This window comes from Coregonus clupeaformis, chromosome 14 (genome assembly GCF_020615455.1).
Source record: "Coregonus clupeaformis isolate EN_2021a chromosome 14, ASM2061545v1, whole genome shotgun sequence".
Lineage (NCBI taxonomy): Eukaryota > Metazoa > Chordata > Actinopteri > Salmoniformes > Salmonidae > Coregonus > Coregonus clupeaformis.
This window is the reverse complement of record NC_059205.1, coordinates 47278345-47350433: the sequence shown is the minus strand read 5'-3', so window position 1 is coordinate 47350433 and position 72089 is coordinate 47278345. Positions and strand designations below refer to the sequence as shown.

General features: G+C 44.7%; 3 protein-coding genes across 3 annotated transcripts; 1 reads left to right on the top strand and 2 right to left on the bottom strand.

Annotated features, from left to right (window-relative positions):
• The first annotated feature begins 8354 nt into the window (after positions 1–8354).
• Positions 8355–10399, top strand: LOC121581692 (serine/threonine-protein kinase pim-3-like). The gene is made up of 5 exons (XM_041897172.2): positions 8355–8426; positions 8827–9042; positions 9426–9582; positions 9836–10045; positions 10281–10399. The coding sequence occupies exons 1-5, from the start codon at positions 8355–8357 to the stop codon at positions 10397–10399; spliced, it is 774 nt and encodes a 257-aa protein (XP_041753106.1).
• A 735-nt stretch (positions 10400–11134) lies between these two features.
• On the bottom strand, positions 11135–13593 carry LOC121581477 (actin-related protein 2/3 complex subunit 5-like). Its single transcript, XM_041896972.2, has 4 exons — positions 13319–13593; positions 12498–12570; positions 12140–12316; positions 11135–11824 (listed from the first exon to the last, which is right to left on the bottom strand). The coding sequence occupies exons 1-4, from the start codon at positions 13456–13458 to the stop codon at positions 11762–11764; spliced, it is 453 nt and encodes a 150-aa protein (XP_041752906.1). The 5' UTR covers positions 13459–13593; the 3' UTR covers positions 11135–11761.
• Positions 13594–25574: 11981 nt separating this feature from the next.
• On the bottom strand, positions 25575–68214 carry pla2g4aa (phospholipase A2, group IVAa (cytosolic, calcium-dependent)). The gene is made up of 18 exons (XM_041896973.2): positions 68144–68214; positions 64699–64802; positions 60418–60502; positions 60071–60219; positions 59584–59697; positions 59380–59417; positions 59111–59255; positions 58698–58834; positions 58237–58462; positions 44200–44314; positions 42169–42306; positions 41702–41791; positions 38154–38219; positions 37761–38006; positions 37299–37483; positions 34673–34862; positions 28044–28201; positions 25575–27397 (listed from the first exon to the last, which is right to left on the bottom strand). The coding sequence occupies exons 2-18, from the start codon at positions 64729–64731 to the stop codon at positions 27257–27259; spliced, it is 2256 nt and encodes a 751-aa protein (XP_041752907.1). The 5' UTR covers positions 64732–64802; positions 68144–68214; the 3' UTR covers positions 25575–27256.
• Between the last annotated feature and the right edge of the window lie 3875 nt (positions 68215–72089).

The window sequence follows — 72089 nt, the reverse complement described above, 5'->3', positions numbered from 1 at the left end:
AGGTGTAATGACTAAGGTGTAATGGCTAAAGTGTAATGCTAAGGTGTAATGGCTAAGGTGTAATGGCTAAAGTGTTATGCTAAGGTGTAATGGCTAAGGCCAAATTCGCTGCAGTATGGTTTGTGAAGGAGCCCGCTTGCAAATTCAAAACTCGATTTTAATATCATAGTAAAATAAGCTCTAGCTACCACATAGAAAAACATTAGTTTCAATACACCATCATCCACTAGTTAAAGACTTTTAAGAAGACTCAAAACAAATTTGTTACCCAATGATTAAAACATCGGCGCCATAAATCAAAGGGAAACACTGACTAGTGTGGAATTCCTCCTTAACTTATATGGCATCCCAAAGCCATTGGCTTGTCAACAGAATGCTCCAACACGGCCAGTGAATCATAGTGTGTTTCTGAGTCTCCTTCCACATGCATAACGTAACCTGTGACATATTAACACACACATCAACTAGGCAGCACAGATTATAGACATACTGTACTGTGTGTGTGTGTGTGTGTGTGTGTGTGTGTTTATTGAGACAGCTACCGCATGGTGATCCTGTGGTGTGGTCCAGGTGTCAGGCTGATGTTGGCCGTCTCCAGCGGTAGAATCCCACACTGCTGTCGTTCCAGCCACAGGAGTGGCGCTAAAAATCACACAACCCTTTTTTTAAATTTATTTTTGCTTTGCTACGGTGTACCCTAATTAATATTACCTGGCCAACAGCCTGAGGTGAGCTAGAGAAACACTGAGACTAAAACCAACGGGATAGAAAGTGTTTAATTATTTTTTTATGAAGGGAGAAACAACTGGTTCCCTCAGCATCTGTCGGCCATTTGAAAAGAGAAGATGAGTTGAACAGAGAGAACAGAATGACAGCTTTATAAAGCTGAGAGACTAGTATGCAAGGAAGATTAAGAGGGAGATTGACGCACCACAGAACTCTTCATCTGACCCATCCTCACAGTCCTCTTTGAAATCACAGACAACATCCCCGGGGACACATCGCTGTCGCACACAAGAAGTCTCCCTCAGGACAACAGGAAACTTGTCACGCTCTGGCTCCGGGACTGTGTATTTTGAGCCAGGGTGTGTTCATTTGGTTGTGTTGTATTTGGTTGTGTTTCATTGTTTGGTCGTGTGACTCCCAATCAGTGGTAACGAGTGTCAGCTGTCGGCTCGTTATCTCTGATTGGGAGCCATATTTAAACTGTCAGTGTTCACCTTAGTGTTGTGGGTTTTTGTTCATTTCGGTTCGTGTTAAACCGTAGACGTCACGTTATCGTTTATTGTTTTGATCGTGTGATCTGTATAAATAAAGGATATGTTCACTTTCAACGCTGCGCCTTGGTCATCTCTAACCAACGATCGTGACAGAAAAACCCACCAAGATGGGACCAAGCAGCGTGTCCAGGAGCCATCGCCAGGGAGATCCCTCACAGATCTCCTTCGCCTCCTGGACTGGGTCAAGCCGAGTGAGGAAGAGAAGGGCTTGACATTATGGCAGAAGGGCGAGAGGCTGGCGAGGGACATGGAGACCTGGTCCACGGGTAGGAGAGACGCCCCGAAAATTTTTAGGGGGGGGCTCACGACGTCGGACCAGCAGGAGGCCGCGATAGAGCGGCCCAGTGGGTTGCCGGAGAAGGCCGCCGGGTTACGGGGGCCACTGGTCGAAGAGGGGATGGAGGAAGTAGAGGCACGGCGAGAGGTACTGGCGTGTGTTGCCAGTCCGGTCCGGCCCGTTCCAGATCCCGGTGTAGGACCAGTGGTGGGTGTCCCCAGTACAGTCCGGCCCATCCAAGCTTCCCGCACCAAGCCAGTGGTGTGCGTCGTCAGTCCGGCACGGCCCGTGCCTGCTCTCCGCATCAAGCCTGTGGTGCGTCTCGTCAGCCCGGCTCTGCCCGTTCCTGCTCTCCGCACCAGGTCTGTGGTGCACGTCGCCAGCCCAGTCCGGCCCATTCCTGCCACTGCATCCAAGTCAAGGGTGCGAGTCGTCAGCCGGATTCAGCCCATTCCTGCTACTCGCAACAAGCCAAGGGTGCGAGTCGTCAGCCGGATTCAGCCCATTCCTGCTACTCGCACCAAGCCAAGGGTGCGAAGTCGTCAGCCGGATTCAGCCCATTCCTGCTACTCGCACCAAGCCAAGGGGTGCGAGTCATCAGCCGGATTCAGCCCATTCCTGCTACTCGCACCAAGCCAAGGGTGCGAGTCGTCAGCCGGATTCAGCCCATTCCTGCTACTCGCACCAAGCCAGGGATGCGAGTCTTCAGCCTGGTGAGGCCTGTTCCGGCTCCACGCACCATGCAAAGGGTGCGTATCGTCTGCCAGGTCCGGTCCATTCCTGCCTCACGCGCCAAGCCAGGGGTGCGCGTCGGCAGTCCTGATCCAGCTAACTGGGTCAGATCGGACTGGGGGCACTACGGGGGGATTGTAGTAGGGTGGTGGTCAAGCCCGGAGCCGGAGCCGCCTCCGAGGAGCAATACCCACCCAGCCCTTCCCTATTTGGGGTGTAGGCGCGGTCGGAGTCCGCGCCTTTAGGGGGGGGTACTGTCACGCTCTGGCTCCGGGACTGTGTATTTTGAGCCAGGGTGTGTTCATTTGGTTGTGTTGTATTTGGTTGTGTTTCATTGTTTGGTCGTGTGACTCCCAATCAGTGGTAACGAGTGTCAGCTGTCGGCTCGTTATCTCTGATTGGGAGCCATATTTAAACTGTCAGTGTTCACCTTAGTGTTGTGGGTTTTTGTTCATTTCGGTTCGTGTTAAACCGTAGACGTCACGTTATCGTTTATTGTTTTGATCGTGTGATCTGTATAAATAAAGGATATGTTCACTTTCAACGCTGCGCCTTGGTCATCTCTAACCAACGATCGTGACAAAACTAGGACCAAAGAAACTGAAAAAGAGTGGACTTCCTGGATTGATCATAGTATTTCAATGACAACATTACTTTAGTGTGATTAGAATTCAATAGGAAGTGTGTCTACTCTCTACTTTAAATGATTATAAGTGACAAATGAGAAAGAAATGTTTTGAAGTATGGTATTGGCCCTGAACCCTATCACTCTGTCTGTCTGGCAAAGCACAGCTGAGCTCTGAACTAAATAACCTAGAGAGAGAGTTATATACTGTATTTCTTCTCCTTGATCCCTCACTGTGTTCCCATCTCTGCCAGAGGCTTTCCTAGAGAGGGTGAGATGGGAACGGAGGCGGTGGGGAAAGTCAACAGAGCGCTTGTAACCAACTGACCTAGTTGTCAGCGTTGAGAGTGGGGACAGTACACCAATGTTCAATGTCAAACAACTGTACAGTTAGCTATCAGTGTAATGGTGACAGTTTAATTTGAGGTCTCATGCAGACAAGAATACCCATGATGCAATGCATTCACCCATTTTGACCTACACTGTAAAAAACAACAACAAAGGAAACTGTAAAGTTTACAGTAATGTACTGTTAAACCAAAGTTTCTTTGGAATTTACGGTACCATACTGTACTTTTTTTACTGTAACTTACAGGTTACTGGCTGCCAGGAAGTTACTGTAAAAACGATAGGATTTTCTTTACAGTATACATATCATCTTGCAGCTAGCCTAGCAGCTTATAGATACAGAATGTAACAAACAGTTATTTCCATACTAAAGCTAGGCAACTCTTCACACTATGGACGCATACACTGGAAAGCCGGGGATAAGATACTGTGTGTATTGTAGATTAGTCTACTGATCATTAATATTCTACACTGAGTACACAAAACATTAAGAACACCTGCTCTTTCCATGACATAAACTGACCAGGTGAAATCTATGATCCCTTACTGATGTCACTTGTTAAATCCACTTCAATCAGTGTTGATGAAGGTAAGGAGACAGGTTAAAGAAGGATTTTTAAGCCTTGAGACAATTGAGACATGGATTGTGTATGTGTGCCATTCAGAGGGTGAATGGGCAAGACAAAAGATTGTAGTGCCTTTGAACGGGGTATGGTAGTAGGTGCCAGGCGCACCAGTTTGTGTCAAGAACTGCACCGCTGCTGGGTTTTTCACGCTAAACAGTTTCCCGTGTGTATCAAGAATGGTCAACCACCCAAAGGACATCCAGCCAAATTGACACAACTGTGGGAAGCATTAGAGTCAGTGTAAGGGTTGGGGTGAGGTGTGACCCAGGTGCGGTGCAGGATATACAGTAGGCATTAGGCAGAGATGGTGAAACAAGGATCTTTACTGGTGGTCCCGAAGCCAAAATACAAAATAACGGACTTATCACGATAAAAGAAAGTTGGAGCAAATAATCTCCAAAAACCGTCTGACAGCCAAAATACGAAATACTACCAAGACTGAAACAAATAACGAAACAGGGAGAACATTTCTCAAGTACCTGCACATAGATCTCTGATCAGACACTGAGTAGTACTGCTGCACATAGAGAAACTAGCAGAGAAAACTGAGCAAGGGAACACAGGGAAGTGAGGGCATAAATACACAGGTGAACCGATAGACACAGGTGACACCAATAGGATGATGATTAGTCCCGACTTTGAGTGAGGAGGTGCCTAAGATTGTCGGAGGATGACACCTAGTGGGTCGCTCCGGAACTGCGACCCCCTCCTGTAACAGTGCCCCCCCCGACGAACAGCCCCAGCCATTCACCTCGGCGCCTCATCAGCCCTGGGTCCAGAATGTCCCTCCTGGGCACCCAGGACCGCTCCTCTGGCCCATAACCCTCCCAGTCCACCAGTCCACAGCTTCCTGGACTCCACGTGAAGGGGAAGATCCTGCGTGGAGAGCCACACCGTCTGTCCTGGGCGAAAGACCGGGGCCGGGCAACATCTGCTGTTGGCCTAATGTTGAGACCTGACCGGGGCCCGCTTAAGCACCGCCCATACCTGCCTCCAGGTGAGGCGACAGCGACTGATGTGGGCCTGGACCGATGGGACCGCTGCCTCCTCCTCTTGCTCTGGGAATAGGGGGGGTTGAACAAGCGCGCCGCCCCCAGCAGCATAGCATCCTCCTGAGGCGTCTCCTCTCTGAATCGGCGGAAAGCCTCTGGGTTGATAGGGGGACGCAGGGGCGCCTTGCGTCATCCCTCTCTCTTGTGGCCTCTCACGGCACCGATTGTCTACCCGCACCGAGAGTTTGACGAGGCCGTCCAGTCTCTCAGGCAGCTCCCTGAAGGAGAGTTTGTCCTTCATCCCCTCCGATAGCCCCTGGGCGACCAAGGACGACCAGGGCGGCTTCCTCCCATCCTGACTCTCGACGGAGTAGTCCGCCACCGAACGGTGACCCTGCCGACAGGCCGTGAGCCGCCTCCTGGCCTTGTGCCCCAACACCACCCGAGAGGTGTCGAACACCTTGCATAGCTCCCGGGTGAATTGGTCGGAGTCGGAGCACGCCGGAATTTGGCTCTCCCACTTCACGGTAGCCCAGGAAAGGGGCCGACCCATCAACAGAGTGATGATGTAGGCCACCCGGCCCTGCTCCGTCGGGAAGGAGGAGGGTTGTAGGCTGAATACCAGGGAACACTGGGTGAGGACTTCCCTGCAGCGCTCTGGACGTCTGTCATACCTCTCTGGAGGTGGTAGGCGGGGTTCCCGCGATGCCGCAGGCGAGACTGGAGACGCCGCTGCCGGGGCTGGTCAGGTGTCCACCCGGCTCTGCACGGCGATCGTCAGTTGGCGGAGCTTCTCAGTGATCTGCTGCAGGCTGCGGTCGTGTTGGTTCAGCATAGCTCCCTGTGTTGCCAATGCGCTCCGATACTGTGCTGCCTCCGCTGGGTCCATATTGGCTCAGTTTTCTGTAAGGGTTGGGGTGAGGTGTGACCCAGGTACGGTGCAGGATAAACAGTAGGCAGTAGGCAGAGATGGTGAAACAAGGATCTTTACTGGTAGTCCCGAAACCAAAATACAAAATAACGGACTTATCACCATAAAAGAAAGGCGGAGCAAATAAGTCTCCAAAAACCGGCTGACAGGCAAAATACAAAATACTACCTAAGACTGAAACAAATAACGAAACAGGGAGAACACTTCTCAAGTACCTGTACATACAGTGGGGGAAAAAAGTATTTAGTCAGCCACCAATTGTGCAAGTTCTCCCACTTAAAAAGATGAGAGAGGCCTGTAATTTTCATCATAGGTACACGTCAACTATGACAGACAAATTGAGAATTTTCTTTCCAGAAAATCACATTGTAGGATTTTTTATACATTTATTTGCAAATTATGGTGGAAAATAAGTATTTGGTCACCTACAAACAAGCAAGGTTTCTGGCTCTCACAGACCTGTAACTTCTTCTTTAAGAGGCACCTCTGTCCTCCACTCGTTACCTGTATTAATGGCACCTGTTTGAACTTGTTATCAGTATAAAAGACAGTCACACTCCAAACTCCACTATGGCCAAGACCAAAGAGCTGTCAAAGGACACCAGAAACAAAATTGTAGACCTGCACCAGGCTGGGAAGACTGAATCTGCAATAGGTAAGCAGCTTGGTTTGAAGAAATCAACTGTGGGAGCAATTATTAGGAAATGGAAGACATACAAGACCACTGATAATCTCCCTCGATCTGGGGCTCCACGCAAGATCTCACCCCGTGGGGTCAAAATGATCACAAAATCCCAGAACCACATGGGGGGACCTAGTGAATGACCTGCAGTGAGCTGGGACCAAAGTAACAAAGCCTACCATCAGTAACACACTACACCGCCAGGGACTCAAATCCTGCAGTGCCAGACGTGTCCCCCTGCTTAAGCCAGTACATGTCCAGGCCTGTCTGAAGTTTGCTAGAGTGCATTTGGATGATCCAGAAGAGGATTGGGAGAATGTCATATGGTCAGATGAAACCAAAATATAACTTTTTGGTAAAAACTCAACTCGTCGTGTTTGGAGGACAAAGAATGCTGAGTTGCATCCAAAGAACACGATACCTACTGTGAAGCATGGGGGTGAAAACATCATGCTTTGAGGCTGTTTTTCTGCAAAGGGACCAGGACGACTGATCCGTGTAAAGGAAAGAATGAATGGGGACATGTATCGTGAGATTTTGAGTGAAAACCTCCTTCCATCAGCAAGGGCATTGAAGATGAAACGTGGCTGGGTCTTTCAGCATGACAATGATCCCAAACACACCGCCCGGGCAACGAAGGAGTGGCTTCGTAAGAAGCATTTCAAGGTCCTGGAGTGGCCTAGCCAGTCTCCAGATCTCAACCCCATAGAAAATCTTTGGAGGGAGTTGAAAGTCTGTGTTGCCCAGCGACAGCCCCAAAACATCACTGCTCTAGAGGAGATCTGCATGGAGGAATGGGCCAAAATACCAGCAACAGTGTGTGAAAACCTTGTGAAGACTTACAGAAAACGTTTGACCTGTGTCATTGCCAACAAAGGGTATATAACAAAGTATTGAGAAACTTTTGTTATTGACCAAATACTTATTTTCCACCATAATTTGCAAATAAATTCATTAAAAATCCTACAATGTGATTTTCAGGATTTTTTTTTCTCATTTTGTCTGTCATAGTTGACGTGTACCTATGATGAAAATTACAGGCCTCTCTCATCTTTTTAAGTGGGAGAACTTGCACAATTGGTGGCTGACTAAATACTTTTTTTCCCCCACTGTATAGACTAAGGGCCAGAGCACCAGCTCCACATAGGCAGGCTGTGATTGAGAGAGAAGCTGCTGCCATTAGAGAGAAAGGGAGGATGGGACAGAAAAACATGGAGGAGGAGGAGGAGGACGAGGAGGACGAGGAGGACGAGGAGGACGAAAATGAGAGTGCTGTCCCCTCCGGCTCGGGACTAAAGGGAGGGAGGAGAGGAGAGTTGGTGAACAACATTAAAGGTATAAACACCAGACAGAGGAGAAGAAAGAGGGCCAGAGAGGAGGAGAGCAGTGAGGAGTCTGAGGAGAGGGTGTGGCCCAGGGAGGAGGGGAGAAGGAGTAAGAACAATAGAGCCCCCATTCCAGAGAGACCCATCGTTGTCCACCATCTAACCCGACAAAGGAGAGCCCAGTTGAGGAACCCACTACACAACCCCCCCTCCAATTCTAGAGGACCAGCCTCTTCAGACTCCAGCACGTTTAATCTTGGACCCAACCCCAGTAAGTCCTGACTACACTCAGTATCAATGCAATGGAAGAAGAAGAATTAGCCTGGTCCTAGATGTTTTAGTGCTGTCTTGTCATTAGCCTGACAATGACCACAGGAGTTGGCAAGATGGCACAAACACATCGGGGACCAGGCTAAAGAACTAGTTCTGATATTACATTAACACTATCTATTGAGTTTTATATTTCTCATCTGTGATGATTTGTGCTTTATTTCATGCATAACTTTGTTACAGGCAGCTTTGAGTCTCTCTACACAATGGGGAGCATGCTGGGTAAAGGAGGATGTGGGTCCGTCTATGCCGCCATGCGCAAAAGTGACGGCCAACAGGTGAAGCTTATAACAGTTTGTTATGGAATTCTAATTCTGGTCTTATAGTTGGATAACTGTGTGAGACAATGAATGCAAATGTTGTATTGCTATTTATATTTGCATAACCCAAGAAGTGAAAGCAAACTAATATATTAATTTCTTATCATGTTGCTTTTACACTCAGGTGGCCATAAAGTATGTGACGAGAGGAATGGCCGAGCCATACGTAAAGCTTGTAAGTAACCTGTTTTAGTTTGCACAACTGTAAGGACTCTCAGGGTAAGCATACAGAAAGTCCCCTTTTTTAACCTTCTTATGGCAATCCCCTCTCAACCCTCACCCCACCCTCCTCTCCTACCGTGACTTCTCCCCATTCAACGTCCTCTCCATCTCCTTTTCCCTCCCCTCTCACCTCCAGCCTGGGAGTGCCTTGTCCCTGGAGGTGGCCCTGATGCAGATCATCTCGCGGCCCCCGTCCTGCTGCTACGTGCTGGGCCTGCTGGAATGGTTTGAGGAGGCTGAGCAGTTCATCTTGGTGCTGGAGAGGCCGTATCCCTGCATGGACTTGTTCAACTTCATCGAGGAGCTGGGCGGCCGGGTGGACAAGTGTCTGGCCAGGACCATCATGATACAGGTGAGGGCTCTAGTGAAACCCTGTGTGGCTCAGTAGGTAAAAGTGTGGCACAAGAAATGCCAAGGTTGTGGGTTCAATTCATGCAGGGATCACATTCACCTACTACAATTGTATGGATTTCCTGTACTGTACTCTACTCTCTTGTTGCTACTAAGTCACAAACTAAGTCGCTTTGGATAAGAGTGTTTGTTAAATGGCATATATTCTGATTATGTTATTACAGGTGGTGCTGGCTGTTCTATATTCTGATTATGTTATTACAGGTGGTTCTGGCTGTTCTATATTCTGATTATGTTATTACAGGTGATGCTGGCTGTTCTATATTCGGATTGTGTTATTACAGGTGGTGCTGGCTGTTCTATATTCTGATTATGTTATTACAGGTGGTGCTGGCTGTTCGGCACTGCTGCGTCCGGGGGGTCCTGCACCGAGACATCAAGGCTGAGAACCTGCTGGTGCAGCCAGACAACCTGTGGGTCAAGCTCATCGACTTTGGCTTTGGAGACCTGCTGAGAGAATCGTCCTATAGAGACTACTCAGGTAGGAGACAACAGGGGAATGGCTGGTCGGGGTGTGTTCAGTAGGCACGAAATGCAAGAAAATGCTCTGAAACTGAGTGAAATGGGTAGGTACTATCTGAACTCGTCCAATAAGAAGCGCTTTTGTTACAGTGTGCCCTAATGAACATGACCCAGTTGTAAAGATCTGGAAAATGTTTCAGAAATGTGGATATTATACATTTACAGTAATCACTCTGTAATGTTTCCTCCCTTCTTCCTTCCCTCCCCCTCAGGTACAGAAGAGTACTGTCCTCCAGAGTGGGTGCTGAGTGGTGTGAACCAGGGCCGCCACGCCACCATCTGGTCACTGGGGGTACTGCTCTACGGCCTGGTGTGTGGGCGCCTGCCCTTCAACAAGGAGGCTGATATCAGCGCTGGGCGCCTGCGCTTCAAAAAGGGCCTGACTAAAGGTGTGGGGGGAGACGTGCTGTTGCTATGTACCAGTATGTTATTGGATGTGGTTATGGATATATGAGTGGGTTAAAGGTGAGTACCAGTCTTTTTAGCTAACATTCCACTCCTAGCCACTCCTGACATTTTCCAAAGAGCTTGGGCAAATGATATTATCTAAAAAGACTGGTACTCAGACTAGATTGAAGGTGTTCAAATACAAAAAAAAGATTGAATAGAGACCCAAAGTCAAACTCCCAATCCTATCTTTGTTTCATCATGATACAGAGTGTGAGGAGTTGATCAGCTGGTGTCTGCAGCGGGATCCCACTAAGAGGCCTGTTCTGGAACAGATCCTCCTCCACGACTGGATGGCTGAGGGAGAGGTGACCCAGGGGGAGGGTTGACCCAGGGGGAGGGGTGACCCAGGGGGACGGGTGACCCATGACAAGCTTTAGGAGAGTGGGAGACCTACCACCTGAGTCACCTGTGGCCGCTCGCAAGATTCAAATATGACAACAAAGATCATGGAAGAATTGCAAAAATAACCCTTCGAAACTACCAGCATCTAAATAAAGAATTCCAAGAAAGAATACAAAACACATACTCTGAGTGGAATGTAGTTTTTGAAGTTTGCAGTCGTCTTTGAAATGTACAAAATTGTAAAATGTCAGGAAATTAAAAAAACTCACAATAGTAGGATGTTTGTTTATTATTTCCAGAAAATTCATATACAGTATATAAAAAATAATATCTCAATAAGGCATTTGGTCATTTGATTCAGAATGCTTACACTTCTTCTAAAGTAACACATATTATTTCCTCAATACATCTACAAATGGATTTGTCAAGACATTATATTTTTCTATACTTGTTGTAAATACGTTATTAAAAAGAGGATGCCCTCTGAGACATGTCCAGGAACATGTGATGACATCACTACATTCCAAAGGACTTGTTCCTAGCTTGGTCCCAGATCTGTTAGTGCTGTATATTAATGCCCATTGGGAGTTGGCTATATAGGACAAATAGATCTGGGACACAGGATGTTGGTGGCACCTTAATTGGGGAGGACGGGCTCGTGGTAATGGCTGGAGCGGAGTCAGTGGAATGGTATCAAATACATCAAACACATGATGCCATTCTATTTGATCCGTTCCAGACATTATTATGAGCCGTCCTCCCCTGAGCAGCCTCCACTGATCTGGGACCAGGTTAACTAGTTCAAGCATAATCACACACAAACTGCTCTGCATTAGAGGGAATAAAATCTTACTGTATGGTTCCATCTACCCACCATGATGATACCACAAAATCTATCTCGGAAAATGGCATATTATTATTACATGTCCTCCTTACGACATTAAGATGATGTAAAACTTACGATATGAGTATTTCTCATCTTCTTTGACAAAAAGAGCACAAAATGTTTGACAAACGTTGGATTCTGATCAAATATCATAACGCATTTTAGGACTGAGAAGGGGCCATTTGAGACAGGTCGTCTGGTGTCTGCGAGCTTCCTTCAAGCGTAGAGAGGAAACCAGTTCTGGGACTGTATTTATATAGCGTCTCAGTATAGGAGTGCTGATCTAGGATCAGGTCAACCCTGTCCATGTAATTTATTCATTATTATATAAAAAGCAAAACAGATCCTGGATCAGCACTCTGACTCAGATGCTTTATGAGTACAGGCCCTGGGGGTTTTAGTGCCAGCACATCCCCTGAGTGAGTGGTCCCAGTGGCAGTCAGTCAGGTCCAGTGCAGCTCTACACAGTTTTCCTGGCTGTCAGCACTCTCACGATGGAGCCCACTCCTCCAGCAGAGAGAGCCTAGAACACACACACACACACACACACAGAAACCCCCCCACACACAGTATGAATACAGTGGATACAAATAACAGCAACATAACAGGAATATATGGAATTAACAGTTAATAAAGCGATCTAACAGTAAAGAGTACTTCAGTGTGCACCTCATTATAAAAATCCATGCATGTGCTTCATCAGTCACCAGTCAGGCTTTAGCACGCACACATGCATGCACAGGCACAGGCACACACAAGCGCATGCGCGCACGCACGCACGCACGCACACACACCTTGTAAGTGCTTCCAGCCATACACCAGTAAGGATAAGTCTTACCTTTTCGTGCCACTGCAGCAGGGTAGCACTGCTGTTTTCAGAGGGATTCTCAAAGCCCTTGTAGATGTACTTCATCAGCAGATCAACTCCATTCTTATCCAGAGACTGAACAGCCTTCTCAATGTCACTGCTCTTGAAGGCACTCAGTACTTTAAGCATCAGGGCTTCAGCACGATCCTATAACACACACACACACACACACACACACACACACAGTGTTATTTTAGTATATTCTGCTAAGGAAGTACACACTTTTACATGCCTCAAGCTCAAAGTGTATTTTGAGGAACAAGCCAGTTATTTCACATGGGACCGTTAATGCTCGACATGGATCTATTGTGTTGTAATGAAGGTTCACCTTAACATTTTGGTTTTTGGTGTTGATGGGGGGATTCTTTAGTACAGCCTGCAGAGCTTCCATCAGGTTCCCTGTGCATCACAGTGTTAAGGAAAATAGAGACAGACAGTGTGTGTGTGAGAGAGAGAGAGAGAGAGAGAGAGAGAGAGAGAGAGAGAGAGAGAGAGAGAGAGAGAGAGACAATACAAAGGTTTTATACTAATAATAATAATAATATGCCATTTAGCAGACGCTTTTATCCAAAGCGACTTACAGTCGTGCGTGCATACATTTTTTTGTGTATGGGTGGTCCCGGGGTTCTAACCCACTACCTTGGCGTTACAAGCGCCGTGCTCTACCAGCTGAGCTACAGAGGACCACGGTGAGAGATGAGAGAGCACCATGGTAATGCTTGATTCACCTCTCTTCAAATCATGTTGCTTTTATGTTTTAGAATCTCAATGACTGACTGGTGGAATTCACTTCCTACCCTCCATCAACTTGTCTGAACCGGCTTTGAAACAAATGACTGTCTTCAGGTCATAAACAAAATATTAGGCCTACTACTACCATCACCAAATCTTTACTGAATAGAACAATAAATCTGACTGCAGAACGTATTCTCGTTACATGAAAAAGGAAGATTGTTGGATCAATGGCATGAGAGCACCACGCCCTGACTTTGAGAGACAGGCGCGCAAGCATCGACTTGATCTGCAACATAGTAGCACGATTTGTCAGATTGTCTGAATTGCAACATTATAGCAAAACTGTGTCGGCTTCACGTCATTCCATTAAATGTAACAGTGCACTTTAAAAATCAAATCAGTGTAAAAGGATATTGTCTGATCAGCGAATCCACTTCTGCTTCATCTGGACCGACCTGGCTCTCTCCATTATCCTCATCGTCCACAAATTTGTTCTCGTCGTACTCGTCAACGTCCACCTTCCTGAATTGGTTCGAATCATTATTCTTCGACATTTTGACGAGATATATTCTTGTTTAAAGAACAATTAGGAAGATTACTGCAAGCTGTCTGCGCTGCTTTACAATTTAAAAATGCCTGCCTTCATTTCCTGTCTCGCGCTGACAGCTTTACTTCCGTATAGAGGGCGCTTTCTAGTTGTTGACGTGTGCTGTGCTATACATTTACCGTCTATGGTGATATGTCTAGATAGGGCAGTACTCATAAATAACAGTAGATGGTGGTATGGGTCAAGAAAAAGCTGACTCTGCACAACCAAAGAGGGTAAACTGTGGCAAAGCTTTGGGAGAATCTCAATTGCATTTCCTTGATTGAGTTTTGAGAAGGAGGCGAGGAGAGAGGACGCGAGGAATCAAGGAAATGTAATTTACATTCTCCCCTTGTCAATGAGACTCACAGACTCTCTCTCTCTGTGTGTGTGTGTGTGTTTTGGTTTTACTATCCTTGAGGGGACCAGAAGTGCTCACAAAGATAGTAAACAAGGAAACTTGGGGACATGTCGCTGGTACCCACAAGGAAAAGGTTATTTTAGGCTCAGGTGTTAGGTTTACAATTAGGGTTAGAATTAATGTTAGGTTTAGGGAAAATAGGATTTAGAATGGGAATAAATTGTTTGGTCCCCACAAGGATAATAAAACAAACGTGTGCGTGGAAATACATGTCATCAAAGATGAACGGCATGTGGCAGGAGTAGCCAATGAGAGGGCAGACACGTTTGCGAACAATAGGCACAACTAAATTGTTTTTCTCTAAGCTGCCTGAATGCCACGTGCATCCACTTATATCAGTACATTTGTAACAGCCTAAACAATACGAAACTTCTATTCCATCAAATCAGTTTGACGTAATTCGACACTCTCATAGAATTCCATACAAAAAAATGCCCACTAGGCCTGCTTATCTCGCGCGGACAGATTTTGGGCGGAGTAAATCCTCTCGCTTCGCGTCTTCCTCTCTGCTTACTGTCAGCTAGGTTAACACATACAGTTGAAGTCTTTTACATACACCTTAGCCAAAAACATTTAAACTCAGTTTTTCACAATTCCTGACATTTAATCCTAGTAAAAAATCCATGTTTTAGGTCAGTTAGGATCCCCACTTTATTTTAAGAATGTGAAATGTCAGAATAATAGTAGAGAAAATTATTTATTTCAACTTGTATTTCTTTCATCACATTCCCAGTGGGTCAGAATTTTACATACACTCAATTAGTATTTGGTAGCATTGCCTTTAAATTGTTTAACTTGGCTCAAACGTCTCGGGTAGCCTTCCACAAGCTTCCCACAATAAGTTGGGTGAATTTTGGCCCATTCCTCCTGACAGAGCTGGTGTAACTGAGTCAGGTTTGTAGGCCTCCTTGCTCGCACACGCTTTTTTCAGTTCTGCCCACACATTTTCTATAGGATTGAAGTCAGGGCTTTGTGATGGCCTCTCCAATACCTTGACTTTGTTGTCCTTAAGCCATTTTGCCACAACTTTCGAAGTATGCTTGGGGTCATTGTCCATTTGGAAGACCCATTTGAGACCAAGCTTTAACTTCCTGACTGATGTCTTGAGATGTTGCTTCAATATATCCACATAATTTTCCTTCCTATTTTGTGAAGTGCACCAGTCCCTCCTGCAGCAAAGCACCCCCACAGCATGATGCTGCCACCCGCGTTCTTCATGGTTGGGATGGTGTTCTTGGGCTTGCAAGCGGCCCCCTTTTTCCTCCAAACATAACGATGGTCATTATGGGCAAACAGTTAAATATTTTTTAAATCAGACCATAGGACATTTCTCCAAAAAGTACTCTTTGGATCCCCATGTGCAGTTGCAAACAGTAGTCTGGACATGCGCGGTTTTGGAGCAGTGGCTTCTTCCTTGCGAGTGGCCTTCAGGATTATGTCGATATAGGACTAGTTTTACTGTGATACTTTTGTACCTGTTTCCTCCAGCATCTTCACAAGGTCCTTTGCTGTTGTTCTGGGATTGATTTGCACTTTTCGCACTGTCAAAAGTACATTCATCTCTAGGAGACAGAACGCGTCTCCTTCCTGAGCGGTACGACGGCTGCGTGGTCCCATGGTATTTATACTTGCATACTATTGTTTGTACAGATTAACGTGGTACCTTCAGGCATTTGGAAATTGCTCCCAAGGATGAACCAGACTTGTGGAGGTCTACTATTTTTTTTTCCTGAGGTCTTTTTTTTTCTGATATATTGAAGCAACATCTCAAGACATCAGTCAGGAAGTTAAAGCTTGGTCTCAAATGGGTCTTCCAAATGGACAATGACCCCAAGCATACTTCGAAAGTTGTGGCAAAATGGCTTAAGGACAACAAAGTCAAGGTATTGGAGAGGCCATCACAAAGCCCTGACTTCAATCCTATAGAAAATGTGTGGGCAGAACTGAAAAAAGCGTGTGCGAGCAAGGAGGCCTACAAACCTGACTCAGTTACACCAGCTCTGTCAGGAGGAATGGGCCAAAATTCACCCAACTTATTGTGGGAAGCTTGTGGAAGGCTACCCGAGACGTTTGAGCCAAGTTAAACAATTTAAAGGCAATGCTACCAAATACTAATTGAGTGTATGTAAAATTCTGACCCACTGGGAATGTGATGAAAGAAATACAAGTTGAAATAAATAATTTTCTCTACTATTATTCTGACATTTCACATTCTTAAAATAAAGTGGGGATCCTAACTGACCTAAAACATGGATTTTTTACTAGGATTAAATGTCAGGAATTGTGAAAAACTGAGTTTAAATGTTTTTGGCTAAGGTGTATGTAAAAGACTTCAACTGTATGTGTTAACCTAATCTTTTGATTTTCCCATGATGTCAAGCAAAGAGGCACTGAGTTTGAAGGTAGGCCTTGAAATAAAGCCACAGGTACACCTCCAATTGACTCAAAATATGTCAATAAGCCTATCAGAAGCTTCTAAAGCCATGACATCATTTTCTGGAATTTTCCAAGCTGTTTAAAGGCACCGTCAACTTAGTGTATGTAAACTTCTGACCCACTGGAATTGTGATGCAGTGAATTATAAGTGAAATAATCTGTCTGTAAACAATTGTTGGAAAAATTACTTACTTACAAAGTAGATGTCCTAACCGACTTGCCAAAACTATAATTTGTTAGCAAGAAATTTGTGGAGTGGTTGAAAAACAAGTTTTAATGACTCCAACCTAAGTGTATGTAAACTTCCGACTTCAACTGTAACATGAGTCAACTGCACACTCCCACTCCAGTTTATTCCAGTTTATGAATGGAATACATATTGAGGGTATACAGGAGTTGGTGATTCACCTAGACAGGTGTTGCTCGCAGTTTGCAGCATTCAACCAGTAGTGATTTTAGCATGTAAATCTTTGTTGGGCAACAAAAAAAAAACATGTGGGATGCATGCCAGCAAAGCCACTACACTACACAACACAGCACTAAACAATACATTCATTGCACTATAACGGTGACAAACGGTGCCCACAAACTGTTAGGGCCTACATAAAGCTGTCCCAACAGCAGAGTCCCAACAGCAGTCCCAACATCTTAACACCGCTACACCTGGCTATCAGCGGAGCCTTGTCTGGCAGCGAAACAGTTCATTCAGCCTCATTTACTGCCTTTAAAAAAAACATAGCTGATATGGCTGACTTGCTTAACCAAATGTGGTTTCTACTGACAATTGAGATTTATAAACTATGGCATAAGTGGATGATAAGCGGATAAAAGGCAATCCGTAATTTCGATTAAGACATTAATGAGCGAGCTAGGACGGACGTAGTCAATATAACTATTTTTTTTAGCACTTTTGAAATGTACAGCGACAGAATTCAGAACATGGGCCGTTCTTCAGTGTTGTCCCTGTACACCAAGTCAGAACCGTAGGATAAATAAAGGGGGTATAAATGCAGACAATGAAAGCTCTTACAATATTTAATGATTACATTTCTCTAAAACAGGTTATAGGCTACACGTGCACCACCAAGTCAGAACAGTAGGAAAATTAAGTGGGGAAAATAAGCCAAATTATTAGGGTGAGGCACATGGGCTACTAACACAACATACACTTAGTATTACTTTCTTAGCTACAGTATACAGTGGGGGAAAAAAGTATTTAGTCAGCCACCAATTGTGCAAGTTCTCCCACTTAAAAAGATGAGAGAGGACTGTAATTTTCATCATAGGTACACGTCAACTATGACAGACAAATTGAGAAAAAAATATCCAGAAAATCACATTGTAGGATTTTTAATGAATTTATTTGCAAATTATGGTGGAAAATAAGTATTTGGTCACCTACAAACAAGCAAGATTTCTGGCTCTCACAGACCTGTAACTTCTTCTTTAAGAGGCTCCTCTGTCCTCCACTCGTTACCTGTATTAATGGCACCTGTTTGAACTTGTTATCAGTATAAAAGACACCTGATAATCTCCCTCGATCTGGGGCTCCACGCAAGATCTCACCCCGTGGGGTCAAAATGATCACAAGAACGGTGAGCAAAAATCCCAGAACCACATGGGGGACCTAGTGAATGACCTGCAGAGAGCTGGGACCAAAGTAACAAAGCCTACCATCAGTAACACACTACGCCGCCAGGGACTCAAATCCTGCAGTGCAAGACGTGTCCCCCTGCTTAAGCCAGTACATGTCCAGGCCCGTCTGAAGTTTGCTTGAGTGCATTCATTCTTTCCTTTACACGAATCAGTCGTCCTGGTCCCTTTGCAGAAAAACAGCCCCAAAGCATGATGTTTCCACCCCCATGCTTCACAGTAGGTATGGTGTTCTTTGGATGCAACTCAGCATTCTTTGTCCTCCAAACACGACGAGTTGAGTTTTTACCAAAAAGTTATATTTTGGTTTCATCTGACCATATGACATTCTCCCAATCCTCTTCTGGATCATCCAAATGCACTCTAGCACGGGCCTGGACATGTACTGGCTTAAGCAGGGGGACACGTCTGGCACTGCAGGATTTAAGTCCCTGGCGGCGTAGTGTGTTACTGATGGTAGGCTTTGTTACTTTGGTCCCAGCTCTCTGCAGGTCATTCACTAGGTCCCCCGTGTGGTTCTGGGATTTTTGCTCACCGGTCTTGTGATCATTTTGACCCCACGGGGTGAGATCTTTCGTGGAGCCCCAGATCGAGGGAGATTATCAGTGGTCTTGTATGCCTTCCATTTCCTAATAATTGCTCCCACAGTTGATTTCTTCAAACCAAGCTGCTTACCTATTGCAGATTCAGTCTTCCCAGCCTGGTGCAGGTCTACAATATTGTTTCTGGTGTCCTTTGACAGCTCTTTGGTCTTGGCCATAGTGGAGTTTGGAGTGTGACTGTTTGAGCTTTGGGCAGGTGTCTTTTATACTGATAACAAGTTCAAACAGGTGCCATTAATACAGGTAACGAGTGGAGGACAGAGGAGCCTCTTAAAGAAGAAGTTACAGGTCTGTGAGAGCCAGAAATCTTGCTTGTTTGTAGGTGACCAAATACATATTTTCCACCATAATTTGCAAATAAATTCATTAAAAATCCTACTATGTGATTTTCTGGAATTTTTTTCCTCAATTTGTCTGTCATAGTTGACGTGTACCTATGATGAAAATTACAGGCCTCTCATCTTTTTAAGTGGGAGAACTTGCACAATTGGTGGCTGACTAAATACTTTTCTTCCCCACTGTATGTAAACTTCTGACTTCAACTGGGAGGGAATAGGACCACCCACTTGGGAGAACAAGTATTTGATACACTGCCGATTTTGCAGGTTTTCCTACTTACAAAGCATGTAGAGGTCTGTAATTTTTATCATAGGTACACTTCAACTGTGAGAGACAAAATCACATTGTATGATTTTTAAGTAATTAATTTGCATGACATAAGTATTTGATACATCAGAAAAGCAGAACTTAATATTTGGTACAGAAACCTTTGTTTTCAATTACAGAGATCATACGTTTCCTGTAGGTCTTGACCAGGTTTGCATACACTGCAGCAGGGATTTTGGCACTGAGGGAAGGAGGTTGTTGGCCAAGATCTCGCGATACATGGCCCCATCCATCCTCCCCTCAATACGGTGCAGTCGTCCTGTCCCCTTTGCAGAAAAGCATCCCCAAAGAATGATGTTTCCACCTCCATGCTTCACGGTTGGGATGGTGTTCTTGGGGTTGTACTCATCCTTCTTCTTCCTCCAAACACGGCGAGTGGAGTTTAGACCAAAAAGCTATATTTTTGTCTCATCAGACCACATGACCTTCTCCCATTCCTCCCTTGGATCATCCAGATGGTCATTGGCAAACTTCAGACGAGCCTGGACATGCGCTGGCTTGAGCAGGGGGACCTTGCGTGCGCTGCAGGATTTTAATCCATGACGGTGTAGTGCGTTACTAATAGTTTTCTTTGAGACTGTGGTCCCAGCTCTCTTCAGGTCATTGACCAGGTCCTGCCGTGTAGTTCTGGGTTGATCCCTCACCTTTCTCATGATCATTGATGCCCCATGAGGTGAGATCTTGCATGGAGCCCCAGACTGAGGGTGATTGACCGTCATCTTGAACTTCTTCCATTTTCTAATAATTGCGCCAACAGTTGTTGCCTTCTCACCAAGCTGCTTGCCTATTGTCCTGTAGCCCATCCCAGCCTTGTGCAGGTCTACAATTTTATCCCTGATGTCCTTACACAGCTCTCTGGTCTTGGCCATTGTGGAGAGGTTGGAGTCTGTTTGATTGAGTGTGTGGACAGGTGTCTTTTATACAGGTAACGAGTTCAAACAGGTGCAGTTAATACAGGTAATGAGTGGAGAACAGGAGGGCTTCTTAAAGAAAAACTAACAGGTATGTGAGAGCTGGAATTCTTACTGGTTGGTAGGTGATCAAATATTATGTCATGCAAATTAATTACTTAAAAATCATACAATGTGATTTTCTGGATTTTTGTTTTAGATTCCGTCTCTCACAGTTGAAGTGTACCTATGATAAAAATGACAGACCTCTACATGCTTTGTAAGTAGGAAAACCTGCAAAATCGGCAGTGTATCAAAAACTTGTTCTCCCCACTGTATATATATATTATTATTTTTTGCTAAAAATGTGGGGCTCAAAACAAGTGGGGCTCTGCCCACCTGCCTTGAATGACGGGTCGCCACTGCATACAACTGACCTAAACGTTTGGAAATGATAAGTTAACGTTCTCATCCATAGCCTTAAAACGCATCTCAGGTGCAAGTGCACTGTTTAGCTCACATCTGACGGCTGGGGGGCATTTAGGATGTACTGCGGATCGCTAAAATATTCTAATGATTATGATCACACTTCCACAATTCAAATATTATGACGACACTATACCAAAAATGATTTGGTATGGTTTAGAAACCTGGGAACCAAGCTTGAGTTATCAGTGTGGCTCTATCCCCTGGACATGTTGAAATATCTTCACGCCTATAATAAAAACATTCAGGCTTCTGTAATAACTGTGAATTTATTGAAAAAAAAGTTGGAATTACAGGGGGCAGTTTGGAAAAAATCCTGTCTGAATCGTCCTCTGGAATAATGGACATTCTGGAGTAATAAATACATAAAAAACGTTCTCTAGTAATACTAGTCCTGTGCAAATAGGGCTTATGTGTTACTAATTATAAACTGGGTCATTCGAGCCCTGAATACTGATTGGCCGAAAGCCATGGTATATCAGACCATATACCACATGTATGACAAAAAAAATAAACTTTTTACGTTCTAATTACATTGGTAACCAGTTTATAATAGCAATAAGGCACCTCAGGTTTGTGGTATATGGCCAATATACCACGGCTAAGGGCTGTATCCAGGCACTCTGCATTGCGTCGTACTTAAGAACAGCCCTTAGCCGTGGTATATTGGCCATATACCACAAACCTGAGGTGCCTTATTGCTATTATAAACTGGTTACCAATGTAATTAGAACGTAAAAAGTTTTTTTTTTTTGTCATACATGTGGTATATGGTCTGATATACCCTGAGGTGCCTTATTGCTTAAATATACCACTCAAAACAGGAAAATAAGTGGAAAAAATCTAAATGATGAGTGTCTTTGACATCTTTGCTAGTGGAAGCAAAAGGAGAATACTGTAAGTAATAATTCAATGTCTAGACAGCTGGTTCACTACAGAAGAGAAGAAAAGTGATATAGAGCTGAGTTATTGTTTTTGTAATCTATTTTACCAAGAGCTGTATGTGTGGATTCCTTCCACTTCCATACATCGCATGTACTGTATACAATCACACAAATACATAATCTCAATGTTCAAATGCATATTCAAAGAAGCATTCTGACATAATAATCTATATTTCTTAACAATATTAGTGCATCAAGAATGACAATTCAATTTACGTGGACTTATTCTTTGAGTTTATTGCCAATGAAATTAGTTAATACACATAAACAACACTAATTTTAAAAAGCAAATAGCAGTTAAATTTTTATGTTAAAAAAAATTAGCCCATTTTCTAAACACATAAATTCACAAACATATTGTCCAGTCCTTGTGATGACCATTTCTTTATCAGTAATTGATACTTGCAAACAACCTGGTTAGTCTACCTGCACAACAGGAGCCCATTACTTTAATTTATATCAACCATTATCTATCTATACACTACAGGTTTACAAAGAGAGATTTCAAACACATTCAAACTGTTCATGAATCATTGCAACTCCTGGCCCACTTCTTGAATACGTCTCAGCATGCCAGTAAACTATCTATTATACAGTGTATTCAGACCCCTTCCCTTTTTCCACATTTTGTTACGTTACAGCCTTATTCTAAAATTGATTAAATAAATGTTTTCCCTCAATCTACACAAAATACCCCATAATGACAAAGCGAAAACAGGTTTTTATAAATGTTTGCAAATGTATAAAAAATAAATAAAATAAAATACCTTATTTACATAAGTATTCAGACCGTTTGCTATGAGACTCGAAAATTGAGTCTCATAGCAAATTGAGTCTCATATATACAATATTCAGATCCCTTGACTTCTTCCACATTTTGTTACAATACAGCCTTATTCTAAAATTAATTAAATAGTTTTTTTCCCTCATCAAATCTACACACAATACCCCATAATGGCAGAGCAAACACAGATGTAGAAATTTTTGCAAATGTATTAAAAATATAAAACTGAAATATCACATTTACATAAGTATTCAGACCCTTTACTCAGTACTTTGTTGAAGCACCTTTGTCAGCGATTACAGCCTCGAGTCTTCTTGGGTATGACGCTACAAGCTTGGCACACCTGTATTTGGGGTGTTTCTCCCATTCTTCTCAGCAGATCCTCTCAAGCTCAGGTTGGATGGGGAGCGTCGCTGCACAGCTATTTTCAGGTCTCTCCAGAGATGTTCGATCAGGTCCGGGCTCTGGCTGGGCCACTCAAGGACATTCAGAGACTTTCCAGAAGCCACTCCTGCGTTGTCTTGTCTGTGTGCTTAGGGTCATTGTCCAGTTGGAAGGTAAACTTTCACCCCAGTCTAAGGTCCTGAGCGCTCTGGAGCGGGTTTTCATCAAGGATCTCTCTGTACTTTGATCTGTTCATCTTTCCATCGATCTTGACTAGTCTCGCAGTCCTTGCCACTGAAAAACATCCCCCACAGCATGATGCTGCCACCCCCATGCTTCACCATAGGGATGGTGCTAGGTTTCCTCCAGACGTGACGCTTGGCATTCAGGCCAAAGAGTTCAATCTTGGTTTCATCAGACCAAAGAATCTTGTTTCTCATGGTCTGAGAGTCCTTTAGGTGCCTTTTAGCAAACTCCAAGCGGGTTGTCATGTGCCTTTTAATGAGGAGTGGCTTCCGTCTGGCCACTCTTCCATAAAGGCCTGATTGGTGGAGTGCTGCAGAGATGGTTGTCCTTCTGGAAGGTTCTCCCATCTCCACAGAGGAACTCTAGAGCTCTGTCAGAGTGACCATCGGGTTCTTGGTCACCTCCCTGACCAAGGCCCTTCTCCCCCGATTGCTCAGTTTGGCTGGGCGGCCAGCTCTAGGAAGAGTCTTGGTGGTTCCAAACTTATTCCATTTAAGTATGATGGAGGCCACTGTGTTCTTGTGGACCTTCAATGGTACCCTTCTCCAGATCTGTGCCTCGACACAATCCTGTCTCAGAGCTCTATGGACAATTCCTTCAACCTCATGGCTTGGTTTTTGCTCTGACATGCACTGTCAACTTATATAGACAGGTGTGTGCCTTTCCAAATCATGTCCAATCAATTGAATTTACCACAGGTGGACTCCAATCAAGTTGTAGAAACATGTCAAGGATGATGAATGGAAACAGGATGCACCGGAGCTCAATTTAGAGTCTCATAGCAAAGGGTATGAATACTTATGTAAATAAGGTATTTCTGTTTTATATACAGTGGAGAGAACAAGTATTTGATACACTGCCGATTTTGCAGGTTTTCCTACATAATTTGCAAATAAATTCATTAAAAATCCTACAATGTGATTTTCTGGATTATTTTTTCTCAGTTTGTCTGTCATAGTTGACGTGTACCTGTGATGAAAATTACAGGCCTCTCTCATCTTTTTAAGTGGGAGAACTTGCACAATTGGTGGCTGACTAAATACTTTTTTCCCCCACTGTAAGTATTTGATCACCTACCAACCAGTAAGAATTCCGGCTCTCACAGACCTGTTAGTTTTTCTTTAAGAAGCCCTCCTGTTCTCCACTCATTACCTGTATTAACTGCACCTGTTTGAACTTGTTACCTGTATAAAATACACCTGTCCACACACTCAATCAAACAGACTCCAACCTCTCCACAATGGCCAAGACCAGAGAGCTGTGTAAGGACATCAGGGATAAAATTGTAGACCTGCACAAGGCTGGGATGGGCTACAGGACAATAGGCAAGCAGCTTGGTGAGACGGCAACAACTGTTGGCGCAATTATTAGAAAATGGAAGAAGTTCAAGATGACGGTCAATCACCCTTTGTCTGGGGCTCCATGCAAGATCTCACCTCATGGGGCATCAATGATCATGAGGAAGGTGAGGGATCAGCCCAGAACTACACGGCAGGACCTGGTCAATGACCTGAAGAGAGCTGGGACCACAGTCTCAAAGAAAACCATTAGTAACACACTATGCGGTCATGGATTAAAATCCTGCAGCGCACGCAATGTCCCCCTGCTCAAGCCAGCGCATGTCCAGGCCCGTCTGAAGTTTGCCAATGACCATCTGGATGATCCAGAGGAGGAATGGGAGAAGGTCATGTGGTCTGATGAGACAAAAATAGAGCTTTTTGGTCTAAACTCCACTCGCCGTGTTTGGAGGAAGAAGAAGGATGAGTACAACCCCAAGAACACCATCCCAACCGTGAAGCATGGAGGTGGAAACATCATTCTTTGGGGATGCTTTTCTGCAAAGGGGACAGGACGACTGCACCGTATTGAGGGGAGGATGGATGGGGCCATGTATCGCGAGATCTTGGCCAACAACCTCCTTCCCTCAGTAAGAGCATTGAAGATGGGTCGTGGCTGGGTCTTCCAGCATGACAACGACCCGAAACACACAGCCAGGGCAACTAAGGAGTGGCTCCGTAAGAAGCATCTCAAGGTCCGGAGTGGCCTAGCCAGTCTCCAGACCTGAACCCAATGGAAAATCTTTGGAGGGAGCTGAAAGTCCGTATTGCCCAGCGACAGCCCCGAAACCTGAAGGATCTGGAGAAGGTCTGTATGGAGGAGTGGGCCAAAATCCCTGCTGCAGTGTATGCAAACCTGGTCAAGACCTACAGGAAACGTATGATCTCTGTAATTGAAAACAAAGGTTTCTGTACCAAATATTAAGTTCTGCTTTTCTGATGTATCAAATACTTATGTCATGCAATAAAATGCAAATTAATTACTTAAAAATCATACAATGTGATTTTCTGGATTTTTGTTTTAGATTTTGTCTCTCACAGTTGAAGTGTACCTATGATAAAAATTACAGACCTCTACATGCTTTGTAAGTAGGAAAACCTGCAAAATCGGCAGTGTATCAAATACTTGTTCTCCCCACTGTATATATATTTTTTAGCAAACATTTCTAAAAACCTGTTTTCGCTTTGTCATTATGAGGTATTTTGTTTAGATTCATGAGGAATGTGTTTTATTTAATCCATTATAGAATAAGGCTGTAACGTAACAAAATGTGGAAAGAGTCAAGGGGTCTTAATACTTTCTGAATGAATTGTAAATAAGGGGTTAACCATTCTACAGGTATGGGTTCACTCAGTTGCATGACACAGCTAGTGGCAGAGTAGCTAAAAGCAACCCAAAGGAAGAGGTTCTTTGTGAGACACCGTCTATGGAATAGAGCCATCCCAATATGGAATGTGTGTGTAATGAGCTTCCTATGTATTGCGTGCCCATTTCAACCTGCAGCCTGCCAGCCTCAGAGAAATTCTAGGTTTGCTCAACTCCCCACACGTCTCTTCACCCTCACATCACGCCATTCAGCCAGGACTTCCCCTGGATGAGTGAGCTTACACTCCTCCCCAGCCATCCCCTGCTTCTCTCCCACTGGGTAAAACAGGGGGAAAGGAGGGGAGGAGAGTGCCAACATTCCATCATCCCTTCCCCCACTTCTCTTCTACAGTGTAGAGGAGGGAGAAGAGGAGGGAGGGAGGAGGAGGACGGAGGGAGGAACTGAGAGCGAGGTCTCCATTGTGTAAATGCTGTGAATAGCGCGCTTGCTTAGGGAGAGTGTGGGGGCCAATAGAATTTCACCAATTGCCTCACAGAAGGAGAGTTTTTAGAGGTGGTGCTGTGGACCGGCAACCCTGAGCTCCTAGTTAGTATAGTGGTAAGTATCCCCTCCTGTCACGCGGGGGCCAGGAGACTGGGGTTCAATTCCCAGACGGGGAGAGTGCTCCTTTTTCAGACCCTGCAGTGGCATAAAAGGAGAGTACAGGCACAGTGTGACAAAGAAAACATGCTATTACCCCATCTGGGTTGCCCTAAACCTCAGCAATGTTGCCACGATAAAGCAAAAGACCAAACACCCTTCCCCCTGTATGTATGGCACAAAATACAAATAAATAGATCAATAGGGAACGAGAGACCGGTAAAGATAGTTAGAATGGTATAAAGAAAATATCCTTTGTAAGGAGTCCTTCTATTTAAACTACAGATATTTCAAGTTTGGATCTGCAGCAAATACGTGAGTCAGTAAAAGCCGTTTTAGAAGTAAATGTTCAACCCTTGCCAATGCCACGCCTTGACTGACCCCTGCCAGGAATACTTTACATCACTAGGCAGGCCTTCACATAAATATGTATTCACAGGCATGATCTCTCCTCTCTCCTCTGCCTGCTGCATGAAGGGATGGTGTGTGTGTGCCCATGTGTGCATGTGTGTGTATGTTTGAGTGTGTGTGAGTGTGTGTGTGTGTGAGAGTGAGCGAGCCGTTTAAAGATCAACCACACCACCCAGATGCCAGGCCAGGAATGTACAGAACAAGGTGTGCTGCATCCTGTCTCCCAAACAACACAGTCATACGAGCTCAAAAGAAGAGGCAGCATAGTTGCTTTAAGTCAGCCTGGTCTCAGATCAGTTTGTGCTGTCTTTCTAACTCCCATGGCCATTGTTGTGAGTTGGCAAGATATCACAAACAGGTCTGAGACCAGGTTAGCTTGAAGTGAGGCTCATATCCCATTCAAACAGCGACATGCCTTGCAGCTACAAGGATAGGTTTGTTACCATTCTTATCTGTTCTTTGAGCTGTAATGTTTTGTTCTATCAAAAAACTTAACCTCCAGATCTTGTCATGGATATAGAAAGGTGTCTCTGGTGGAGTTATATAGGAAGCTTAGCTGAGCTGACGTCCCGTTTCAAGAACTTCTTGTTTTCAATCTCGTTGAGTGAGATGGAGACAGAGCAGCGTGAGGGGTTCTCCTGTCTCTGGGTGATGCTGTCCATTATCGCATCCTTGATCACCTACAGCAGAGAGAGAAAGGGAAAGAGATGGGAGTGAGGGGGAGAGAGAGGGGGCGAGAGGGGAGAGAGGGAAAGAGATGGGAGTGAAGGGGAGAGAGAGGGAGAGAGAGAGACCAACATAAGAAGATGACAGAGGAAACAGAACAGAGAAAATACAGTACTGAAAATAGAGATCATACACCACATACTACAGGCTAATAATAAACACATGTATATCACATTCTGGCCCTCCATCACAGCAGCAGTTACACACTGTCAACAACACCAGCCTGTGGTGAGACACATACATAGAGATTACTTGATGGGGAAATGGGAAAGTGACATTTTGTCCCAGATTTTTTCACTCTAGTGTTCAATTTGTACATGTGCATTTGCGGGGCATAACAAAAAATAAACCAAGCCAAGCATCATACAAGTTAGACCTATAGATAAATAGGCACATATTTCATTCCAGTGCAGGCTTGTGTTCCATTTTTTATTTTTATTTTTATTATTTGAGGACACGAGTACTCTAAATAAAATCATGCAAGTACTCGAACAGCCCAAAAATGTAAAATGCCCATCACTATGTGTGTGTGCGTGCATGCCTGCATGCATATGTGTGTGTATGTGCATTTGCTTGTTTGTGTGTGTGTGAGACCCGTACCTCGATGTTGTTGAGCGTGTTGAACTCCATGAGGTCGTGGAGGCGGGTGAAGGCCTGGTTGGAGTACTGAAAGTTGAACGTGGAGTATGGACTCTCGGGGTCATCGAAGACATCAAAGTCACCAAACTCCTTCTCTTTGTCCGTCTCTCGAGGGACTCCTGATGGGCAATACAAAAAGAAGAGTGGGTGTTGTTATTTTAATGCACATATAATCTTTACAACTCACTCACAAAGCCCTTCTAAAATACAATCAGAAAGACAGTTATGAAACAACAAAGAATGACAGAGGTGACTGGCTTTTGTCAGTAAATGCATTCCAGCGTCTGTGTAGAGATGACGAAACAATGGCAGATACTGAAACGGAAAGATAGAGTGGAATTGGTAGAGAATAAAATCTCAAAGATAATATTCTGCTGAAAGTAAACTAAGAGACAGGGGGAGAAAGAGAGTGGCATGCTACATGTTTAAACAACACTGTCCTACAATAGGTTAGAATTCTGCAATAGGTTGGAATTTGTTTATCAGATAGTGGGCCATATCCCATAGAGATGGAATGAATAACCTGTCAATACCTAAAATACCCTTTTTAAGTCATGAGATAAGTCTTTACAGTAAGGAAAGGGAAAGTGGGATACCTAGTCAAGTAATACTTAAGTTGATAACAAGACAGTGAGGTTTAGGTCCGAGAAGCTGTTTTATCTGATGAGCAGTTACTGTGGAGGTGTAGATATGTGATGTGAGAAAGTTTAATTTTAACAGCAGACTAAACATTCCTTAGAGACAACAGTTTAATTTGGTAACCAGTTTATAAAAGCAATAAGGCACCACGGGGGTTTGTGGTATATGGCCAATGTACCACGGCTAAGGGCTGTCTCCAGGCACTCCGCATTGCGTCGTGCATAAGAACAGCCCTTAGCCGTGGTATTTTGGCCATATACCACAACCCCTCGTGCCTTATTGCATAAATAGCCCTCCCGCCCCTTCCACGTATACTGTAGGTCTATGTCCCAATAAACATGAGTTGTTTCCTCTTACGTCTTTTCCCTAGTGATCGGGAAAGGTCAAAATGAAGCCACCAGTGGGATTTCACCTAGCTACCATGACAACATCCACCAATTCTGACCAAAATCCTATTCATGGAATAGAGGAAGAAGATGAAGCCATTGCAGTCATTAATGTAGCAATAGACAGATGGGTTGTTTAGCAACAAAACCGATGTGTGTCACAACCCTTGGGGCAAAACAGACGTGGTTGGCTCGAAATCAAAGGATTGTTGACAACATGTAAGCTATATTTCCTCTCCAAATGTTTACAAAAAACATAAATACATTTGCACAATGAGCACTTGCTGTCTCTCAAATACATTGTTAAAATTGTTGGTTAGCTAGCTAGCGAATTTTAGCCATATCAGTATTGTTTTTATTTTTTTTATTTAACCTTTATTTAACCAGGTAGGCCAGTTGAGAACAAGTTCTCATTTACAACTGCGACCTGGCCAAGACAAAGCAAAGCAGTGCGATAAAAACAACAACAACACAGAGTTACATATGGGACAAACAAAAACGTACAGTCAATAACACAATAGAAAAATAGAAAATCTATATACAGTGTGTGCAAATTTAGTAAGTTATAGAGGTAAGGCAATAAATAGGCCAGAGTGCAAAATAATTACAATTTAGTATTAACACTGGAGTGATAGATGTGCAGAAGATGATGTGCAAATAGAGATACTGGAGTGCAAATGAGCAAAATAAATAACAATATGGGGATGAGGTAGTTGGGTGGGCTAATTTCAGATGGGCTGTGTACAGGTGCAGTGATCGTTAAGCTGCTCTGACAACTGATGCTTAAAGTTAGTGAGGGAGATAAGAGTCTCCAGCTTCAGAGATTTGTTCAGTTCGTTCCAGTCATTGGCAGCAGAGAACTGGAAGGAATGGCGGCCAAAGGAGGTGTTGGCTTTGGTGATGACCAGTGAGATATACGTGCTGGAGCGCATACTACGGGTGGGTGTTGTGAGGGCCAGCCAACGAGAGCATACAGGTCACAATGGTGGGTAGTATATGGGGCTTTGGTGACAAAACGGATGGCACTGTGATAGACTACATCCAATTTGCTGAGTAGAGTGTTGGAGGCTATTTTGTAAATGACATCGCCGATGTCAAGGATTGGTAGGATAGTCAGTTTTACGAGGGCATGTTTGGCAGCATGAGTGAAGGAGGCTTTGTTGCGAAATAAGCCGATTAATATTCTAAGTCAGACCCGCCGAGAGTAGTGATTCTAGTCGGGCGGGCGGGTGCAAGCAGCGTTCGGTTGAAGAGCATGCATTTAGTTTTACTAGTGTTTAAGAGCAGTTAGAGGCTATGGAAGGAGTGTTGTATGGCGTTGAAGCTCGTTTGGAGGTTTGTTAACACAGTGTCCAATGAAGGGCCAGATGTATACAAAATGGTGTCGTCTGCGTAGAGGTGGATCTGAGAGTCACCAGCAGCAAGAGCGACATCATTGATATACGCAGAGAATAGAGTCGGCCCGAGAATTGAACCCTGTGGCACCCCCATAGAGACTGCCAGAGGTCCAGACAACAGGCCCTCCGATTTGACACATTGAACTCTATCTAAGAAGTAGTTGATGAACCACGCGAGGCAGTCATTTGAGAAACCAAGGCTATTTAGTCTGCCAATAAGAATGCGGTGATTGACAGAGTCGAAAGCCTTGGCCAGGTCGATGAAGACGGCTGCACAGTACTGTCTATTATCGATCGCGGTTATAATAGACAAATAGACGTGACATAATAGCCATAAGAACGCTAAATAGTTCATTCAATGGTTACCATCTGCACTGACCCTATCTTGCACTGACTCTATGCACACTCGCAATACTTAAATTAACAAAAATATAAACAAAACACGTAAAATGTTGATCCAATGTTTCATGAGCTGAAATAAAAGATCCCAGAAATGTTCCATACGCACGAAAAGCTTATTTCTCTCAAATCTTGAGCACAAATCTGTTTGTTTACATCCCTGTTAGTGAGCATATCTCCTTTGCCAAGATAATCCATTCACCTGACAGGTGTGGCATATCAAGAAGCTAATTAAACAGCATGCTCATTACACAGGTGCACCTTGTGCTGGGGACAATAAAAGGCCACTCTAAAATGTGCAGTTTTGTCACACAACACAATGCCACAGATGTCTCAAGTTTTGAGGGAGCGTGCAGTAGGCATGCTGCCTGCAGGAATCTCCACCAGAGCTGTTGCCAGAGAATGTAATGTTAATTTCTCTACCATAAGCTTCCTCCAATGTCGCTTTAGAGAATTTGGCAGTGCGTCCAACCGGCCTCACAACCGCAGACCAAGTGTAACCACGCCAGCCCAGGACCTCCACATCCGGCTTCTTCACCTGCGGGATCGTCTGAGACCAGCCTCCTGGACAGCTGATGAAACTGAGGAGTATTTCTGACTGTAAAAAAACCCTTTGTGAGGAAAAACTCATTCTGATTGGCTGGGCCTGGGTCCCAAGTGGGTGGTCCTATTCCCTCCCAGTTGAAGTCGGAAGTTTACATACAGTGGGGAAGAAAATTATTTAGTCAGCCACCAATTGTGCAAGTTCTCCCACTTAAAAAGATGAGAGGCCTGTAATTTTCATCATAGGTACACGTCAACTATGACAGACAAAATTAGGAAAAAAAATCCAGAAAATCACATTGTAGGATTTTTAATGAATTTATTTGCAAATTATGGTGGAAAATAAGTATTTGGTCAATAACAAAAGTTTCTCAATACTTTGTTATATACCCTTTGTTGGCAATGACACAGGTCAAACGTTTTCTGTAAGTCTTCACAAGGTTTTCACACACTGTTGCTGGTATTTTGGCCCATTCCTCCATGCAGATCTCCTCTAGAGCAGTGATGTTTTGGGGCTGTCGCTGGGCAACACGGACTTTCAACTCCCTCCAAAGATTTTCTATGGGGTTGAGATCTGGAGACTGGCTAGGCCACTCCAGGACCTTGAAATGCTTCTTACGAAGCCACTCCTTCGTTGCCCGGGCGGTGTGTTTGGGATCATTGTCATGCTGAAAGACCCAGCCACGTTTCATCTTCAATGCCCTTGCTGATGGAAGGAGGTTTTCACTCAAAATCTCACGATACATGGCCCCATTCATTCTTTCCTTTACACGGATCAGTCGTCCTGGTCCCTTTGCAGAAAAACAGCCCCAAAGCATGATGTTTCCACCCATTTTACATTTACATTTTACATTATTTAGCAGACACTCTTATCCAGAGCGACTTACAGTTAGTGCATACATAATTCTTTTTTTTCTTCTTTTTTTTTCTTACTGGCCCCCCGTGGGAATCGAACCCACAACCCTGGCGTTGCAAACACCATGCTCTACCAACTTAGCTACCTCCCTGCCGGCCATTCCCTCCCCTACCCTGGACGACGCTGGGCCAATTGTGCGCCGCCCCATTGGTCTCCCGGTTGCAGCCGGCTACAGCAGAGCCTGGATTCGAACCAGGATCTCTAGTGGCACAGCTAGCACTGCGATGCAGTGCCTTAGACCACTGCGCCACTCGGGAGGTGGATCTGAGAGTCTGCACCACCCCCATGCTTCACAGTAGGTATGGTGTTCTTTGGATGCAACTCAGCATTCTTTGTCCTCCAAACATGACGAGTTGAGTTTTTACCAAAAAGTTCTATTTTGATTTCATCTGACATTCTCCCAATCCTCTTCTGGATCATCCAAATGCACTCTAGCAAACTTCAGACGGGCCTGGACATGTACTGGCTTAAGCAGGGGGACAAGTCTGGCACTGCAGGATTTGAGTCCCTGGCGGCGTAGTGTGTTACTGATGGTAGGCTTTGTTACTTTGGTCCCAGCTCTCTGCAGGTCATTCACTAGGTCCCCCCGTGTGGTTCTGGGATTTATGCTCACCGTTCTTGTGATCATTTTGACCCCACGGGGTGAGATCTTGCGTGGAGCCCCAGATCGAGGGAGATTATCAGTGGTCTTGTATGTCTTCCATTTCCTAATAATTGCTCCCACAGTTGATTTCTTCAAACCAAGCTGCTTACCTATTGCAGATTCAGTCTTCCCAGCCTGGTGCAGGTCTACAATTTTGTTTCTGGTGTCCTTTGACAGCTCTTTGGTCTTGGCCATAGTGGAGTTTGGAGTGTGACTGTTTGAGGTTGTGGACAGGTGTCTTTTATACTGATAACAAGTTCAAACAGGTGCCATTAATACAGGTAACGAGTGGAGGACAGAGGAGCCTCTTAACCCTCCCGTTGTCCTAGGGTCAAAATGACCCGCCACTGTGTTGAACCAACTTTATTTAATTTTTATATTTTTTGGATCTTTTGTGAGAAGGAGGCAGTGATACTTTCTTTAAAGTCTCACTGCTTCCTTCTCACAAATGATCCCAAAAATATAAAAATTAAATAAAGTTGGTTGAACACAGTGGCGGGTCATTTTGACCCTAGGACAACGGGAGGGAAGAAGTTACAGGTCTGTGAGAGCCAGAAATCTTGCTTGTTTGTAGGTGACCAAATACTTATTTTCCACCATCATTTGCAAATAAATTCATTAAAAATCCTACAATGTGATTTTCTGGATATTTTTTTCTCAATTTGTCTGTCATAGTTGACGTGTACCTATGATGAAAATTACAGGCCTCTCTCATCTTTTTAAGTGTGAGAACTTGCACAATTGGTGGCTGACTAAATACTTTTTTTCCCCACTGTACACACTCACTCACACTACACCAACACTCTAATACACAACCCACACACATTTGCATACACTATATACGCACACACCACACACACACCGACAACACAAACACACACACATGCACACACATAACACACACATCATATGCTGCTGCTACTCTGTTCTTTATTTTACTCATATTATTATCTATCCTGATGTCTAGTCACTTTACCCTGCCTTTATGTACACATCTACCTCAAATACCTCATACCCCTGCACATTGATCTGGTACTGGTACTCCCATTATATAGCTTAATTATTGTGTATTTTATTCCTTGTGTTACTATTTTTCTATTTATAATTATTTGTTTAACTCTGCATTGTTGGGAACGGCTCGTAAGCAAGCATTTCACGTTAAAGTCTACACCCATTGCATGTGACAAATACAATTTGTCACATGCATCAATAACAAGAGACAACTAGCTGAAACGAGCAGCCTACGATTTCCCCGAATGGCAGTTTCTTGTCATTGTTGCTAGTTATCTGACAGTCTAGAATCATAACAACACACGGCCTTCTGCCTCCACACATTGTTTTTGGGACGTCTTCAGGCAACCCGGCCTATAGATCATAGCTAGGACCTTCAATTTTTCACAACCATCTAAGCTCACCAGGAAAAACTATGTGCCAAAGTTATAGCCTGTAACACAGTATTACACCTTCTAGTTTATGGGCCTAAAACTAAGGCCTAGGGTACGTCCAAAATGGCACCCATTTCCCTATATAGTGCGCTACTTTTGGCCATATGGCTCTGTTCAAAAGTAGTGTACTATATTGGGAATAGGATGCCATTTCAGATGCACCCTAGAGTTTTCCCTGATCCTACAGCCATACAGTAGTATCCCAGTTTCACCAGTCCTCACCGGGAGCTTTGAATTCCCTGAAGTTGATGTTGGCCAGTACAAAATGGATGACGGTGGGGCAGCACCTGTCTTCCTTGCGGGGTTTGAAGACATAACACTCCTTGAGGCCCTCACGGTCAAACACTTTGGGGTCGATCTTTGGGAAGGGCAGCTTGTTCATGCGAGCCCATTTCTCAGCTAGCAGGAGCTCCTGACACACACAGAACAGTAGATTGAAGAACAAACAGTCAATAAACGGACAGTTGTAAAAAATGGTATGTCATATAGATTTACTACATTCTCAAATGTTTTTGTAAAACAGAGTAAATATTGGTCTAAATATATTGTTGTGCAGAGAGCTAAAATTGACTTGTATATCCAATCCATTGTGTATCACGTTGTATAACATGAGTCAAATGCAATGGAGTTTCACATGTTGTTAATGGCTACTGTTTATACAAGGACTTATACATAGCTAGATATGATCGCCTCGTCGACCTGATAGCTAGTGAGGTGAGAGACAGTAACACCATCAGTGCTTTTCACAAGCATTCTCTTGTCAGAGGAGGCTGGTTTGATGTTGATGATGTGTTTTCTTATATACCAAATAAGTCAGATATTGTTGTGGGGGGAGGCCGGAGGGAGGTGCTCATTTTGGAAGTGGGTTGTTCTTTTGACTCTACATGGAGCAGGCCTTTGCTGACAAGTTGCTGAAATACCAGCACCTAAACAGCCTCGGTTATCAATGCAAACTTGAAGTGTGGATATTTGGCAGTCTCTGCCATGTACAGTGCATTTGGAAAGTATTCAGACCCTTTGACTTTTTCCACATTTTGTTACGTTACAGCCTTATTCTAAAATTGATTAAATTGTTTTTTCCCCTCATCAATCTACACACAATACCCCATAATGACAAAGCAAAAACACGTTTTTAGGATTTTGGGCAAATATATTAGAAATACAAACTGAAATATCACATTTACCTAAGTATTCAGACCCTTTACTCAGTACTTTGTTGAAGCACCTTTGGCAGCGATTACAGTCTCGAGTCTTCTTGGGTATGACGCTACAAGCTTGGCACACCTGTATTTGGAGAGTTTCTCCCATTCTTCTCTGCAGATCCTCTCAAGCTCTGTCAGGTTGGATGGGGAGCGTTGCTGCACAGCTATTTTCAGGTCTCTCCAGAGATGTTCGATTAGGTTTAAGTCCGGGATCTGGCTGTGCCACTCAAGGACATTCAGAGACTTGTCCCGAAGCCACTCCTGCGTTGTCAGGTCGTTGTCCTGTTGGAAGGTGAATCTTCGCCCCAGTCTGAGGTCCTGAGCGCTTCATCAAGGATCAAGGCTTCATCAAGGATCGCTCTGTACTTTGCTCGGTTCATCTTTCCATCGATTCTGACTAGTCTCCCAGTCCCTGCCGCTGAAAAACATCGCCACAGCATGATGCTTCCACCACCATGCTTCACCGTAGGGATGGTGCCAGGTTTCCTCCAGACGTGAAGCTTGGCATTCAGGCCAAAGAGTTCAATCTTGGTTTCATCAGACCCGAGAATCTTGTTTCTCATGGTCTGAGAGTCCTTTAGGTGCCTTTTGGCAAACTGTCATTTGCCTTTTACTGAGGAGTGGCTTCCACTCTACCATAAAGTCCTGATTTGGTGGAGTGCTGCAGAGATGGTTGTCCTTCTGGAAGGTTCTCCCATCTCCACACAGAGGAACTCTAGAGCTCTGTCAGAGTTACCATCGGGTTCTTGGTCACCTCTCCGACCAAGGCCCTTCCCCCCCGATTGCTCAGTTTGGCCGGGCGGCCAGGAAGAGTCTTGGTGCTTCCAAACTTCTTAAATTTAAGAATGATGGAGAGCACTGTGTTCTTGGGGACCTTCAATGCTGCTGAAATTTTTTGGCACCCTTCCCCAGATCTGTGCCTCGACACAATCCTGTCTCGGAGCACTACAGACAAATCCTTCGACCTCATGGCTTGGTTTTTGCTCTGACATGCACTGTCAACTCTGGGACCTTATATAGACAGGTGTGTGCCTTTCCAAATCATGTCCAATCAATTGAATTTACCACAGGTGGACTCCAATCAAGTTGTAGAAACATCTCAAGGATGATCAATGGAAACAGGAAGCACCTGAGCTCAATTTCGAGTCTCATAGCAAAGGGTCTGAATACTTATGTAAATAAGGTATTTATGTTTTTAAAAACCTGTTTTCACTTTGTCATTATGGGGTATTGTGTGTAGATTGATGAGATGTTTTAATTTTCTAAATCCATTTTAGAATAAGGCTGTAACGTAACAAAATGTGGAAAAGGGGAAGGTGTCTGAATACTTTACAAATGCACTGTACATAGGCTGACAGTACGTGGCCTTCAGATTGCAGGCCTGCATAGGACAAAGGCAAAGCAGATAGCGAGGTACTGCTCCGTGTCAGCGGTCATCGGCAGCCCTGCTGCGTGGAGAAGAAGGTGCTTTCTGTATCCATAAGTGTCCCTATATCCATGACCTATGAAATGTTTGACTGTAATGTGATTTGTGGATTCGAATAAAGTATTTTAAATGTGTGTGTGTGTGCAGTATGTTTGTATATACAGTGTGTGTGTGTGTGGGTGTGTGTGTGTGTGTGTCTGAATGTGTGTGCGTTGCTCACCTTAAAGGGTGGGCTGGAGTCACTGGGGCGGGCTGAGAAGTCGAAGGAGATGATGAGGTCGACGCCACGCTGCGGCCGCAGGATGAGGGGGTACGGGAGGTTATAGGTCAGACCACTGTCCACTATGTGGATCTTCTTACTCTTTACGTCCAGCGGCTCGTAGATGCGGTCAAACTCATTTGGGTCTGAGGGAGACCGCGGGAAGGAGACAATAAAGCAAAACATGTCATCATCTATCAAATCAATCAACCATTCTCACAAATAGTCTATAATAGTAATTCAAAGCCTTGATTTGATAGTTGATGTATTGCTTTACCCATCCACATAGAGATGGGTTAATGGGTCTGAACAGTCTAACAGGTTTCCAATCTTAGACAATCATGGTGATAGACTTATTACAGACATTCGGCTGTTAACCTGCCGCCCCCACCCACTCGGACCCCCTTTAAACTGATCTCAGACCTGTGACGGCGTCCTGTTCCTCCTCCAGGTTGTGGTGTGTGTATGATCCGTTGTTGAAGGGGGAGAAAGGCATGGAGGAGTTGAGGTTGAGCCCCAGCATGAAGTTGTGCACCTTGCCCGCTCTGCCCTCACGGGAGTTGAAGAGAGTAGACTCCCCCACCAGGGAGGTGAACATCCTGCTAGTCCAGCTGGCCTGGGCACTACGCTGGAGCTCTTCCTCTGCCTCCTGGTTCTCTGTTCCACCCGCTGGAGGGGAGGATGGAGGAGAGGGGGATGAGGAGAGGGGGTGAAATGGGGAAAGGATGTTGCTACCAAAGCCCCAAGACACCCAACACACACCCCACACCTTTCTATCTCGTAGACCGTAAACATGCATGCACACAATTATTTTACCTTTTCTTGGCTCGTCCTCATTTTCCTGCGTCTCCTCACCCACAATGTGCTGAGGCTTTATTTGCTCTGAAAAACAGTGACACAACAACATTCATGTGAAAACCAAACCCACACACTGTCTCTAACTTAATATTTTCACTGTACTTGTGCATGTGACAATAAAATTTGAACTAACTCACTATCCACAGTATGAGCTTGCTGACTAGACTACCAGTCAGTTTCTAACTTTTCTGTATATTGGTGTGACTATGAACTACCATGGAGTTCTCAGTGAATGTGCTTACTAACCTCAGCAAGATATTAAAGTGCCATTAGAGTTGCTTTCACATTAGGTCTGGAAGAAACGCACACACACACCGGGGTTTCTGTTATCCGGTAAAAGTCGGCTTTTGGACAATAAATAAATAAAAAGCTGATAAATAGAACTGGCGCCAGCCAATTGTCCAGGAGAAGACAAAAATCCTATTGCAAAATAATGCTTTATAGCCTATTAAATTGGTAATTGAAGCGCATTTGCCATTCAAGTGTATATACAGTGAGGGAAAAAAGTATTTGATCCCCTGCTGATTTTGTACGTTTGCCCACTGACAAAGAAATGATCAGTCCATAGGTAGGTTTATTTTAACAGTGTGAGACAGAATAACAACAAAAAAATCCAGAAAAACACATGTCAAAAATGTTATAAATTGATTTGCATTTTAATGAGGGAAGTAAGTATTTGACCCCCTCTCAATCAGAAAGATTTCTGGCTCCCAGGTGTCTTTTATACAGGTAACGAGCTGAGATTAGGAGCACACTCTTAAAGGGAGTGCTCCTAATCTCAGTTTGTTACCTGTATAAAAGACACCAGTCCACAGAAGCAATCAATCAATCAGATTCCAAACTCTCCACCATGGCCAAGACCAAAGAGCTCTCCAAGGATGTCAGGGACAAGATTGTAGACCTATACAAGGCTGGAATGGGCTACAAGACCATCGCCAAGCAGCTTGGTGAGAAGGTGACAACAGTTGGTGCGATTATTCGCAAATGGAAGAAACACAAAAGAGCTGTCAATCTCCCTCGGCCTGGGGCTCCATGCAAGATCTCACCTCGTGGAGTTGCAATGATCATGAGAACGGTGAGGAATCAGCCCAGAACTACACAGGAGGATCTTGCCAATGATCTCAAGGCAGCTGGGACCATAGTCACCAAGAAAACAATTGGTAACACACTACGCCGTGAAGGACTGAAATCCTGCAGCGCCCGCAAGGTCCCCCTGCTCAAGAAAGCACATATACAGGGCCGTCTGAAGTTTGCCAATGAACATCTGAATGATTCAGAGGAAAACTGGGTGAAAGTGTTGTGGTCAGATGAAACCAAAATCGAGCTCTTTCGCATTAACTCAACTTGCCGTGTTTGGAGGAGGAGGAATGCTGCCTATGACCCCAAGAACACCATCCCCACCGTCAAACATGGAGGTGGAAACATTATGCTTTGGGGGTGTTTTTCTGCTAAGGGGACAGGACAACTTCACCGCATCAAATGGACGATGGACGAGGCCATGTACCGTAAAATCTTGGTTGAGAACCTCCTTCCCTCAGCCAGGGAATTGAAAATGGGTCGTGGATGGGTATTCCAGCATGACAATGACCCAAAACACACGGCCAAGACAACAAAGGAGTGGCTCAAGAAGAAGCACATTAAGGTCCTGGAGTGGCCTAGCCAGTCTCCAGACCTTAATCCCATAGAAAATCTGTGGAGAGAGCTGAAGGTTTGAGTTGCCAAACGTCAGCCTCGAAACCTTAATGACTTGGAGAAGATCTGCAAAGAGGAGTGGAACAAAATCCCTCCTGAGATGTGTGCAAACCTGGTGGCCAACTACAAGAAATGTCTGACCTCTGTGATTTCCAACAAGGGTTTTGCCACCAAGTACTAAGTCATGTTTTGCAGAGGGGTCAAATACTTATTTCCCTCATTAAAATGCAAATCAATTCATAACATTTTTGACATGCGTTTTTCTGGATTTTTTTGTTGTTATTCTGTCTCTCACTGTTCAAATAAACCTACCATTAAAATTATGGACTGATCATGTCTTTGTCAGTGGGCAAACGTACAAAATCAGCAGGGGATCAAATACTTTTTTGCCTCACTGTAGGCAACGGTAGGCAGGCTTCAGCATGTAACACACCACTTTGCAATGAGCTGGAGGCAGTATGCATTTTGAAAACATAGGCTATACTTAATTGTTTGAAACCTGAACGTTTTACTACATGAGGCATGTCTTACCTTGCTTCAAAGTAAAATCCGACCATAGAAACATGGAGGAAATTATTTTATAAAGACTTCCATATGCCATTGAAACCAGTAGCCTATTTCTCTCATGTTCTATTGGTTTTCAAATCAACTTTATTTCATTGTCCAGTAGCCAAAGGCACAACCCTAGTCATATTAGCAACCCATGCTAGATCTCCCCTCTTTCTAATTTCTAACAGATATTTTCATCTCGGTCAGATGAAACCGCTCGCATGTGCAGTGAGCTTTTGACAACAGTGTTTTCCTGCTAACTGCATTATGGAACCAACATTCACATGTAGCCTAATCCCTTGTGCACATTGCTGTGCTTATAATGTGAAGAAATAATAGTTGATCAACATTTTAAGCTAAACGTTCTGATCTGTTGCATCAGCCTCATTGTTTTTTTTTAAATGTAGCCTAGGCCTACTGCAGGCGTGTCAAACTCAATCCATGGAGGGCCTAGTGTCTGCGGGTTTTTGGTTTTTCCTTTCAATTAAGACTTAGACAACCAGGTGAGGGGAGTTCCTTAGTAATTAGTGACCTTTAATTAATCAATCAAGTACAAGGGAGGAGCGAAGACCCACAGACACTCGGCCCTCCGTGGAATGAATTTGACACCTGAGGCCTACTGGTTGTATGAATTTGGGATCTATCGTCCAACAACTGTCCCAGAGTCTGTTTGGAATTGGCCATGCTTGCTGTTTGGGGTTTTAGGCTGGGTTTCTGTATAGCACTTTGTGACATCTGCTGATGTAAAAAAGGCTTTATAAATAACATTTGATTGATTTATTGATTTCTTTTTCGCACAGAACGACAAGCTGACCAATAGAATAGGTAAACTTTTCTACTATGGGAGACAGTAGATTGACATAGGCTAGTGATTTTGCTGTTTGTTACTCATCTTGTTGGTTGAGGAAAAGTATATGTGGCAGTTATTCTAACATCTTCAATGTGCGCATCGGAATTTGGTAAGGACCCACACTGTTGCATCCTCGATTTGCATGTTCTGTTAAGATAAATTACCATAATCAAAATGTGATGTGATTTCTGTCATTCTGAGCACCGTGGGTAGACACCCTAATCAGGTTACGCACCCAATGGATATGGGTATGGTACATTTCTCAAATGTATGGTAAATTAAAATGCTGACGGTCAAATGTCCTGCTCCACATTTTCCTAACAGAAACCCTGATGGGTATGCACGCACAGAGCATGCATTTAAAGAGACAGAGAGACAAAGGTAGGTTTTGTACGATGGTTTGTTAGTATCTTACCAAGCTCCTCTTCCATGGTGCTACCTCCAGTGGTCCCTTTGACCCCCATGACCCGGTTGAAGAGGATGGAGAAAGCACTGCCCCACACCCCTAGAAGAGATACAGTAGACAACTTTGTGTATCTAGTCAAATGCGTATCTAGTCTATGTTTGTGAGTGTGTGCTCATGTGTGTATGCCTGTATGAAAGCTCAGGTGCATATCGTACTGTGTGTAGTGTCTTAATTTGATCACCCTGTTGCAGGAAATGTAACATTTAGTGTATTTGAGGTTTAAAAAGGCTTCTGACGTTTATAATTTCCACTTGATATTTCCTTATGAAAAATGTATCAACCCCTACAAAAATGTCCATTAATTATCATCCGCATAATAAATCACATTTCCTGTTGCTGCAGGATTATTTTCCTGCTGTAGCAAACAAGCTCAAATTAAGATCCTACATCTGTACTGAATGTGCAGCCTGTCTTACCCATGAGGAAATGCAGGGGGTTCTCCTCGTACTGTCTCACCACACTGCCCATGAAGAACTTACTGCCAAACAGGCCCGGGGACATGAAGGTGCCATACTTGGCCATGCCAATCTCATACGGTGTAAACTCCACCCAGTCTGCTCGTCAAAACACACAATAGGAGAGAAATGACACATCTATTAGTAATAATGATACAGACGATAAGTGTTCTTGTACTGTAGAATTAGCCTTGTGAAACCAGACTGACAGCTGTATAATCAGCTTCACTCCAATTACTGGTGGGACAGTGTTTTAGCCCAAATGGCTACTACTGTGTATCAAGCTCACGGAAGCCTTTCAATGGTGGAAACTAGCTGGGTTACCCCAATACAAGGTTATTATAATCATATCACATTAGGGCCCTTGCTTGCAATGCAAAGCAATTTATTATAATATCATAACTAATACCCGAACGTTGAAGCGTTCCCATCGATGGTTAACCTTACAAGAACTTTGATGAATTGATTCCCAGTAAGGCTGGGCGATATATCATGAATATCAGTATACCGGAATGGACCCACATACCGTTATTTTTTTTATTTTTTTACAATACCGTCTATAAAGGTTTTTTTATACAGTACTAAATAGATTGGACTACTTCACTGTCAGTTATGTCCAAATTTAGTTGAGAATAAAACCATCATAGAATTGATTTGTTTCCACTCTAGGGTCATGCACTACTCATGAAACATATTTAGAAACTTGATTTAGAAACCGGCAAATGCCGGCATATTGTCAAAATTGAAAAAAACATTGTGATATGACATTTTGGCCGCAACTCCCAGTCATAATACTTCAGGGCATTCTTACCATTTTCATGTCTACATCCTGTAACTAAGTGTCTGTGAACCATTGAATCTTTAAGGTGTGTCCACTCCATTTTTAGAACTAATGTCACACTGCTGTATGTCTATTTCAGTTTCCCATGATGACAGAGTCAGACAGAGATGGATCAGTGTGAGTATCTGTATTAGTGAAACTGACACCGATGGGAATGTGCAATGAATGAGCATGTTCCACACCCGCACACAAACGCGCACACAGTGTACACACCCACAGGCGCGTACGCACACAGTACACACACACCCACGTGCATGCGCGCACAGCCACACACACGTTAGGACATGTGACATTAGCCCTGGGTAAACACTACCATACCCTGTATTCAAATGGAGCATAGACTCAAACGCAAAGATGACAATAATTACATGCATGCCTGCAGTCATTCAGAAATTAACTTGGTTCATTCATTCGTTCATTTGTTTGTACTTTCATTCATGAAAAGATTTCTAAGTCACAGCTAATTTGCTTGATGCCATGATTCCAATATTGGGTGGCTAATGATACACAACAGTGCATGGTCCACACAGTTTTTGTTAGAGTTAGCTAGCTACATCCCTAGGTCAGTGTTTCCCAACCCTGGTCCTCCAGTACCCCCAACAGTACACATTTGTGTTATAGCCCTTGACAAACAGTTGAATCAGGTGTGCTTGTCCAGGGTTACAATAAACATGTATACTGTTGGGGGTACTGAAGGACCAGAGTTGGGAAAAACTGATCTAGATGGTAGCCCATCAGATAACGAGCTGTGACAAAGTCAGATAGTACTGTTTCACTGAGTCATTTGCATATTTTCCAGGAACGTAAACTAAATTAAACAAATGTAGACATAAACAGTGTCTGTTCACATTGACATACGGTGCCATAATGGGAAGGCCATGCAGTCTACCGCTCCAAAGATGCATACTGCTTCAAAATTGGCTGCCTATCTTTCCCTTCATTTCAAGCAGACATGTAATGAGTCCTGTAGCTGGATCTGCTCAACCGAAAATGTGTGAGGTGGACTCATCTAGGTGTTAGACCACTTTAAGAAGTGTACTTGAAAAAGATGCCTAACTTGAACATTCTTACGTCTGTTCTATCCTAGTTGTATGATGGATGCGTTCGAAAATAACCCATAGTAACACGTGGATCATAAAAATGGGTCTTACCGGCGAACATGAGTTCTGAGACGTCTGGCTTGACGTGCAGACAGGTGAAGAGAGGCATGGGGCTCTGACCCTCACTCACCGTCTTCTGCATGTGGCTCAGCTTGAAGTCCATCCTCTGGAGAGAGAGGGAGGGGGAGAGGGAGAGATTGTTCATGCACTCCCCAAAAAGTGAAGTGTATATAGTTGTGAACGCCTGTATGGATATAGTTGTGTATCCCTGTATGGATATAGTTGTGTATCCCTGTATGGATATAGTTGTGTATGCCTGTATGGATATAGTTGTGTATCCCTGTATGGATATAGTTGTGTATCCCTGTATGGATATAGTTGTGTATGCCTGTATGGATATAGTTGTGTATGCCTGTATGGATATAGTTGTGTATGCCTGTATGGATATAGTTGTGTATGCCTGTATGGATATAGTTGTGTATGCCTGTATGGATATAGTTGTGTATCCCTGTATGGATATAGTTGTGTATCCCTGTATGGATATAGTTGTGTATGCCTGTATGGATATAGTTGTGTATGCCTGTATGGATATAGTTGTGTATGCCTGTATGGATATAGTTGTGTATGCCTGTATGGATATAGTTGTGTATGCCTGTATGGATATAGTTGTGTATGCCTGTATGGATATAGTTGTGTATGCCTGTATGGATATAGTTGTGTATGCCTGTATGGATATAGTTGTGTATGCCTGTATGGATATAGTTGTGTATGCCTGTATGGATATAGTTGTGTATGCCTGTATGGATATAGTTGTGTATGCCTGTATGGATTCCTATATTCCTATACCAAATGTAAGCACCTCACTCTGACTGTGTCACCATGAGTTCCCTGTCCTAATAGAGTCATAACAGAGGTTTGTAGTAGGGCTGGACGATATATAGAATTGATATGATTAATTCCAATGGTTGTTTTAGCGCGATGTTCCAAAAATGCCTCTATCGCAAGAATCAAGGTTTTTATTTTTTTGTTTTTATGAGCGCTTTTGTCTTTTTGGTCTCGTCTCCTTCGCTCCTTCTGTGCACTGTGCACGTTCCCACTTACACACAGACACCAAGCCCCTCCTCCTTCTGTGCACGTTCCCACTTACACACAGACACCAAGCCCCTCCTCCTTCTGTGCACGTTCCCACTTACACACAGACACCAAGCCCCTCCTCCTTCTGTGCACTGTGCACGTTCCCACTCGCACACAGACACCAAGCCCCTCCTTCCCACTCGCACACAGACACCAAGCCCCTCCTTCTGTGCACTGTGCACGTTCCCACTTACAGAATCGGTCGATTCCCCTTCTAACGGTACCCTTTTTATGTCTCAACTCCCAAAATGTTGAACAGAGCAGGCCCTACTAAAACAGGATTATCAATGAACATGATTGTGGAAAAGTAATGCTCAGTTTCTGTCGAGGTCAGCCACATACCGTTGTGTGCTAGCTGTCTAGTCTGTGTTTTATAAATGTGCAATAAGCATAAAAAGAAGCATTTATATAAGGAATTGACAACTCGTTCTCATTCTAAGAATTAAGCATCTTGTTATCTAGGTAGGCCACTTGATTTCAACATCTAAACAAAGTGAACAGGCTGTTGTTCAAAGTCGGAGACAGACAGGAGGGCGTGTTCATAACAGTTCAACTGTTCTACCTTGTTAGCAAGCAAATAGATCCAAGTTGGCTAGACTTGAAATATAAAGATTAGCTGGCTACTCACTAGCACGTGGGCTTGTGCTTCAGAGAGTGTTTATGAAACCTGTGTTCATTTTCTATAATGCCTGCTACAAGAAGTTGGTCATTATTAGTGAATGTGCATTATGCATGGTTCTGGGTAAAATTGTAACAAAAAGGGCATTTTCATCGACAGACATGAAAGCCAGATCAGCGATTATTGCAAAAACGCAGGTTAGACTATTTTGGCAAAATAATTAAATAATTAGTGGGTCTTATGGTTGTGGAAGGCTTAAATTTAGCCTAGGTATAATTTTACAAGCCCTGAATTCATTACATTATTCCTGACTGTGAAATGCAGAGTATTGACTTTTAAATTGTGCAACAAAGCTTATTTAGAGAGAACATAAAAAATTAAATTAAATATATACACTACCAGTCAAAAGTTTGGACACACCTACTCATTCAAGGGATTTTCTTTATTTGTAATATTTTCTACATTGTAGAATAATAGTGAAGACATTAGAACTATTAAATAACACATATGGAATCATGTAGTCACAAAAAAAGTGTTAAACAAATCAAAATATATTTTATATTTGAGATTCTTCAAATAGCCACACTTTGCCTTGATGACAGCTTTGCACACTCTTGGCATTCTCTCAACCAGCTTCATGAGGTAGTCACCTGGAATGCATTTCAATGAACAGGTGTGCCTTCTTAAAAGTTAATGTGTGGAATTTCTTTCCTTCTTAATGTCGTTGAGCCAATCAGTTGTGATGTGACAAGATAGGGGGGTATACAGAAGATAGCCCTATTTGGTAAAAGACCAAGTCCATATTATGGCAAGAACAGCTCAAATAAGCAAAGAGAAATGACAGTCCATCATTACTTTAAGACATGAAGGTCAGTCAATACAGAACATTTCAACAACTTTGAAAGATTCTTCATGTCACGACTTCCTCTCTCCTGGTTCGGGCAGGCTTCGGCGTTCGTCGTCACCGGCCTTCTAGCCACTGCCGCTCCTCATCTCATCATTCCATTTGTTTTGTCTTGTCTATTCCACACACCTGGTTCATATCCCCTCATTAGTATGTGTATAAGTGTTCCCTCTGCCCCCTTGTCCTGGTGGGTGATTGTTTAGTGTGAGGAGAGTGTAGCTCGGTTGAGCTCCATGTATTTTGTATTGCCGGGGTATATTTTCCCTGTGTGCCTGTTTGGTTCCAGTGCGCCTGTTTTGCGCACTGGACTGTTTGACCCAATTCTGCGTAACTCTGTATTCTGGAATAAACTCTGTATTCTGTGATTTAACCTCCTGCGCCTGACTCCTTCAAATCATCCATCACAGAATCACCCACCTGCTATGGAGTCAGCGGGAGAGGAGCGCATGCCTGGAGTCGTGGCACGGGTCCAGGAGCATTCGACGATGCTAGCCAGCTTGGGAGAACCGATGGATCGGGTTCTCCAGGTCGTCCAATGCCTGGTGAGGAGAGGACCCGATCTGTCGGGACCAGCTGGGCGAACGGATCCAGCCACCCACACCCCAGCACCCAGAGGGATCCATATATCCCGACCACGGGATTTCGACGGGACAGCTGCCCTCTGCCAGGGATTCCTCCTCCAACTGGAGCTCTACTATTCCAGCATCAGGCCGGCCCCATCGGAGCGGGAGAAGTTGTCCGCCCTCGTCTCCTGCCTCTCGGGGAAAGCCCTGGAGTGGGGCAACGCGGTCTGGAATGAAGGAGGAGCCGCGTTGGACAACTACGGGGAGTTCGCTCACCTCTTTCGGGCTGTCTTCGATCACCCACCCGAGGGTCGAGAGGCGGGCGAGCGGCTGGGTCCACCTGAGGCAGGAGACGAGGACCGCGCAGGACTTTGCCCTGGAGTTCTGGACTCTAGCAGCTGGGTCCGGGTGGAACGAGCGGGCCCTCATCGACCACTTCCGGTTCCATCTGCGGGAGGACGTCCGAAGGGAGTTTGCCTGCCGGGACACCATGTTGTCCTTCACGCAACTGGTGGACATGGCCATCCGCTTGGACAACCTGCTGGTGGCCAGAGGACGTCCTGGAGGGGGGCTGCCCGTTCCAACCCGGCCCGACTCGGATAACGAGCTGATGGAGCTGGGTGGAGCAGCGATCCGGGAGAGCGGAGGACGACAGCGCCAGTGTCACTCTGGTGGCACGAGAGGACATTTCACTGCACAATGTCATCAGCGTTCTTTTGGGTCTGGAGGCGGCAGGCAGGGCACTCTCACGTCACCCCAGGTATCGAACACCCACACTCGTTCAGAGCCCTCTGCTGCGCACTGTACCCTACCCATCCACTTTCCTGATTACATTGTAGTTCCCCAGTGTAAGGTGCTGATCGATTCAGGCGCAGCTGGGAACTTTATGGACAGGTCATTTTCACACAGTCTAGGCATTTAATTGGTTCCCCTATCCATTCCACTCCCCATCAGAGCACTTGACAGTCGATCATTAGGGTCCAGGTTTGTTAGGGAGGTGACAGCACCAGTCACTATGGTTACCCACGAGACTCATCGCGAGCAAGTCACTTTTTTTTATTATTGAGTCTTCTGATTTCCCTGTTGTATTAGGTATTCCTTGGTTAGCACTCCACAACCCCACCTTTTCATGACCGCAAAGGGTTCTCACGGGGTGGTCGCGATAGTGTCAGGGTAGGTGTCTCAGTGTTTCCTTGGTGCAACCACGGTGGAAAGTCCAGACAGTCCCTCCACTGTGCGCATTCCCCCCGAATACCTCGATTTGGTGCAAGCGTTTTCCAAAACGCAGGCTACCAAGTTGCCACCTCATCGGGCGGGGGATTGCGCGATAAACCTCTGGGTAGACGCTGTGCCTCCCAGGAGTCATGTGTATCCCCTGTCACAGGCTGAAACGGAGGCCATGGAGACATACGTCACCGAGTCCCTGCGCCAGGGGCTTATACGTCCCTCCACTTCGCCCGCCTCCTCAAGTTTATTTTTTGTGAAGAAAGATGGCGGTCTGCGCCCTTGCATTGATTACCGATCACTGAACAAGGAGACGATACGATTTAGTTATCCTCTCCCCCTCTTTCCTTCGGTGATCGAGTCAATGCATGGGGCGCGCTTCTTCACAAAATGTGATCTCTGGAGTGCGTACAACCTGGTGCGTGTCCAAGAGGGGGATGAGTAGAAGAAAGCATTCAGCACAATCACGGGGTATTATGAATACCTGGTGATGCCTTACGGTTTGATGAATGCTCCATCCGTCTTCCAGTCCTTTGTGAACGAGGTGTTTCGGGACATGCTTGGTCGCGGTGTAGTGGTCTACATCGATGACGTTCTGGTGTATTCCTCTACGTGCGGCGAGCATGTGTCCCTGGTTCGCAAAGTGCTGGCCCAACTGTTGGAAAATGACCTTTATGCCAAGGCAGAAAAGTCTGTTTTTCCAACAGTCCGTCTCCTTCCTCAGATACCGCATTACCACCTCAGGTGTGGAGATGGAGGGAGATCGCATTTCAGCCGTGCGTAATTGGCCGACTCCAACCACAGTATAGGAGGTGCAGCGCTTTATTGGCTTTGCCAACTACTATCGGAGGTTTATCCGGGGCTTTGGCAAGGTCGCAGCTCCCATCACATCTCTGTTGAAGGGTGGGCCGTCCCGGCTTCGCTGGTCTGCTGAGGCTGACAGGGCCTTCAGTAACCTGAGGGGTCTGTTCCCCTCAGCCCCGGTACTGGCCCACCCCGATCCATCACTACCGTTCGTAGTGGAGGTGGATGCGTCCGAGGTAGGGATAGGCGCGGTCCTATCTCAATGCTTGGGCACGCCACCCAAGCTCCGCCCCTGCGCCTTCTTCTCCAAGAAGCTCAGCCCGGCGGAGCAGAACTACGATGTTGGTGATCGGGAGCTGTTGGCTGTTGTCCGAGCCCTGACCGTGTGGAGGCACTGGCTCGAGGGGGCGAAACACCCTTTCCTCGTCTGGACGGACCACAGTAACCTGGAGTACATCCGGGCAGCGAGGAGGGTGTGAACCCTTGCCAGGCCAGGTTTGATTTTACTCTATCATACATCCCGGGTACGAAGAACGTGAAGGCAGACGCGCTGTCACGGCTGCACGACACAGAGGAGAGGCCCAGATACAACACCCCCATATTCCCGGCCTCCAGCATTGTGGCGCCGGTAGTATGGGTGATGGACGCGGATATAGAGCAGGCGTTACTCACAGAGCCATCTCCACCTCAGTGTCCAGATGGGCTGCAGTACGTGCCTGCTCTTGTCCGTGACCATCTGATCTACTGGGCACACACGTCCCCCTCCTCTGGTCACCCAGGTATCGGTCGTACAGTGCGCTGCCTGACCGGAAAGTACTGGTTGCCTACCGTGGCTAAGGATGTGAGGGTGTATTTCTCCTCCTGCTCGGTGTGCGCCCAGAGTAAGGCACCTAGGCACCTCCCAGCGGGTAAGTTACAGCCTTTACCAGTTCCACAACGGCAATGGTCTCACCTAAGTATTGATTTCCTTACTGATCTTCCCCTCTCTCAAGGTAACACCACCATCCTGGTCGCTACGGACCGCTTTTCCAAAGCCTGCCGCATCCTTCCTCTGCCCGGTCTCCCCACGGCCCTGCAGACTGCGGAGGCCCTGTTTACACATGTCTTCCGGCACTACGGGTACCAGAGGACATAGTGTCTGACCGGGGTCCCCAGTTTACATCCAAGGTCTGGAAGGCGTTCATGGAACGTCTGGGGGACTAGGTCAGCCTGACTGGTTTCCACCCCGAGTCTAATGAGCAGGTGGAACGGGTAAATCAGGATGTTGGTAGGTTCCTGCGGTCCTACTGCCAGGACTGGCCGGGGGAGTGGATGGTGTTCTTGCCATGAGCCGAATATGCCCAGAACTCTCTCGGTCACTCCTCCACTAACCTAACGCCATTCCAATGTGTTTTAGGTTACCAACCGGTTCTGGCACCGTGGCACCAGAGCCAGACCGAGGCTCCTGCGGTGGATGACTGGTTTCGGAGTGCGGAGGAGACGTGGAACGCTGCTCACGTCCACCTCAAACGCGCTGTGCGTCGTCAGTAGGCCAATGCTGACCGCCACCACAGTGAGGCCCCGGTCTTCGTACCGGGTGATTGTGTCTGGCTCTCAACCCGGAATCTGCCCCTCCACCTGCCCTGCCGGAAGCTGAGCCCGCGGTTTGTGGGGCCGTTCCAAGTCCTGAGGAGGATAAACGAGGTTACCTATAGGTTATTACTCCCACATGATTATCGTATTAACCCCTCATTCCATGTGTCTCTCCTCAGGCCGGTGGTGGCAGGTCCGCTCCAGGAGTCTGAGGTGCGGGAGGTCCCTCCACCTCCTCTGGACATTGAGGGGGCCCCGGCGTACTCCGTCCGTTCCATCCTGGATTCGAGGTGTCGGATGGGGGGCCTTCAGTACCTCGTGGAGTGGGAGGGGTATGGTCCAGAGGAGCGGTGCTGGGTCCCGGTGAGGAATATCCTCGATCCCTCCCTGTTGCAGGATTTCCACTGTCGCCATCCGGCTCGCCCTCCTGGTTGTCCCCGAGGCCGGTGTAGGCGCGCTGCTGGAGCTGCGCATCAAGGGGGGGTACTGTTACGACTTCCTCCGAAGCTGCCTCCTCTCCTGGTTCGGGCAGGCATTCTTCATCACCAGCCTTCTAGCCACTGACGCTCCTCATCTCATCATTCCATTTGTTTTGTCTTGTCTATTCCACACACCTGGTTCATATCCCCTCATTAGTGTGTGTATAAGTGTTCCCTCTGACCCCTTGTCCTTGTGGGTGATTGTATAGTGTGAGGAGAGTGTAGCTCGGTTGAGCTCCGTGTATTTTGTATTGCCAGGGTATATTTTCCCTGTGTGCCTGTTTGGTTCCAGTACGCCCGTTTTGCGCACTGGACTGTTTGACGCAATTCTGCGTAACTCTGTATTCCTGGCACGTCTCCTCCCGTTGCTCCCCTCCTACTGAGCCACCGGTCTGAGCGCACCACCTCGGCAACACCGGAATGGAAGTCCAAAGCACCCTGATAACCTCCAGTGCACCTGCACCTCATCATCTCATCACCACCCCTATTTAGCCCTGGACTGTTCTGGATGATGTTGTGTGTGATTGTTAAGCTTCGTGTCGTTTACTCCATCTTTGTTATTTCTCTTGCTCATTGTTAAGTAAACCTTGACCTTGTTTATTCCTGCGTCTGCGTCCTGCCTCTTCGTATACTCAGTACGCGTCACAATTCCGGAATAAACTCTGTATTCTGTGATTTACCCTCCTGCGCCTGACTCCTTCAAATCACCCATCACACTTCAAGTGCAGTCGCAAAAACCATCAAGCGCTATGATGAAACTGGGTCTCATGATGTCATGAGAATTTCTCTCTCTAATACTAAGCTTTGAATAATTCCCAGAGGTTGTAAGACTCTAGTTAATTAAGAATTAAACAAATTCTCCAGTCTGCAAGAGATTTCTTTATTCAGAGAGCGCTCTGGCGCCAAAAACACACACAGACCCTTTTATATGCGTCCACACAAAGGACTTTGCTCCGCCCACCTTTTGGCGGCCTGTGTCTTTCCACAGTATAGAATGGTTAGGTTTGACAGTTTCTAGGTTTCCTTTCTCCTGAAATGTTTGGCTCAGCAGTTTCTAACCCCCTTCTCTGTTAGTGGGTTTATTGTCTTATAACTCTAACACAGTTTACACATTTATACACTATAGGGGTGGAACACTTTAGTCATTAAAATAAACATACAAATTCATCTATCACATGAGGACCGCCACAGGAATGGAAGACCCAGAGTTACCTCTGCTGCAGAGAATAAGTTCATTAGAGTTACCTGCCTCAGAAATTGCAGCCCAAATAAATGCTTCACAGAGTTCAAGTCACAGACACATCTCAACATCAACTGTTCAGAGAGGACTGTGTGAATTAGGCCTTCATGGTCGAATTGCTGCAAAGAAACCACTACTAAAGGACACCAATAATAAGAAGAGACCTGCTTGGGCCAAGAGCTGTGTAAGGGCTATGTAAGGGCTGTGTAAGGGCTATTTTTCCAAGAAGGAGAGTGATGGAGTGCTGCATCAGATGACCTGGCCTCCACAATCCCCCGACCCCAACCCAATTGAGATGGTTTGGGATGAGTCGGACGTCAGAGTGAAGGAAAAGCAGCCAACAAGTGCTCAGCATATGTGGGAACTCCTTCAAGACTGTTGGAAAAGCATTCCAGGTGAAGCTGGTTGAGAGAATGCCAAGAGTGTGCAAAGCTGTCATCAAGGCAAAGGGTGGCTATTTGAAGAATCTCAAATATAAAATATATTTTGATTTGTTTAACACTTTTTTGGTTACTACATGACTCCATATGTGTTATTTCATACAGTGGGGAAAAAAGTATTTAGTCAGCCACCAATTGTGCAAGTTCTCCCACTTAAAAAGATGAGAGAGGCAGAATGAGAAAAAAAAATCCAGAAAATCACATTGTAGGATTTTTTATGAATTTATTTGCACATTATGGTGGAAAATAAGTATTTGGTCAATAACAAAAGTTTCTCAATACTTTGTTATATACCCTTTGTTGGCAATGACACAGGTCAAACGTTTTCTGTAAGTCTTCACAAGGTTTTCACACACTGTTGCTGGTATTTTGGCCCATTCCTCCATGTAGATCACCTCTAGAGCAGTGATGGTTTGGGAATGTCGCTGGGCAACACGGACTTTCAACTCCCTCCAAAGATTTTCTATGGGGTTGAGATCTGGAGACTGGCTAGGCCACTCCAGGACCTTGAAATGCTTCTTAAGAAGCCATTCCTTCGTTGCCCGGGCGGTGTTTGGGATCATTGTCATGCTGAAAGACCCAGCCACGTTTCATCTTCAATGCCCTTGCTGATGGAAGGAGGTTTTCACTCAAAATCTCACGATACATGGCCCCATTCATTCTTTCCTTTACACGGATCAGTCGTCCTGGTCCCTTTGCAGAAAAACAGCCCCAATGCATGATGTTTCCACCCCCATGCTTCACAGTAGGTATGGTGTTCTTTGGATGCAACTCAGCATTCTTTGTCCTCCAAACACGACGAGTTGAGTTTTTACCAAAAAGTTCTATTTTATTTTCATCTGACCATATGACATTCTCCCAATCCTCTTCTGGATCATCCAAATGCACTCTAGCAAACTTCAGACGGGCCTGGACATGTACTGGCTTAAGCAGGGGGACACGTCTGGCACTGCAGGATATGAGTCCCTGGCGGCGTAGTGTGTTACTGATGGTAGGCTTTGTTACTTTGGTCCCATCTCTCTGCAGGTCATTCACTAGGTCCCCCCGTGTGGTTCTGGGATTTTTGCTCACCGTTCGTGATCATTTTGACCCCACAGGGTGAGATCTTGCGTGGAGCCCCAGATCGAGGGAGATTATCAGTGGTCTTGTATGTCTTCCATTTCCTAATAATTGCTCCCACAGTTGATTTCTTCAAACCAAGCTGCTTACCTATTGCAGATTCAGTCTTCCCAGCCTGGTGCAGGTCTACAATTTAGTTTCTGGTGTCCTTTGACAGCTCTTTGGTCTTGGCCATAGTGGAGTTTGGAGTGTGACTGTTTGAGGTTGTGGACAGGTGTCTTTTATACTGATAACAAGTTCAAACAGGTGCCATTAATACAGGTAACGAGTGGAGGACAGAGGAGCCTCTTAAAGAAGAAGTTACAGGTCTGTGAGAGCCAGAAATCTTGCTTGTTTGTAGGTGACCAAATACTTATTTTCCACCATAATTTGCAAATAAATTCATTAAAAATCCTACAATGTGATTTTCTGGAAAAATAAATCTCAATTTGTCTGTCATAGTTGACGTGTACCTATGATGAAAATTACAGGCCTCTCTCATCTTTTTAAGTGGGAGAACTTGCACAATTGGTGGCTGACTAAATACTTTTTTCCCCCACTGTAGTTGTCTACACTATTATTATACAATGTAGAAAATAGTACAAATAAAGAAAATCCTTTGAATGAGTAGGTGTGTCCAACCTTTTGACTGGTACTGTATATATCGTGAATCGCCCATACATTTGAAAAACTCTAGATACAATTTTTAGGCCATATCGCCCAGCCGAAGTTCATATACATAACATTGTGGGTTTCCCTTCAGATACACTATTCCTCATTCACACACGCCACATTACAAGAGGAGTGCTACAGTACTCAGGAAATCCTTCACAGCATAGATAGTAAAGCCAGACTGTGTGTGAAGCACTCAACTGCCCACTGCACTGAGGCTAGGAAACCCAGGTATCCTGGATGGATATAGATCTCATTCCGTCAGTAGAAGATGCCTGGTTGTTCTTTAAAAGTAATTTCCTCTCAATCTTAAATAAACATGCCCCATTCAAAAAATACAGAACTAAGAACAGATATAGCCCCTGGTTCTCCTCAGACTTGACTGCCCTTGACCAGCACAAAAACATCCTGTGGCGTACTGCATTAGCATCAAATAGCCCCCGCGATATGCAACTTTTCAGGGAAGTTAGGAACCAATATATACAAGCAGTTAGGAAAGCAAAGGCTAACTTTTTCAAACAGAAATGTGCATCCTGTAGCACTAACTCCAAAAAGTTTTGGGACACTGTAAAGTCCATGGAGAATAAGAGCACTTCCTCCCAGCTGCCCACTGCACTGAGGCTAGGAAATACTATCACCACCGATAAATCTACAATAATCGAGAATTTCAACAAGCATTTTGCTACGGCTGGCCATGCTTTCCACCTGGCTACCACTACCCCGGCCACCAGCTCTGCACCCTCCGCTGCAACTTGCCCATGTCCCCCCCGCTTCTCCACACAAATTCAGACAGCTGAGGTTCTGAAAGAGATGAAAAATCGGGACCCTTACAAATCAGCTGGGCTAGACAATCTGGACCCTTTCTTTCTAAAATTAGCAGCCGAAATTGTCACAACCCCTATTACTAGCCTGTTCAACCTCTCTTTCGTAACGTATGAGATCCCCAGAGATTGGAAAGCTGCCGCAATCATCCCCCTCTTCAAAGGGGGTGACATTCTAGATCCAAACTGTTACAGACCTATATCCATCCTGCCCTGCCTTTCGAAAGTATTTGAAAGACAAGTTAACAAACAGATCACCGACCATTTCGAATTCCACCGTACCTTCTCCGCTATGCAATCCGGTTTCCGAGCTGGTCATGGGTGCACCTCAGCCACGCTCAAGGTCATAAACAATATTATAACCGCGATCGATAAAAGACAGTACTGCGCAGCCGTCTTCATCGACCTGGCCAAGGCTTTCGACTCTGTCAACCACCGCATTCTTATTGGCAGACTAAATAGCCTTGGTTTCTCAAATTACTGCCTCGCCTGGTTCACCAACTACTTCTCAGATAGAGTTCAATGTGTCAAATCGGAGGGTGTGTTGTCTGGACCTCTGGCAGTCTCTATGGGGGTGCCACAGGGTTCAATTCTCGGGCCGACTCTATTCTCTGCGTATATCAATGATGTCGCTCTTGCTGCTGGTGACACTCGGATCCACCTCTATGCGGACAACACCATTTTGTATACATCTGGCCCTTCATTGGACACTGTGTTAACAAACCTCCAAATGAGCTTCAACGCCATACAACACTCCTTCCGTAGCCTCCAACTGCTCTTAAACACTAGTAAAACTAAATGCATGCTCTTTAACCGAACGCTGCTTGCACCGCCCACCCGACTAGAATCACTACTCTCGGCGGGTCTGACCTAGAGTATGTGGACAACTACAAATACCTAGGTGTCTGGTTAGACTGTAAACTCTCCTTCCAGACTCACATTAAGCATCTCCAATCAAAAGTTAGATCTAGAATCGGCATCCTATTTCACAACAAAGCCTCCTTCACTCATGCTGCCAAACATGCCCTCGTAAAACTGACTATCCTACCTATCCTTTACTTCGGCGATGTCATTTACAAAATAGCCTCCAACACTCTACTCAGCAAATTGGATGTAGTCTATCACAGTGCCATCCGTTTTGTCACCAAAGCCCCATATACTACCCACCATTGTAACCTGTACGCTCTTGTTGGCTGGCCCTCACTACATATTCTTCGCCAAACCCACTGGCTCCAGGTCATCTATAAATCACTTTTAGGCAAATCCCCGCCTTATCTTAGCTCATTGGTCACCATAGCAACACCCACCCGTAGTATGCACTCCAGCAGGTATATCTCACTGGTCATCCCCAAAGCCAACACCTCCTTTGGCAGCCATTCCTTCCAGTTCTCTGCTGCCAATGACTGGAACGAATTGCAAAAATCTCTGAAGCTGGAGACTCTTATCTCCCTCACTAACTTTAAGCATCAGTTGTCAGAGCAGCTTAACGATCACTGCACCTGTACACAGCCCATCTGTAATTAGCCCACCCAACTACCTCATCCCCATATTGTTATTTATTTTGCTCATTTGCACCCCAGTATCTCTATTTGCACATCATCTTTTGCACATCTATCATTCCAGTGTTAATACGAAATTGTAACTATTTTGCACTATGGCCTATTTATTGCCTTACCTCCATAACTTACTACATTCGCACACACTGTATATATATTTTCTGTTGTATTTTTGACTTTATGTTTTGTTTACCCCATATGTAACTCTGTGTTGTTGTTTTTATCGCACTCCTTTGCTTTATCTTGGCCAGGTCGCAGTTGTAAATGAGAACTTGTTCTCAACTGGCTTACCTGGTTAAATAAAGGCGGGGGGGAAAAAATTATATATATATATTATACTCTCGAGTGGCGCAGTGGTCTAAGGCGCTGCATCACAGTGCTAGATGTGCCACTAGAGATCCTGGTTCGAATCCAGGCACTGTCGTAGCCGGCCCTGACCGGGAGTCCCATGGGGCGGCGCACAATTGGCCCGGCGTCGTCCAGGGTAGGGGAGGGAATGGCCGGCAGGGATGTAGCTCAGTTGGTAGAGCATGGCGTTTGCAACGCCAGGGTTGTGGGTTCGATTCCCAGTATGAAAAATAAAAAAATAATGTATGCACTCACTAACTGTAAGTCGCTCTGGATAAGAGCGTCTGCTAAATGACTAAAATGTAAATGTAATATATATATATATATATATATATATATAATACAAGCTAACAAGGAACAATAGGAGCTAGACAATGGCCAAGTGCAACCCCTAAATGCAACCGTCTGTCAGCGGTGCTGGATCATCTTCTGTGACAAAGTCACAGCAAACACAGATGTAGTTGACTGATAATAAAGGCAGGTTAGGGCCTCAGTCAAAGGAACACAATGGCTGGCATTGAAGACGGTCGTCTGTATTACATAAGCAAGCAGAGGGCCACTAATATCATGACTTTGTTAATATCACATTTGCTGATATCACACCCATATCTCACCCCGGGCATGAGCGTCTCCCCGATGAGCATGCCGAAGATGTCGGTGAAGGTGACGGGCTGCCCGGCGGCCTTCTTTCTCCACAGGGCCTTGATGTAGCGCTTAATGTTCTGGGGCAGCAGCAGCCTCAGTGGGTTACTGCTCACACACCTCATCAGCTCCTTGTTGATCTCCCCAGGACCCTTACCCTTAGGGAACTCCGGGTGGGAGTACAGCATAGACATGTACCTGGTGGGGAGAGAGGGAGGGCGGGGGAGAGCGAGAGAAGGAGAGAGAGACAGAAAGAGACAGAGACAGACAGAGAGAAAGGAACAAGAGGGACACAATCACTTTCTGTGTATAATAATGTAATTATTTGGTCAGTACTAGCATAGGAATGGTGTCAGAGTTATAAACAGTTGAAGTATGTTGCTCTCCAGTGATCTTATCAGAAAAGTGGAATGAAAGCAGTGTTCCTACTAACCAGGTAGATCCAGAAAGTCCAGCCACGTAGGTAGCACAGTCCAGAACTCCAGACTCATACAGAGCCTTCATCACTCCAGAGAAACACACCATGGCTCGGAACCCTCCCCCTGACCCCACGATGGCGATTGTAGGGACCTGAATAGACACACACGTATACACAGGCACACATGCATGTACACACACACACACACACACACACACGCACGCGTGGGCACACATTTGCACACAAACATACAAAAAATGACAAGGCACATGTTAGAGATCACTACTGTCATTGTGAATCATCTTCGCAGATTTTGTCTGTATATCTCCCTTTTGAACCAGCAATAAAACTCCATTCTATATTGGACACTTGAGATACACAGAAAAATGCATAGAAGGCCTCAGTTTCTACTATGTTTATGGTCGTACCTCTCTTAATGAGGTGGGGAGGTGTCGTCCTTTCTCCATGTTGAGGAGTTTCTTGATGCCCAGCATCACCCGGTCTCTGCGTGTCTGTCTGAACAGCTTCTCCTGGTCACACAGGGCCATGCTGAACCTCAGATCTGTGGATGAACTGGAGGAGATGCGCAAGAGAAACGGACATGTCAGTAAGCTTTAGATGAAATCTCCACAAAGAGAATGACATCAGTGCTCCCTGCTAAAAATGAATTGAAGCACCCATTGTCAGTTATACATACCACACCACTAATGACATCTCCAAGTACACCTTGGTTAACTGGGAAAACAAGATGGAGGAAGTTTGAGGTGAGATTTACAAGGACTGGGGTTTTAGACAGGGTTTAGTGCTGTGACGCAGTATGTATTTGATGGAGGCTATGTGGACAACATCAACTGACCAGTGCTTCCTGTGCAATGTGTAAAATCGAATAAGACTGACCTACCTTGCCGATGAGGAAGGGAACCACTTCTGGTTGTCCCACTTTGAGTTTAGCGATGGAGAACGAGGCCGTTCCCAGGGTCTCATCCATGACATAGTTAGCATCCATCAATGTCAACTGAAATAGCAAATTCACAAACCATGAAATACAAAAAATTATATTTATCTTGATAGATGGTCCCCGACATAGGGTTTCTTGAAAGCAAAAGTATTGATGCCTACTTAAAAATAACTGAAATTACTATCTTATTGCTAAGACAGAATGCATCATGCTTGATGGTGTCTAGCCATAGCTTGCTGCGTTATGTATTGTAATGTAGTGTTATGTAGTGTAATGCAGTGTTATGTAGTGTAATGTAGTGTAATGTAGTGCAATGTAGTGTTAGGTAGTGTAATGTAGTGTTATGTATTGTTATGTAGTGTTATGTAGTGTAATGTAGTGTTATGTAGTGTAATGTAGCTCAGTTCAAAGTGTAGTGCAATGTGTTAACCTCTAGAGTATTTTCCTGATTGGGGTCCAGTATGAACTCAAAGGTCTCGTTCCATATGGGGTTTACGTCATTGTCAATGTGCCGCGTCCGTTTTCTTGACTCGGGAGTCGTTGGGATGAACAACTCCACGTAGGGGTCTGGAGTGTCCACTGCTCTTAGAAATACAGACAGAACGACACAGACAGACAGACAGTGTGATTAAACATGAGAAAAACCACAGGCACTGAAAAAGCAACACCACTTCTATGTGCATCACCTCATGTCTCTCAAACATACGTACACACACACACACAACAATACTGTAATGTGGACACAGTGAGTTAACTTGGACAGATGGAGGAACTCACAAAAGTCTCCCAGGGTAGAACCCTTGGTCACCTTCTCAGCTCGTACCACAGTCACTTTGAACTTATGGGTATACTGGTGTTCCACCTGCAGAAGCAATACAACAGAGTGGAAATCCCATTATAAACTTGAGGAATGGAGACTTTACAGTAAGGGCTGTAAACTGTCATTCTGTTTTCCAGGTGGTAGGCATCCATGCAAATGACTGGACAAAATATATCCAACAACAACCTGAAGTCTTAGTACAGTCAGTAACACTGTGTGTATGCATGTCAAATTAAATCAAATGTTATTTGTCACATACACGTGTTTAGCAGATGTTATAGCGGGTGTAGCGAAATGCTTGTGCTTCTAGCTCCGACAGTGCAGTAATATCTAACAAGTAATATCTAACAATTTCACAACATATACCCAATACACACAAAACTAGTAAGGAATGGAATTTAAGAAAATATACATACAGTGAGGGAAAAAAGTATTTGATCCCCTGATGATTTTGTACGTTTGCCCACTGACAAAGAAATGATCAGTCTATAATTTTAATGGTATGTTTTTTTAACAGTGAGAGACAGAATAACAACAAAAGAATCCAGAAAAACGCATGTCAAAAATGTTATAAATTGATTAGCATTTTAATGAGGGAAATAAGTATTTGACCCCCTCTCAATCAGAAAGATTTCTGGCTCCCAGGTGTCTTTTATACAGGTAATGAGCTGAGATTAGGAGCACACTCTTAAAGGGAGTGCTCCTAATCTCAGCTTGTTACCTGTATAAAAGACACCTGTCCAAGAAGCAATCAATCAATCAGATTCCAAACTTTCCACCATGGCCAAGACCAAAGAGCTCTCAAAGGATGTCAGGGACAAGATTGTAGACCTACACAAGGCTGGAATGGACTACAAGACCATCGCCAAGCAGCTTGGTGAGAAGGTGACAACAGTTGGTGCGATTATTCGCGAATGGAAGAAACACAAAAGAACTGTCAATCTCCCTCGGCCTGGGGCTCCATGCAAGATCTCACCTCGTGGAGTTTTATTGATCATGAGAACGGTGAGGAACCAGCCCAGAACTACACGGGAGGATCTTGTCAATGATCTCAAGGCAGCTGGGACCATAGTCACCAAGAAAACAATTGGTAACACACTACGCCGTGAAGGACTGAAATCCTGCAGCGACCGCAAGGTCCCCCTGCTCAAGAAAGCACATATACATGCCCGTCTGAAGTTTGCCAATGAACATCTGAATGATTCAGAGGAGAACTGGGTGAAAGTGTTGCGGTCAGATGAGACGAAAATAGAGCTCTTTGGCATCAACTCAACTCGCCGTGTTTGGAGGAGGAGGAGGAATGCTGCCTATGACCCCAAGAACACCATCCCCACCATCAAACATGGAGGTGGAAACATTATGCTTTGGGGGTGTTTTTCTGCTAAGGGGACAGGACAACTTCACCGCATCAAAGGGACGATGGACGGGGCCATGTACCGTCAAATCTTGGGTGAGAACCTCCTTCCCTCAGCCAGGGCATTGAAAATGAGTCGTGGATGAGTGTTCCAGCATGACAATGACCCAAAACACACGGCCAAGGCAACAAAGGAGTGGCTCAAGAAGAAGCACATTAAGGTCCTGGAATGGCCTAGCCAGTCTCCAGACCTTAATCCCATAGAAAATCTGTGGAGGGAGCTGAAGGTTTGAGTTGCCAAACGTCAGCCTCGAAACCTTAATGACTTGGAGAAGATCTGCAAAGAGGAGTGGAACAAAATCCCTCCTGAGATGTGTGCAAACCTGGTGGCCAACTACAATAACGTCTGACCTCTGTGATTGCCAACAAGGGTTTTGCCACCAAGTACTAAGTCATGTTTTGCAGAGGGGTCAAATACTTATTTCCCTCATTAAAATGCAAATCAATTCATAACATTTTTGACATGCGTTTTTCTGGATTATTTTGTTGTTATTCTGTCTCTCACTGTTCAAACAAACCTACCATTAAAATTATAGACTGATCATGTCTTTGTCAGTGGGCAAACGTACAAAATCAGCAGGGGATCAAATACTTTTTTCCCTCACTGTATATGGACAAGCAATGACAATGACAGAGCGGCATGGACTAAGATACAGTAGAATATTATAGAATAGAATGCAGTATATACATATGAGATGAGTAGTGCAAGATATGTAAACATTATTAAAGTGACTGTAAACATTATTAAAGTGATTAGTGTTCCATTTCATAAAGTAGCCAGTGATTTCAATAGGCAGCAGCAGCCTCTAATGTGCTAGTGATGGCTATTTAACAGTCTGATGGCCTTGAGATAGAAGCTGTTTTTCATTCTCTCGGTCCCAGCTTTGATGCACCTGTACTGACCTCGCCTTCTGGATGATAGCGGGGTGAACAGGCAGTGGCTCGGGTGGTTGATGTCCTTGATGATCTTTTTGGCCTTCCTGTGACATCGGGTGCTGTATGTGTCTTGGAGGGCGAGTAGTTTGCCCCCGATAATGCGTTTGGCAGACCACACCATCCTCTGGAGAGCCCTGCGGTTGCGGGCGGTGCAGTTGCCGTACCAGGCGGTGATACAGCCCAACAGGATGCTCTCAATTGTGCATCTGTAAAAGTTTGTGAGTGTTTTAGGTGCCAAGCCGAATTTCTTCAGCCCCCTGAGGTTGAAGAGGCTCTGTTGCGCCTTCTTCACCACACTGTCTGCGTGGGTGTACCATTTCAGTTTGTCGGTGATGTGTACGCCAAGGAACTTGAAGCTTTCCACCTTCTCCACTGCGTTCCCGCCGATGTGGATAGTGGGGTGCACCCTCTGCTGTTTCCTGAAGTCCACGATCATCTCCTTTGTTTTGTTGACGTTGAGTGAGAGGTTATTTTCCTGGCACCACACTCCCAGAGCCCTCACCTCCTCCCTGTAGGCGGTCTCGTTATTGTTGGTAATCAAGCCTACTACTGTCGTGTCGTCTGCAAACTTGATGATTGAGTTGGAGGCGTGCTTGGCCACACAGTCATGGGTGAACAGGGAGTACAGGTGGGGCCCCAGTGTTGAGGATCAGCGAAGTGGAGATGTTGTTTCCTACCTTCACCACCTAGGGGCGGCCCGTCAGGAAGTCCAGGACCCAGTTGCACAGGACGGGATTCAGACCCAGGGCCTCGAGCTTGATGATGAGCTTGGAGGGTACTATGGTGTTGAATGCTGAGCTATAGTCAATGAACAGCATTCTTATATAGGTATTCCTCTTGTCCAGATGGGATAGGGCAGTGTGCAGTGTGGTTGGCGATTGCATCGTCTGTGGATCTATTGGGGCAGTAAGCAAATTGAAGTGGGTCTAGGGTGACAGGTAAGGTAGAGGTGATATGATCCTTGACTAGTCTCTCAAAGCACTTCATGATGACAGAGGTGAGTGCTACAGGGCGATAGTCATTTAGTTCAGTTACCTTTGCTTTCTTGGGTACAGGAACAATAGTGGCCATCTTGAAGCATGTGGGAACAGCAGACTGGGAAAGGGAGATATTGAATATGTCCATAAACACACCAGCCAGCTGGTCTGCGCATGCTCTGAGGACGCGGCTAGGGATGCCGTCTGGGCCGGCAGCCTTGCGGGGGTTAACATGCCTAAATGTAATCACGTTGGCCACAGAGAAGGAGAGGCCACAGTCCTTGGTATTGGGCCTCGTCAGTGGCACTGTGTTATCCTCAAAGCGGGCGAAGAAGGAGTTTAGCTTGTCTGTCGGCGACGTGGCTGGTTTTCCTTTTGTAGTCCGTGATTGTCTGTAGACCCTGCCACATACGTCTCGTATCTGAGCCGTTGAATTGCGACTCCACTTTGTCTCTATACTGATGTTTTGCCAGTTGAATTGCCTTGCGGAGTGAGTAGCTACACTGTTTGTATTCTGCCATATTCCCAGTCACCTTGCCATGGTTTCAGATTGGTGCGAATGCTGCCATCTATCCACGGTTTCTGGTTAAGGTAGGTTTTAATAGTCACAGTGGGCACAACATCACCTATACACTTCCTGATAAACTCAGTCACCGTTTCAGTGTATTCATCTAAACTATTTTCGGAAGCTACCCGGAACATATCCCAGTCCGCGTGATGAAAACAATCTTGAAGCGTGGATTCCGATTGGTCAGACCAATATGTGTGTGTGTGTGTGTGTGTGTGTACATGTCTTCATCTATCTCTTTGCTTAGCTGTGTGTGACTCCTTGATAACAGGACATACAAAATGTCAAATGATTTGTCTGTCTATTATGTCCTGACCATGACAACATGATGATGTTTACTCACCACAATGTACTGACAGGGATCTATAGAAGACATCTTTCAGGAGCCAATCACGGTACTTTGAGGGAATCAGGTGTCCAGTGAACCTTTAGATTTGGAAGACCCCTCTGAATAACATTGGATAGGAAACACATTTTACTAACACAGGATACTGACACAACATCAATGTTCAGGAGAATAAATGATTAAGATTAAGATCACTTTATTGGTCAATTGCACACAAGGTCCAACCAAAATTTGACTTCCGCTTTTAACACAACCCCTCCGAAAGACACACATACGTGTTTTTGGAGAGGTGTGGGGGGCTGCCACACTGGGCGCCCGGGGAACTGTTGTTATGGGGGGGACTTTTCCCGTCTGACCTGGGATTTGAATTAGCAACCCTCCGGTTGCTGACTCGCCACTCTAACTGGTAGGCTACCTGAACATGAAATCATACTGACCTCCAGGACATGTTTCAGTTTACACCTGCAAACATTACACTAGTGCTTTTGTACAATATGTAAGTTCTTGTCATGATAAAGAAACTTTGAATCCATATTTGATTTGGGTCAAGAAAAACTAGGTTATAGCAATGCAATTAGTTTATTTGAACTGACTGATACATTTTCTACGTTCTCTCCATTCTCTCACAGTCTGCCCAGTTCTCAGTTAGATTTGGAGATATGCAACACTTTGTTCAGCAGAAATTTGAAAAATTGTAATGTCCTTCTTTAGGCCCCATCCATACGCTCCCAAGCACTAAAACCATGTATTTAGATGGTACTTAGCCTACCTTAGCTGTCTAGCTCACTACCATGTAATTAACTACTATGATTGCAGTGGTGTAAATTACTTAGGTAAAAATATTTTAAAGTACTACTTAAGTAGTTTGGGGGGGAATCTATACTTTACTATTTATATTTTTGACTACTTTTACTTCACTACATTCTTTAAGAAAATGTTGTACTTTTTACTCCATACATACATTTTCCTTGACCCCCAAAAGTACTCGTTACATTTTGAATGCTTAGCAGGACAGGAAAATGGTCCAATTCACGCACTTAACAGAACATCCCTGGTCATCCCTACTGCCTCTGATCTGGTGGATCATTAAACACACATGCTTCGTTTGTAAATTATGTCTAAATGTTGGAGTGTGCCCCTGGCTATCTGTACAGTGGGGGGAAAAAGTATTTAGTCAGCCACCAATTGTGCAAGTTCTCCCACTTAAAAAGAGAGAGGCCTGTAATTTTCATCATAGGTACACGTCAACTATGACAGACAAAATGAGAAAAGAAATTCCAGAAAATCACATTGTAGGATTTTTAATGAATTGATTTGCAAATTATGGTGGAAAATAAGTATTTGGTCAATAACAAAAGTTTCTCAATACTTTGTTATAAACCCTTTGTTGGCAATGACACAGGTCAAACGTTTTCTGTAAGTCTTCACACACTGTTGCTGGTATTTTGGCCCATTCCTCCATGCAGATCTCCTGTAGAGCAGTGATGTTTTGGGGCTGTCGCTGGGCAACACAGACTTTCAACTCCCTCCAAAGATTTTCTATGGGGTTGAGATCTGGAGACTGGCTAGGCCACTCCAGGACCTTGAAATGTTTTTTACGAAGCCACTCCTTCGTTGCCCAGGCGGTGTGTTTGGGATCATTGTCATGCTGAAAGACCCAGCCACGTTTCATCTTCAATGCCCTTGCTGATGGAAGGAGGTTTTCACACAAAATCTCACGATACATGTCCCCATTCATTCTTTCCTTTACACGGATCAGTCGTCCTGGTCCCTTTGCAGAAAAACAGCCCCAAAGCATGATGTTTCCACCCCCATGCTTCACAGTAGGTATGGTGTTCTTTGGATGCAACTCAGCATTCTTTGTCCTCCAAACACGACGAGTTGAGTTTTTACCAAAAAGTTCTATTTTGGTTTCATCTGACATTCTCCCAATCCTCTTCTGGATCATCCAAATGCACTCTAGCAAACTTCAGACGGGCCTGGACATGTACTGGCTTAAGCAGGGGGACACGCCTGGCACTGCAGGATTTGAGTCCCTGGCGGCGTAGTGTGTTACTGATGGTAGGCTTTGTTACTTTGGTCCCAGCTCTCTGCAGGTCATTCACTAGGTCCCCCCGTGTGGTTCTGGGATTTTTGCTCACCGTTCTTGTGATCATTTTGACCCCACGGGGTTAGATCTTGCGTGGAGCCCCAGATCGAGGGAGATTATCAGTGGTCTTGTATGTCTTCCATTTCCTAATAATTGCTCCCACAGTTGATTTCTTCAAACCAAGCTGCTTACCTATTGCAGATTCAGTCTTCCCAGCCTGGTGCAGGTCTACAATTTTGTTTCTGGTGTCCTTTGACAGCTCTTTGGTCTTGGCCATAGTGGAGTTTGGAGTGTGACTGTTTGAGGTTGTGTACAGGTGTCTTTTATACTGATAACAAGTTCAAACAGGTGCCATTAATACAGGTAACGAGTGGAGGACAGAGGAGCCTCTTAAAGAAGAAGTTACAGGTCTGTGAGAGCCAGAAATCTTGCTTGTTTGTAGGTGACCAAATACTTATTTTCCACCATAATTTGCAAATAAATTCATTAAAAATCCTACAATGTGATTTTCTGGGAAAAAAATTCTCAATTTGTCTGTCATAGTTGACGTGTACCTTACAGGCCTCTCTCATCTTTTTAAGTGGGAGAACTTGCACAATTGGTGGCTGACTAAATACTTTTTTTCCCCACTGTACTTTTAAAAAACAAGAAAATGGTGCCATCTGGTTTGCTTAATATAAGGAGTTTGAAAAGATTTATACTTTCACTTTTGATACTTAAGTATATTTTAGCAGTTGCATTTACCTTTGATACTTAAGTATATTTTAAACCAAATACTTTGACTTTTACTCAAGTAGAATTGTACTGGGTGACTTTCACTTTTACTTGAGTCATTTTCTATTAAGGTATCTTTACCTTTACTCAAGTATGACAATTGAGTACTTTTTCCACTACTGTGTGATTGTTTCCAATCTCTAGCCTAAACAAAAAAAAGGGCTACTACTGAATATTAGGCTGTAGGGAGAAATTGCCTAATAGCCTGCAGTTGATTGAAAATTGTAAAAGTGTAGTAATGTGTTTTAAAGCATTTGGTCTATAGCCAACGTCGATTTAACTCTTTTAAAATGACGCTATCAGTTTTCTATTGACTAGGCTACTCGCAGCAGCCTATTTAACACTAAAATACTGCCATTACAAAACTTGTGCACCACTAGCATTATATATGACGCCGTGCATCCGCGCATATACAGGACAAGCGCACCGCCAGAACTGATGTGGACAGGTAATAGCCAACCACTGTCACTTTTAAAAGATACATATTGAAGAAGTTACGAACTTCATAATGTGTTATAAATGTAGGCTATCATTATCATCATTACTTGAGTAAAGTTTAGTATCGAAATATAAGCTCACCTTTGACGAATGTCAAGTCATGAGTCAAGTTTACCGCATTCCTTCAAGTACACTCCCACTGTGAATCTGCCCTCGCCTCAAGCGCTGCTTGGCGGTTGTGTCTAGAAGGTATGAAGCTACGGACGAGATTTAACATTGAAGTACCGCGAGAGTTTGGACTTTTGACGTATTCGGGTACGTTCGTAAATTCACCCGTTGAATATGAATGGTGTCAGTAAACATCAGCAAAGAAACGTAATTAAATTGTTGCCAGCAGCACAGTTACAGTCAGTAACGTTCTAGATAACATAAAAACAACCTAACCAGCTCTGCTAGGGCGAGTAAAATGGTCAGAGTGAGGTGTTCCCTCATTCATGTCTTAACTTCCTCTGTAGCTCAATTTGTAGAGCATGGCGCTTGTAACGCCAGGGTAGTGGGTTTGATCCCCGGGACCACCCATACGTAAAAATGTATGCACTCATGACTGTAAGTCGCTTTGGATAAAAGCGTCTGCTAAATGGCATATTATTATTAATTTGGTTGCTTGGCTGCTGTTGGGTTCTATTTTTCTCATAATTGGATCTGTATGTGATGAATAGCTTGGAAGGAATGCATTAATGAACTGTACTGATATAAATTGTTTCACATAACAGGCTGTTATTCATGTAAGGAACGTTAGGGGCTAGAATGAGATAAGACTTGTATTTCTCACAGATACGAACACTCTCTCTTTGTTGTCTGTGAAACTGTCCTTGAACATGGGTACATGGAGTACAGTGGAATGGTGTCTTTTGGGTGCTGACTCCACAGGTTATAATGATAGCAACTTATGCCTGGCAACAATGTGCAACAAATGGAATGCCGAGGAGTTGGGACCAACCCCTGCGCCAACGGATTGGCTGAACCACACTCAGTCCTTTGCTCTGGTTGGCCAACAGAAGAAGTGGAGGCTTTCTGTCAGAGTATTTGAAGAAGAACTTAGAACAATGGATCAGTTCTCTGTCTGCCCTGCGTGGTTTTTCAGTGAGCCCGTATACGAACCTTCATACTTATCATACATACATTTTGCATATAATAAATTAAGCTTGGATTGAAGATCTCTTGATTCTTATTCCAATACCAGATTTGAATTACGCAATTTCTAACACTGCCATTGTGAGTTCAGAACGCTCTGATCAACCCTACTCCCAGATCGCTCCGAGAGCGAAACGCTCTGAATTTACAAACAAACGATCTGACAACGCTTTGAATTTATGAACGACCCAGAATGCACTCTGATACACTGTAGCCACGTGGGAAGTAGCTGGGCTAGCGTAGCCAATATCAGGGTGACAGTCACAATCACCAAATGTTGCACGCATACAAACAACAGTACACCAATCGTCAGTACTTTAATCGAAAATAAACATCGTCAATTTTATTAACTGAAAATGTACGTATTTTGTCTTAAACTAACAGTGAAATACAAAAATGAATAACAAATAAATAAAAAGAACAGTGAAATACAACTCAAAGTCATCATGTGGCTTCAAAACGGTAAGTCCAACACTCATGGTAGTTAAATTGTAAATATCGTCTTGTAGCTGTACCATATATTCACAACCAATGATTTATATATACTGAACAAAAATATAAACGCAACATGCAACAATTTCAATGATTTAACTGAGTTACAGTTCATATAAGAAAATCAGTCAATTGAAATAAATAAATTAGGCCCACCCACTGGTGAGCCAGGCCCAGCCAATCAGAATTCGTTTTTTTTCCCACAAAAGGGCATTATTACAGACATAAATACTCCTCAGTTTCATCAGCTGTCTGGGTGGCTGGTCTCAGACAATCCCGCAGGTGAAGATGCCGAATGTGGAGGTCCTGGGCTGGCGTGGTTACATGTGGTCTGCGGTTGTGAGGCCGGTTGGACGTACTGCCAAATTCTCTAAAACGACGTTGACAATTGCTTATGGTAGAGAAATTAACATTAAATTACCTGGCAACATCTCTGGTGGACATTCCTGCAGTCAGCATGCAAATTGCACGTTCCCTCAAAACTTGAGACATCTGTGGCATTGTGTTGTGTGACAAAACGGCATATTTTTGAGTGGCCTTTTATTGTCCCCAGCACAAGGTGCACCTGTGTAATGAGCATGCTGTTTAATTAGCTTCTTGATATGCCACTGTCAGGTGGATGGATTATCTTGGCAAAGGAGAAATGCTCACTAACAGGGATGTAAACAAATTTGTGCACATTTGAGAGAATTAAGCTTTTTGTGCATATGGGATCTTTTATTTCAGCTTATGAAACATGGGACCAACACTTTCCATGTTGCATTTATATTTTTGTTCAGTATAGTTTTAAGTTTCAAGTTTTAATGTCACATGCACAACTACAGTGAAATGCCTTTCTTGCAAGCTCTAACCCCAACAATGCAGTAATCAATAACAATGTAATACTAAAAATAACAAGGTAGAACAAAAACACACGAGATATACAAATAATTACAACACAGTAAAGTAAGTAAGCATACTATATACAGGGTCAGTTCCAGTACCATATTTACAATGTGCAGGGATACTGGATCGATAGAGGTAGATATGTATAGGGGTAAGGTGACTAGGCATCAGGATATATGATAAGCAGAGTAGTAGCAGCATATCAACTCAGCACGAAAATAAACGTCCTCTCACTGTCAACTGCGTTTATTTTCAGCAAACTTAACATGTGTAAATATTTGTATGAACATAACAAGATTCAACAACTGAGACATAAACTGAACAAGTTCCACAGACATGTGACTAACAGAAATTGAATAATGTGTCCCTGAACAAAGGGTGGGTCAAAATCAAAAGTAACAGTCAGTACCAGCTGCATTAAGTACTGCAGTGGATTTCCTCCTCATGGACTGCACCATATTTACCAGTTCTTGTTGTGAGATGTTACCCCACTCTTCCACCAAGGCACCTGCAAGTTCCCAGACATTTCTGTGGGGAATGGCCCTAGCCCTCACCCTCCGATCCAACAGGTCCCAGACGTGTTCAATGGGATTGAGATCCGGGCTCTTCGCTGGCCATGGCAGAACACTGACATTCCTGTCTTGCAGGAAATCATGCACAGAACTAGCAGTATGGCTGGTGGCATTGTCATGCTGGAGGATCATGTCAGGAAGAGCCTGCAGGAAGGGTACCACATGAGGGAGGAGGATGTCTTCCCTGTAACGCACAGCGTTGAGATTGCCTGCAATGACAACAAGCTCAGTCCGATGATGATGTGACACACCGCCCCAGACCATGACGGACCCTCCACCTCCAAATCCATCCCGCTCCAGAGTACAGGCCTCGCGAATCCGACCATCACCCCTGGTGAGAGAAAACCGCGACTCGTCAGTGAAGAGCACTTTTTGCCAGTCCTGTCTGGTCCAGCGACGGTGTTTAAACCCTTTACAATGAACATCTGTGAAGTTATTATGATTTTTACGAATTATCTTTGAAAGACAGGGTCCTGAAAAAGGGACGTTTCTTTTTTTGCTGAGTTTATGATGATTGTATGTGTGGGTGTATGTATAGTCAGTAAAATGTATGTGTATATTATGTGTGTGTGAGCAAATGATGGAGTGAGTGTTTGTATGTGTTGGAGTATTAGTGTGCATAGTGTGTGGGGCCCTGTGAGTGTGCATAGAGACAGTGCAAAAATAAGAATAAAATACAAAGGTCAACTCAGATAGTCCATGTAGCCATTTTGTTAGCTATTTAGTTAGCTATTTAGCAGTCTTATGGCATGGGGATAGAAGCAGTTCAGGAGCCTGTTGGTGTCAGACTTGATGCACCAGTACCGCTTGCCATGCGGAAGCAGAGAGAACAGTCCATGGCTTGAGTCCTTAACGATTTTCTGGGCCTTCCTTTCACATCACCTGATATAGAGGTCCTGGATGGCAGGGAGCTCGGCCCAAGTGATGTACTGCAGTGGAAGCTG

Bases quoted from the DNA above. Each gene is read 5' to 3' on its own strand.
- pla2g4aa (XM_041896973.2), bottom strand. From the start codon at position 64,731: ATGTCTTCTATAGATCCCTGTCAGTACATTGTG. The intron at 38,007-38,153 runs GTAAAATAATTG...CCTCCCCTCCAG, and splicing joins TGAGGACGAGCCAAGAAAAG to CGGGTGGAACAGAGAACCAG. The intron at 37,484-37,760 runs GTCTGAGATCAG...GGTCTCCCTCAG, and splicing joins GGAACAGGACGCCGTCACAG to ACCCAAATGAGTTTGACCGC.
- LOC121581692 (XM_041897172.2), top strand. From the start codon at position 8,355: ATGGGGAGCATGCTGGGTAAAGGAGGATGTGGGTCCGTCTATGCCGCC. The intron at 8,427-8,826 runs GTGAAGCTTATA...TCTCACCTCCAG, and splicing joins GCAAAAGTGACGGCCAACAG to CCTGGGAGTGCCTTGTCCCT. The intron at 9,043-9,425 runs GTGAGGGCTCTA...ATGTTATTACAG, and splicing joins CCAGGACCATCATGATACAG to GTGGTGCTGGCTGTTCGGCA.
- LOC121581477 (XM_041896972.2), bottom strand. From the start codon at position 13,458: ATGTCGAAGAATAATGATTCGAACCAATTCAGGAAGGTGGACGTTGAC. The intron at 12,317-12,497 runs GTGAACCTTCAT...TGTGTGTTATAG, and splicing joins CCAAAAACCAAAATGTTAAG to GATCGTGCTGAAGCCCTGAT. The intron at 11,825-12,139 runs GTAAGACTTATC...TGTGTGTTCTAG, and splicing joins TGCTGCAGTGGCACGAAAAG to GCTCTCTCTGCTGGAGGAGT.